The sequence below is a fragment of the Cibotium barometz genome, chromosome 52 (assembly GCF_041138505.1).
Source record: "Cibotium barometz isolate CiBa-2024 chromosome 52, ASM4113850v1, whole genome shotgun sequence".
NCBI classification, from domain to species: domain Eukaryota; kingdom Viridiplantae; phylum Streptophyta; class Polypodiopsida; order Cyatheales; family Cibotiaceae; genus Cibotium; species Cibotium barometz.
In genome coordinates, this window is record NC_141097.1 from 25,531,970 (window position 1) to 25,604,058 (window position 72,089).

Here is a 72,089-nt window from a genome sequence, read left to right on the forward strand (position 1 = left end):
TGATAGATTTAAGAAAAAATGATTTGGGTTCTTTTTGGAACAATAAAATGGAAAATTTAGTTTTCTGTATATGTGTATGTTTGTGTGTGTGTGTGTGTGAGAGAGAGAGAGAGAGAGAGAGAGATTAAAATGCCTACAAATGCACGGAATAGAGGTGTCCTCAGGGTGAAATCTGCTACACACAGTGCTTTTCTTTCCCTCTCTCTTTTTTGGTTGGGCAGAGAAGATGAAGAGTGGGATCCCCTTGACTGATTCTGACAGAATACCATGGCTGGAGACGCTCCGAGATGCACTGCTTGACTACATCCTCCATGGGAAGGTGGTGATCCTTGCCTGCTCAGCATTGCAACCCTCATACAGGAGCATCCTTAGGACTGCCGACTATGATTGCATTTTTGAAATGCAAGACAAAGATGAAGCCGAGCTGGATCTGGCAGAGGAGGACAGCCAAATCTGGGCAAAACATGGGCAGCGGCTGGGTCCAGCATCACCCCCTTCTTCCCAGAGAGTTAAGTTCTTCCTCTTGAATGGATCCAGGGACCTGTTTGCATCACGGCTGGAATCGAGGCTCAAAGAGGGTGCCCATTTCATGCCTCCAGCTTTGCTGCAATCACAGATGAATTCTTTGAAGGTTACTGAGAATGAAGGGATCATCTTTTTGGATGCGAGCATGAGCCCTGAGGCAATTGTGGATCACATTAAAGAGGCCATATGCCACGATGTTCACGATGCCTAGCAGGGATATCCGCCTCTCAGCAAGACTTCTTTCCTCCCTTGGCATCCTAAAAGTCTAGTAAGCCAAGGGTATTGCTTAAAAAAATAATCAAGTTTGCTTGATCTTGGAATAAGCCAAGAGCTTTTCCTCCAGAATAAAACACACTCCAAAAGGGAGTGGCATTAATCACTGAGAAGTATTGTACTTTGTAATAATTTTTACATTTATTCCGTTCATTTGATTATCGATTTCTTTCAACTCATAGGGCTTGTCCATGGACAAGAGGTAAACACAGGAACGTTGGAAGCCTTTTTCTTCTACATGAGGCATGGCTTGGATGGCATCAGCATGTAAGGGCTCTACAGCAACTTGTGTTCATCATCTGCTCAGCTTTACAAGGCATGATAGCATGTACGTGCGCAATAATGTGCTGGAGAGCGTGCACAAATTGTTGTTTCTTGAATTTAAAGGGCTCCTGGAATCCTCCTGCAAACCCAAAACTCTGATCATAAAAACTCAGTGCATTTGTATTTTGCTTTGCTTCCCTTTGGGTCTTTGGGCTTTGACAGCTTGGCCATAGATACTAGTGACACTATACCTGTCAGGCTCTGCAGGCACTATGGCTTAGGGAGGGAGAAGTGAGCAGATGCATTTCCTTTTTTAGCGACTGAGGTGGCAGCCATCTACTTCTTTAAATGCTTTGATAAATTTTTCTTCTTTCTGATGTGGCAATGGCAATAGAGGAGTTGATTTAGTATAGGGAGGATCTGGAAATAGATCATACACAGAGTATGGTTTTTGAAGGGATGCCTCAATGTCATGAAAGCTTTCATCTTAGTTTAGTGCCATGGGAAGAAGAGAACTAGGCAGAGAAAGAGGACAAGAAGGTTGAAGCTGGAGTATCAAAAGAAGAAGAAATCGACACTGCAACATAGGTCATGTCCCTGCACTAGAAAGAAAAATCCTCAACCCCAGAAGCATCAAAAGATATTGGCCCATCTAGAAAGTATGAGAGAATTGTAGATGAAGTGGAACTAAGGATTTTCCAATTGAAGGACCTTACCCTACAGATACATACTGCCCCACTTCAATATTATAGAATTCTTATCTCCATGCAAAACAGAGCTGAGTCTACTAAGCTATATATCAGCATTAGGACATTGTTTAGGGGACACAACAAAAGGAGGTTCATACCAAGGTAAACTAAAAGAGGATGAAGAAAGTGAAAAGTTGGTGTTGGCAGATTACCACATGCTGACTAGATATATCCTTACATGTAGCCAAACATTACACAGGTAAAAGCTAGCAGCTTGTGAAGGAGAACTTTGGAAAGCCCAGGAAGGATTACTTAAAGAAGTCACAAAGAGAAGGAACAAGATCTCCAAACATGAAAACATGTATATCAAACTACTTTGGTGACATCAACCATATAAAAGATATGAAAGTGGATTTTGATAAAAAGGTTACGAAACTTATGGCCACGAAGAAGAGTCCCAAAAGTTGCAGACAGAGGTTAAAGTGCACATGAAGGACCTTCAAAATGAGAAAATAGAATGTAAATAGAGGCTGCACAACAGGAGATAATCAAGACCCAGGAGTTTCAAGACAAGCTACAATAAGTACTAAGGGATTTCAAGGCAAGTAAAAATCTATCAAAGGAAAGGATCTTGGAATTACACAAAGATGAAGAGGTAAAAAATTAGAGAATTGAGTATCTTGAGGAGGAGTGGGAGGAGTTGAATACGCAACATGCACTTGCGGAGCCAAATCCCATAATGTAGAAGTAAAAGAGAGTAAAGAGTAGCTTGTCATGGCAATTGATAGCCATAGAAAGTGGTAGCACACCTCACCACCTTGCTCCAAGACTGGTAGGTAGGATTACAATCCAAGGAGGAGGCACTTGCGCAGGCATTAATATAGTTGGAAACCTAAGTACAAATAGTTCAGGAAGCTGTAGCCAAGTATGCTAAGCTTTTTGCAAGCACAAGCCATGAGAGAAGAAGTCATCATAGTGCTCCTAATAGGAAAAAAATCGAAGGATAGCTCACCTAGAATAGTAGTTGAGCCAACAACTTTAGCCATAGCCAGAAAAGCCAATTGAAGAACCTCATGGAGCATGTCCCATAGTTTGCTTCATTGCCATGGGTTCCTTGGGACCCTCCTCAAACTTTTAATTTATTTTTTGCTACATTAACCCTCTCTTTCTTACAATATGATATTAGCATTAGTGAGGATCTAACCAAGGGTGACTTTGCTCTCATACAAGAGAACTTTGATAGGGATGCCGATCCTACTATCATCATGGTCATTTTTCATAATGATATATTTCTTGCCAACTATACGGCCATGTATACATATGCTATGCACCCTATAGTTCTTAATTTCAAGTCATGGTGTAGATTACTATAATGAGCTCTATGATGATACAAAAAGAGCTTCTAGAACTCTTTATGCCCCCGAACCTTCCCTTCACCCCTGCTAATTTTAAAACCCTTTCTAATTCTTTTGTTTGGTTCTAGAGCCAGGGGTGTGTTGAGGCCTACATATACATACCTGTGTCTTCATGGAAGTAATTTACACCATCCTTATAATATCTTAAAACTTTATAAAAAAATCTATAAACATCTAGAACAAATTTTGATATTGATGGTATATACACTTCTATTAGAACATATTAAATATCAGACTATTGTAACATCTAGAGTATACTACATTTGTGAATACCACTAAACCCCCTCCCCAGCCAAAGCCTGATAATGATAAAGAAAGGGAAGGTGCATATCCACATACATACCCACTACTAAGCTCCTTCCATCTCATAATAAGGACTCTACTAACACTGAGGGATAAACTAACATAGAATCTTCTTTTGTGCAATATGAATTTCCCATTGACACACTAGCCCTTGAGGAGCCATTGACCCTGAAGCCTATAATAGCAGCTAGCTACATGGAGGTAAATCCTTAATCTATTCAGTTTTTTTTGTGGCATGGTTGAGTATCCTAATGAGATGTTTTGGTGCACTTGTCAAATATCCTAGGTGGTCGCTCTAGAAATGTATGATATCATGTGAGTTGACCGATGAAATATTTTTAAATCATGCCGTACATAGTGTATAAAAGGGGTATATTTATAGGTTTACTTTGTAGTATTTGTATATAGGGGGTGCAAAAAATATGGAAGGATACATGTATATATACATTAGACCCTTTTCTAAAAAGGAGTTTACATATAATAGGGGGTCCTTTAAAAACAAAGAAATGTAAAAAGGGGGTTTATATACAGGGGCTTAAATGCACATGATATGGACATCTCTTGAAGAGTGATACCCTACGTTCAATATAGATTATGAAGACTTGATCAAAGTAGAAAACCCATTGCTCAGGCCAAAGTCGTTCTTCAAGGTGTTAATGTAGGTGACTCTATTCAGCCCAACAACAAGGCTATTTCCTGAGGCTTATAATATTACTCCCCTGCATCGTACCATATGTCCTCCTTATCCAATTTGAGCACCCATGCTAGAATGGAAAGAATTAATGCCAATGATAGGCCAATGATAGGGGATGGTACTGTATGGGAGAATGTGGTAGTTTCTCCAACCCACCAAGTTAACCAACCCACAATTACAATATTTGTTGGAGATCCACCTTGTTACCTACATGATACCACAGGTGGAAGAGGGAGGACCTAATAAAGACACGTGGTGGTGGTGGATACTCAAAGATAGACACTGATGAAGCCTATCCAAAGATAGATTTAAGGATTCAACCAGAATGGAGGAAATAAATCCTCACTAAATTAAGTACGGAAGCATTTACATGTGATCGATTATGACACAACAATAAGTGGACTTGCTTTACATTCCAATCAAGAGGTAGCTCAGCCCAACTACTTTTATAATAGATAATAGAAAAGAGATTCTTATGTTTGTTATAACCTCCCACTTTTTAAGCCTACCATTTTTGATAGCATAGAGAGCCATAGAAAAGGGCTATTATTATGGAGCATGGAGGTAGATCCTGGATCCAATCGCCTCTACCATTTTTGATAGCATAGAGAGCCATAGAAAAGGGCTATTATTATGGAGCATGGAGGTAGATCCTGGATCCAATCGCCTCTACCATTTATGAAAGCTCATAATAGACTTATTAGATCAAAAGTAAGAAGTAATAATAAATTTTGATAAAGCAGTACTATGCTTCAACATTGTTGAAATGTGCAATGTAAAATGTGTGAGAGTGAATGTTGGGAGTTGCCACATGGCATGATGTGTAAAGTGGGATAAAGCTAGAACGCCTAGATCATTGTATGGGTTACAACATATTGTATAGAGCCAGTGTTGAGTGTGAAATCTCTCTCTCTCTCTCTATCTCTCTCTCTCTCTCTCTCTCTCTTGGTCCTCTTTTATTACACACATACACACACTACGGGAGAGAGAGGTATTACTGTCGGTAGAATGCAACACAAGGGCATATATGACCAACGGTGGGACTTGAACTCGGGTGGATCATGGCCATTATAAGGGCCCTCGCACTAGCCAATCTGCCCCACTTGTGGGTGGCAGAAAGGTAGTGCGAGGGCCCTTATAATGGCCATAATCCACCCGAGTTCAAGTCCCACCGTTGGTCGTATATGCCTTTGTGTTGCATTCTACCGACAAGTAGCAACACCAAAAAGAGGAGGTTTTTGAGGCAGAATGTTGCAGGTACAAGGGGCTGCATATTCAGATGACTTGAAGTGGAGAATCAAGCAAGAAGGCTTTGTAAGAGTTGGTTCCATTGCATGGAAAGGGACAACGACAAACATGAGTACTCACAGTCAACCGGCATAAGAAGTAAAGAGCAAGGAGTGTAAGGTAAGCAAGGATCATTGTACAGGAACTCCTATAGATGCAGTATTGGTAACATGAAGATGGGCTACCAAAGCAAGCATATACTTTCTATTCTGTGTATCAAGAAAGCAAACAATAGTAACTGGACATTGAACAGCAAACAACAGGCAAGCAGCGAGCATTTAGCGAACAATGGAAGCAAACACAGTCATGGTTATGGTTAGTGTAATCGAGAGCTCAACGTACACACTCATTGCATGAGGTTGAAATCGTCGCAAGGTCGCCACATAGAGCAGAAGCTATGGCGGAACTGTGTGTATACATTAGTAATAACGAAGAAGATGACTGTGTGTGTACATTAGTAATAATAGCGACGAAGATGACTTGCAAAAAAGGAAAGTGGGTCTCAACTTGCAGCAACAAATCCGCGTGCTTTTGCAAGTCTTGGCGTGTAAGTTGGCTGCCCGGCTATGACCAAAATGACTTGTCCTAAAATCGCAGGCAAATATTGGCTTGTAAAAATAAAGCCTTGGACATTGTTTTGACCACTTGGATTTTGTGGGTACCCTGCCCTTGCTTGCACGCATAAAAAGGTTGGTATTTTTTTTTTCTCGACCAAAATTATGAGGGTCCTCTGCTCGAGCTTGGGGAGCTCAAAAGGAATGTAAATGTGGTGTACATTGAGTTGTGCACTTCATGGGTTGGTTCCCACCCGAACATTTATGTTCAAATTGGACTAGTTCTGCTATGAGCAAGTGCGCTCAAAATGGACTTCGTGTCTAGGATGGTAGACACATGCACACACACTTGTTGAACACTCAAATTTGCATTGAGGGGGGAGTGTTGAGATTGGCAATGCCAAATTGATGGGAGTGGGAGGTGAGTTGGTCAAATTGATTGGAGAGATTATATGCACACACCCAAGTTTACATTGAGGAGGGGTATTGAAATGTGTAGTGTAAAATGTGTGAGAGTGAATCTTGGGCTTGAGTATGTGAACGCACCCTAGAGGTGCTAGATATTATCTTGAGTGTGTGGATGGATAAGAATGCCACATGAGATGTGTGAATGGTGAGAGCCACATAAAAGAATGTAGAAAAGGAGTTGCCACATTGCATGATGATGTGTAAAGTGGGATAAGGCTAGAAGGCCTATATCATTGCATGGTTTAGAACATATCGTATAGAGCTAGTGTTGAGAGTGTGCAATCTCTCTCTCTCTCTCTCTCTCTCTCATGGAGTTTTTGGTGTGGTATAACCCACCTTAATCTTTATGCTTAATATATGTTTATTCACCATGATCAATCCCATATTAGGATTGTCAACAAACATGAACAGGAGACCTGAAGAACAAGGCATTTGTATTACTATTATCATCTCTATTGTCTGCATGTTGTGCCACTGCTGCGGGAAGACATGGTAAATACATCTTTCTGGACACCACTTCCGTATTTCAGAAGATTTTTCTACAAGCTACTGTCAAGGAGAGATCATTACTAATTTAAGCTACTTGGAGACATGGCTTTTACGCCTTGAATATTTAAAACATACATCAGGGAGGGGGATGCTAACCTCAGTTTGAGATTAAACAAAGACACTCTCTACTACACACGGGAGTAGCCTAATAAGCCTTTGTGTAAAAGGCACTCAAAAAGCTATATATTATGAGAAAGCTACCAAATGACCAAGCTTAATAGATTAGGGTTAATATTTGGGTGCCCAATTGTGAATATTTCTCATAATGAAAAGACACAATCCCCTTTTGTGCCAATTGAGTTACAAATGTCTACTTGCTCTTATCTTGTTGAGAGAGAGAGAGAGAGAGAGAGAGAGAGTTGAGAGTAGATTATGTTAAGTTTTGGTGCCCAAGTGTGTGAATAAGGGGTTAGTTGCATATAAGTAAATGTATTATAGTGAAAAGACACAATCTCCCTTTGTGCCAATTAATTTGAGTTATGTCTTATAATGAAAAGTCACAATCTCCCTTTGTACTAATTGAGTTGTGTATATGTACTTGCTCTTATCTTATTGAGCTTGCTCATTATGTGAGATTGTACTTGCTCTTATCTTGTTGAGAAAGAGAGAGAGTTGAGAGTAGAATGTGTGATTCTTGGAACATGTGTCTCTTGATCACTGTGTCTCTTGATCCAGAGCAAGTAACCACAACTGGTGGATCTTGGAGGCTATGAATCCCAAGTTGGGGAAGCAAGGTAAGTCCCCTACAATGGTTGTTGTTCATTCCACATTTATTAGAAAAGATAATATTAGGGAGTTTGGGAAAATCCCAATTCCTATTTCGCAAAATTAAAAAAGGGGGGACACGATGAACCCTTTTAAGATTATGTCAAAACCCCCTCATGTGGCATATCATTGGAAAATCCCAATTCCTATTTCGCAAAATTAAAAAAGGGGGGGGGGCACGATGAACCCTTTTAAGATTATGTCAAAACCCCCTCATGTGGCATATCATTGGAAAGCTCTTGAAGAGTAGAATCTAAATCCACTCTCTCTCCGACAAATTTGGAATTGGTATGCTCAAGATACACCAAAAAGTAGATTGAGAAGAAAATTCCCAAAGTAATGGGATTTTCCTAAACTCCCTAATATGGTCTCAAAAGGATAGAGTTCTGTGATGAGGCCATGAATGAGCCATAACATAGATGTTCAATATTTTTCCCAAATACATTGAAGTCATCTACACACACTCTCATGAAAGTTGTTAGATACTTTTAGAGAATTTCTTATACCATCCTTGTTAAGATGCCAATCTCAACACCAGAACCACCATCCACAATGGCCCCTGTAATTGAAGTTCCTCCCATGGATTGTCACCCTTGGGCTTTGGTGATCAGCCACTTCTGGGGGACAGTGAGGCATACCCTTGCTTGCTGCCTCCTAGGCCGTCACCCACTACTACTAGATGTGGCTTCACCCCTGGTTGCCTTTGGATCCATCCAATGCTGGATCAAGGCTATCAATTGCTCTCCTATTTCTTGGCTCAAACCACATAATTGAGGGAGGGTAATTTCCACCTTTTCTCTTGCCAACTTTTCCTCCTAACTTAAATTACTAACCTTGGGTTGGGTAGACTCCTCAGCCGCCTTTGAAGGTGTGGTGGTTGGGTGAATGACCAAGGTAAGCGTCGCTTCCTTCTCCATGGGTGGTGTTTGAATAAATTCCTCCACGGCCTCCTTATAAGCTTGTTCCACAATGGATGGGTAAACTGCACTATTGGAGTGCTAGTAGTGGGAGGTGGCACCACAACTTCTCCCATGTTATCCAGTGGGGTTCTAGGACAATCCAGGGTGTAGTGGTCTTGGCTCTCCGGGAAATGGAGGCATGGGGGCAAGCCCTCTGGTACAGTGCATTGAGCTTGCATGTGGCTGCTTCCCCCACAACGGTAGCATTGAGCTTGCATGTAGTTGCTTTCCCCACATCGGTAGCATATAAGAGGTCGGGTGGGGTTGTTGGGAGGATGGCGATTGGAGAACCTTTGGTTAGGCCGAGATCCATACATGTTGTTAGGGCCAGAGGTACTAGAGGAGCTATCGCATAGACCACCGGGGGTGGGCTTTGATAGACTTAGGGTGTTTGTGGGATCGGACGGGTGGGAGGTACGGCTGATAGGTTGGGAGAGTGCCTTCTTGATATGGGATTTGCATAGGCAAGGGGTTGTATGATAGGGTTTCTCCATGATGAGGGGTGTTGTGTATGCTACCATGGCTACTTGAGCTTCCTGAGATGATGTGGCCTAGGGCGTTGGAGGGGTTTGTACAAAAGTAGCCATGGAAAGGTCTTTCTCATCTTCATCGCCGTTTGAGTAGGGAGTGCTTGAAGCACCCAATGTTGCAGCATGCAGTTTCCAAGATCTTGGGGTACCCGAGCAACCAAAACTTTAGCTCTTGTGAGACAAATTGGGCCACTGACTCCCCCACCTTCATGGAGAGTTGATTGAGATCTTGAGTAATGAGATCGAAGTAGTTCCCATACCGAAAGGTAGAAAAGAATTGTAGCCTAAGGGTGGTCAAATTCGGGAAGTGGTTGATGGGAAATTGATTATACCACCAGTCAGCACTATCTTCCAGTGTTGTTGGGAACAAGATCAAGTGTGCATCATCTCGGTTGAGACCTCTTGAGTCACACATAGTGAGGAACTACCGCACATGGTCTTCCACATCTTCAGTGATGGTACCTTCTTTGAAGGTTGGTAGTTTAACTTGCATGTGGTTAAGGACAGTAGCCAATTGGTCTGGCCTTGTAACTGCCATAGGGTTAGAAGAGGAAGATGCTAAGGGAAGACTAAGGGAACAAGGAAGAACCCTACCACGATTAGTTCAAAGAGGAGAATGAAGGGGTGAATCACCTGCAAAAGATCTGCTCTTCGGGGGCATACACAACACTCCTCTCACCACAAACAAAAATCAACAAAAAAAGGATTTTTTTGAGACTATACTTGACCTCTAGGAGAGTCCCATTGTGATCACCAAATTTTGTCTTAACTATGGATGACTCCACCGGTCCTTGCTAGGGAACTCGAGGACTACCGACACAAACACTAGGGTTGGGGAACAGGGAGCGTGGATCCTCTCAAGGAAGTAGACCTGCTAAGGATGAGTCGACCTCACTGGCTAGACATGCAAGACCTATGCTCTACACTATTTACCGTGCTCTCCAACCACCACCTAGCACTGTAGTATCCCTACCGGCGTGTTTAATGAAATATTTCAACCTTAAGTGATAAGTCCTTTAATCAACCGTGTGCTCTGGTATGATATAGTCAAGATTAATGTGTCAGTTGTGTGCACCAGTACGATATAGTCAAGATTAATGTGTTTAATCGGCTTTGTGTATTCAATAAGATTATTTTAATGTAGGTGATGATTAAGTGGTGAGCTGTTTGTTAGTCACAGGTGGAACATGAGTTGGACCATGATGACTAGATATCTTGAAAGACATGTGAACACATATTACGATTACATATTTTTGGCATTTATATTTTTGAAACTCCTATTATGATTGAGTGGTGGACTATTTGTTAGTCTTCTTGCAGGTGGAACATGAGTTGGACCACAATGAGATATCTTGAAAGACATGTAAAAACCTATTATGGTTATATATTTTTAGAAGGCTAAGGCCTCAAACCTTTATACATACCAATTATTATTTATACTTTTGGTAGGCACAAGACTTGATATTTTAAGCGTGCTATATTTTTAGAAGATCTTGTACACTCAAAACCTCAAAAATCTCTTAAGGTTTATTTTTGGAGTTGTGTTTTTAAAAAGAAAGCTTTAATATATTTAAATATGGGTGGGTTATACAAGAGGCCACACTCATCTAGGGGAGATTAAACCCAATCTTGTGTCGACGATGATCTCTCTCTTATTTTCAAGATTTCATTTTTATTTACTTTGATAGAAATTGATTATGTAAGGTTCATGCTTTCAATTTGTTTCAAGTATATGGTTTGCTGTAATATTTGTGCTTATAAAAAACAATTCTTTTCCAAGTGTTATAAGGTATCAAAGCTTTGGGGACCACTCAAGGAGAAGAGTTTTTTGGAGAAACATTCAAAATAAAAATTTTACGAAAGCTTTTGGAGTAAAGGAGGCCATGGAAAGTATTTTTGGAAACTCTTAAGGCTTGAAAATTTTCAAGAAAGCATTGCATGGAAAGAGGCAAAAGGTTACAAAGCACTGTCAAAGGTAAATGTGAATTGGAAAGGTTAAATTACATGATTTCGAGGACCTTTAGACAAAGAAAAAGAGGTTTTTGGACCGTTGGATAACGCTCTCTTTCACCATCTTTAAGAAAAAGACCTTCCAAAACCGCTCTCAAGATGAAAACCACTTTTCATTACCCTTGTGGTGGACAGGAAGCCAGGTCCTCCACACTCCACCAAGAGCTTCCCACCATCACCTTCGATATCACCACTGAGACCGCTCCGACCATCGGTCACACTGCCGATGCCCTTTGACATCTCCAACGTGCATGGCCAACTCCAATGGCACTCATGGAGGCAACACCCCTCTCCCTTTCCTGAGGGATGGCAAGATCATCTTGAGCACCATCTTCCTTTTCCCAATGGAAGATCTTCCCTCTACAATCTTCCTTTTCCCAATGGAATATATTCCCTCTAGATTTTCCCCTGCTTAAAAGGATCTATATGCTAGAAGATGTATAAATCTACACTTCATATAATCTACAAAAAGATATAAATTTATACTTTGCACAATCTATAAAACCTATTATATCTTTCACTACCCCACTCTAAGTAATCTTCCTATACACAATCATCACCACACCATCATCTCCTTATATGCATCTCTTTATACGTCAATAGCTATATCAATTTTATTCATCTTGACACATTAATGAACATTTCAAAAAAGGGCCAACGACAACATGAAAATAGAGAGAGGCCACATAAAAACACATGACTTCTATTGATTGATGCATTTAGAATAGACAATGCAAAGGTTCTTCTTTTATGATTTGAGAAGTGATGATTCTTGCCTCTTTTGTAGGGTCCATTAACATTTAAAATAGATACAAGAAAGGTTCTTCTTTTGTGATTTGACAGGTAATTATTCTTACCTTATCTAATGACTTGAAAGCATTTAAAATAGTTAAGGAAAAAGGTTGAATGCATTAAAAAAGATTCTTGTTTTTATGATTTGACAAGTGATGATTCTTGCCTCTTTTTTATAGTCCATTTACAAAAAATCACAAAATAATCATTGGATTTTCTTTGGAAAGGAAGTCCTTGATTGGATTCCAATTTTTAGTTAGTGAAGATGTCCAAAAAAGTGTTGATTAGTAAAGTTCAACATTTTTAAGAGAGATTTTTGGTAAAATTTAAAACTAAAGAGAATGTAATAAAGACATATATTTTAAGGATCTTCAAATAACCTTTTCTTCATGAATTAAAAAATTTGAAGTCAATATTAGATAAGTTGGGAAAAATCTCACACTTTGGGAATCAACTTCTCAATACAGTTTTGGCCATATCTTGAGCATATTAACTCCAAATTTGTCAGAGATTATAGATTTAGATTCTACTCTTAAATATATTTCCGACGATATATCACATGAGCGGTTTGACAATAGCTTGGATAAGTTCACCCAGGATCCCATTTTTCAAATAGGAATGGGATTTTTCCCAAATTATCTAATTATCTAATATGCACACATGTGCACGCATGCACACATATCTGCGCACACGCATGTTTACACACACACACACACACACACACACACACACACACACACACACATACATACATACATACATACATACATACATATATATATATGTATATATATATATATATATATATATATATGTATGTATGTATGTATAATATTAAATATATGTACACATGTATTCATGTATGTATACGTCTGTGCATATCTATATAATATATATTGATTATGTATGTATGTTTGTAAAAGTATGTACACACCCCCTCCACTCTCCACATAATACATAATGTGTGTGTACATACCCCTCCACATAATACATAATGTGTGGGGGTGTGTGTACACACCCCCACATAATACATAATGTGTGTGTACATACCCCTCCACATAATAGATAATGTGTGGGGGTGTGTGTACACACCCCCACATAATACATAATGTGTGTGTGTGTGTGTGTACACATTATGTATTATGTTCATAATATATATGTGCATACACATAATATATGTGTGTGTACACACATATTATATGTGTACCTCGTGTATATAATGTGTATGTACACACAAATACTATATATATGATGTATATTATATAATGTACCTATGTGTACATAATATATATATATATATATACACAAATATTATATATTATGTATTATATGTATATATATATAAGTAAATCTAGATAGATAGATAGATAGATAAGTAAGTAAATAAATAAATAAATAAATAAATAAATAAATAAATAAATAAATATATTCATAATGTGTGTGTGTGTGTATACACATATATTCTTTCTTATACACACACACACACACACACACACATAGAGTACACACACACACACACACACACACATGCACATGCACATGCACACACACACACACACACACACATATATGTGTGTATCTACTCTGTGTGTGTGTGTGTACTATAAACAAATAGTATACACAAACACACACATGTCTGTGTGTGTACATATATATATGTATACATAGACACACACACATACATATGTGTATGTGTGTGTGTGTACAGATATATATGTGTGTGTGTGTGTGTATGTATGTATGTATGTATATACTAAAGGTTGTAGTTCCTTGGGCACACACACACATACACACACACACATAAATATATATATACAGATATATATTTATATATGCACACACACACACACACACACACATACACACAAATATACATATATATACATATACACATATGTATGTATGTATGTATATATATCTATATGTATGTACACACACACACATGCATACACATATACATACATACATACATACAGATCTACACACACACACACACACACACACACACACACACACACACACACACACACACACATACATATAGATCTATATATAGATATAGATCTACATATGCCTTGGGGGGTGAACTACTAAGAAACCCTATGTATCATGTGCATTCAAGGGGTATTTAAAAAACTCCTTACGTGTAATTTTTTCATGAATAAAATGACTCCTTTTTCTTTATGGACTTACGTTTTTTTTAAAAATTGATTAAAAAATCCTTTTTGTAAATGTATTTCTGTAAATTTACCTTAAAATATTGAATTAAAAAACCCCTTCATTTGAACTAACGTGCTATACTTACATAATTTCTGTGAACACCCCGAGACATATGTGCATACATATAGATATAGACACACACACACACACACACACACACACACACACACACACATAGGTATACATATGCATGCGTGTGCGTATAGATATCCATATACATGTGTGTGTGTGTGTACACACATACACACACACGCACAATCTTTAATATATATGAATTATTTTTTAAATAAACTGTTATACCTTTAGATATTATATAATTAAGATTTATTATAAATTATTATTATATATATGTGTACGCATATATAAAATTTAAAATAAATAATATAATTTTTAAATATTTACTTTATAAAATATATACAATATGAATTATTATATTTTTATTACAAATCATATTTATCATAATGTATTTATAACTTCAAACAACTATGAATATTTCTACCTATATATACCAACTAATGTATAGCTTATACCTTATTGATACTACATATTTTATACCCTACTCCTCATCCTGATTGTTATAAATATACTCCTTTCTATACTAAAGATATTCCATAAGCAAATGTATAAACATGAAAATGTAATTCAACAGGGTATTCTTTCTCAACATCTTGTGAAAGAGTGATGATACATGTGCAAATGTATCTTATATGCAAATCTAAATATTAGCCAAATATAAGCTTAGAGTATCTAAGGGGATGAGCTAAGGATACTAAATAATTTTATAGGTTTATAGTTTAAGGTCCAAAGGTTTAACCATATACGAAATTTTAAAAAGCATGTGCCTTTGATTTGAGTGCATGGTGGGCTATACTTAGCGCTTGTATATTAAAGGTTTGTTTAATTTTGTTTCCAATAAGGAGCCATGTATATTTTGTTTCCAATATGAAGCCATGTATATTAGTCATGCCATGTATATTTTGTTTCCAATAAGAAGCCATGTAGATTAGTCAAGCCATGTATATTTTGTTTCCAATAAGAAGCCATATATAGTGGTCAAGCCATCATAGAGGGACCCCTTAGATTAACCCTTAGCCCTTAGCCCCTACCTTAAACCTAATCACCCTAAAGGATCCCCTAGATCAGCCATTAGTCTAAGCTCCTATTTTCTCCTTGGTACCAAATAGATACATGTACACTTGCTCTCCAAGTACAAAATATTATAAGTCTACTTATTCATGGGTTGAACACATATACCTAACAACTTTATTTAACCTACAAAAGTTTCAAGAATTCAATTTCACTAGATTCCTTTCTTAAGACATTGACACATGGGTGCGAGTTTTCACAACACTTGAGATGCTCTATATTTGAACAACACGTTGAGCAAAAAAAGTATGTGATTGATCTTCTCATCCATGTAAAAGTGAATGATTAACTCTAGTCTTGTAAGAACGCACTAAATTTTATATTGTCATTGTTCATGGATTCATTCTTCTCCATAGAGGTAGACTGTATTAGACATGTAGTTTAATTTCACTTAAGAAATTCATACACTCCCAATGTTACAAAATGAACGTAAACATTACTTTTGTGAATCTAGTAAGGTGAACAACAAATATTTTTGAGCTATCTTTTTTTAAATTAAATTGTGCATCTCAAATTGCAAGAGCATACTTGAAAGCTGATATTTAAGAATTTGAGAATGACCTGTATATTAAGCATTACATGAGGTAAACAAGGGGTGGCTTTGGAGTGCCAACAAGAAATATGTGAAGGGATGGCATTGGCATGCATGCAAGTAATATTAAGCAAATTACATGAAGTACACAAGGGGTGGGCTTTGGAGCGCCAACAAGAAATATGTGAAGGGATGGCATTGGCATGCACACAAGTAATATGTCAAGGGAAGGCATTAGAGTGCTAGAGCCTCTTTGAGGAGTGCTCAGTGCATTAACAAGAAGCGCATTATCACATTAATGTAGGCCAAGCGTGCGATAGTACGCGATCGCCGCTTCAGTTCAAGTCCCATTTCGTGCATGAAATCATTTGTAGTTGGCTATGACATTAAAAAATGGATGACACACACACTCTCTCTCTCTCTAATATACGTGTGCACATGTAACAAATATGTTTTCAGTAGGATGACACACACACACTCTCTCTCTAATATGCATGCCTACGTGTGCACATGTAACAAATATGTTTTCAGTAGGATTAAGATTAAGAAAAGGAAGTGAAATTTGAGGGTGTCCTCAAGTGGTGGGTGGAGATGGTGAAAAGTTAAAAAGCCATGCGTTTTTGGAAGGCGAAGGTGAGGTAGAGAGAGACGCACTCCCACTCCTCGGGGGAAGAGCCAACAAGTAGTTGCATGTTGTTGTTTTGGAAGGTCGGTGGGAATGGCGGAAGGGGTTGGGCCAGCTTTTCTTGTTGTTGTTGGTGGTGGTGGTGGTGGTGGTTCCGCTTCTGCTCATGCAGAAAGCGATGGAAGTTCGCCGACGACACGAGCTCAAGACCATATTCTTGTGCTAGCCTCTTGAGCGCTGCAAGTGGCACAAGCCATTCTGGGCAGTTTTCCACAGCGTCCGCCAGATAGAATTCATACTGTATGCCAAAGCAGCTCTGCCCGTCGGCGGACAAAGATAACGCCCGCTTGCAATTCGTCTCGTCGAACTTCACCTTGTAGAGCTTGTTGCCGAACTCCACAGCGTGCTCTTCCTCCCCGCCACCGCCACCGCCACCGCCACAGCCACCGCGGCCGCCGACGACGACGCCGCCGCCGCATGCAGCGCCAGCAACAGCATCCTTCAGTTTTGTCAATATCATGTCGGCGTCCGGCAGCGTTCCGATGAAGAATCCGCCGGGCTTCAACAAGGCCGCCACATTGCGTAAGGCGGCTCTGGCTCGCTGCTCGCTAGACCACGCATAATGCAGAGCGAATTGGCAGCTACAAACATCGAAGGGACCTTCGTTTCTTAAGCTCTCCTGCAAGGAGGCACCATAGCCATCACTGCATATAAACCTCGCCGGGAATCGACACCCCCTCGCCGCATACCTCCTCTTTGCAGCCTCCAGTAACCCTTTCACTATATCTACACCGACATAATACGCCACCCCCGCCTTCTTCCACTTCGTTAAATCCCCCCCCTTCCCACAGGCTAGATCTAGCGCAAACTCCCCTCCCTTTGTATACAAGTGAATCAACCACCATGTTATCCAAGCATGTAACCTCTTCAGATTACTGATTGGGCTCACCCCCTGATCATCTTCTGTCACCCTTGTGCATCGAGCTTGGTAATGTTGTAAGATGAGGCGGTGAGACTTGGTCATCTTCTTCTTTGGCCTCCTACCTAACTGGCTATGGCAGAGAGGGCCTGAATTGTATGAGCGAGCTCCTGCCTTGAAATCAACCGCTTGCATACCCATCCTTGCTTGGCACCCTAACTAAAACACAAACACAACCAATGACTCAAACACCATAGGCAAACCCTAACCAAAACGCAAACAATTCTTGCAACCCCAACTAAAAGCAAACACTTATAGGTTTATATAGAGACACAATTGATTAAAGAAAAATATGAAGGGCAAGGCAAAGTCTATCTACCTTACCACTGCCCAAAGGGCAAGGGCAAGAGCAAGAGCAAGAGCAAGAGCAATTTATGTAGCTAACTTTGTGAAGAAAGAAACACTTTGAAGGCCATTTGAGCTTGTGGAAAAATAGAAATGTAATTTCCTTGTGTGCTCCACATCTATGAATATTATTATAAGTAGGACCACAAATACAATTGATCATAGAAGCTCATTAACTTAGGACCACAAATACAATTTATCATAGGGTTTCATAAACACAAAACTGTAAACAATTCAACCAAGCTTTTCTTGTTTTTGTTTGACGACAATTACTTAAATGAATGGAATGTCTTAGAAGTTTGGCATCTCATCTCAACCTACTTTCCCAACCAAATCACAATTAACCCTCACACTATCAAGTTTCATTTTTGTAAGCACCAATGCTCCTCATTTCCCAACACTATATATACACACACCAATATACTTTTAGTATGAAACAAAACAATAATCCCCTTGTGGTTGAGTTGAACTCTCATTTTCCAGTACCCAAATAAATTAGAGCACTAGTTCACATAAAATTTGTAATAACAAAATAGCAAAACACAATGGATTAACAATATTGAGATAGATTAATATCTCAATAGCTCTTTGAAAAGAACATAACTCCAAAAGGATTAACAATATTGCGATAGCTCAATAGCTCTTTAAAATTTCCCTTTATTATACATGAGGAAAACTTACTAATTTCAAGGATTTAGTACCTTGATAATGAAACTCTATTTGGTCAAACTATGGAAATATGTGCACAATTTTTGAATCCCAAGGTCCTTTCATTTCTTTGTTCCCACACTTTAACAAGCTTAACTATAAGGCCTAGTGGGAGATACAAGGTTATTTGATCTCTTTTTTCCACATTTGAACAAGCTCTAACTATATGGCCTAGTGGGAGACACAATGGTGGGCCTTGCACATGAGCCTTTGAAAACTCATTGTCATCATTACAATTTGCACTTGTTTGGGATAGAAAGTGAATGGGTTAAAAAATATTAGCTTTCTCACTACTCTATGCTTCAAACTTTCCTCTCGACCTTCTTATTTCATATTTAATGTATACTAAAGAACTAAAGACTCTTTCGTTAATATGATTAAATTACTCCTCCACTATATCCTTTACTATCACTTCAAATGTCACTATCTTTCCACTCTAAACTTTGATATCCCTTTATGTTTCCTTTACATTCTGTTTATGTTTCAAGCTTGTAGATATTTTTTTAAAATAAAGCCATTTGTTCACTACATTTGAAAGCATGGACTTGTTAAATTTTACTTCCCCCCCCAACCCCCCCTCTTATGAATGTTCAAATCTATTGCTTGCAATAAATTTTTATGAAATTTCAATCAACATATACTAGTAATAAAAAATAGCCACTTTATTCATGATCACACTTTAAGAAAGGAAGGAGTGTTATAATGGAACCTTATTATTTTCCACTATGACATATTAGAAACCATGATTTCACCCTTATGGCTAATGTATGACCAGGAATAATTATAAAGTGAATTTATGATGACTAACGTGTTGTGATATGCTACTTTTAGTTATGCTCTAATGAGTGATATTAATCATTGATTTTTAATGCTATGATATAACATTTCAAAAACGTCCATCCATTCAAAGATAATCATGCATCCTTGCATTTACAATCATGCACCCTTTTTTGGCGAACATTTTCAAATTACATCTCGATGAAATGCTATTGACTATTCTTGACCAGATGATATTATTTACATTTAAACTTTGATTATCAATTGGTTGAGATGTGATGTCTTCTGAATAAGCTCATTTTGATGGTACCACCCCAATTGAAATCCCTTTGAAAGTTAATGAGCCTCCTCTTTCTACATTTCAAAAAAAGGAATAAATTTTCTATAAGCATAAGGTTATGATAAACTTGTGCATTATACTATAGAATATGCATATTTTTTAAAACATAATAAATTTCCAACAATGTACACTAGTGTTTTTCAAAAAAGGTGCAATTAACAACACATTCAATATTCATTCAATTTTTTTTCTCATATTGAATGAAAAGCTTGGAATGCTACCTTCAAATTATTTTATATGTGCTATATGTAACAAACTATGATATAACCTTAGAATTGTATATTTATATGTGCTATATAACAAACTATGATATAACCTCAGAATTGTTTTATATGTGCTATGTGTAACAAACTATGATATGACCTTAGAATTGTTTTATATGTGCTATGCGGCAAACTATGATATAACCTTGCAAATGTTTTATATGTGCTATGCAACAAACTATGATATAAACTCCCTTCAAAACTATCATCGACATCCATCCAGGTACATCGCTGGCATAGGGGGACATGGTGGAAAACTTGGTCCATGGTGCGACCTATTACTTGGATCCTCTTCAAGAATGCAAGAACCCCCCAACATCTTCAATGATGAGAAAAACTCCTTTTGTAAAAAAAATCTCACTTCCAAAGTGCAACAAGCAATACCAAAGCACCCAAGTCTCTAGTTTCACTATGAGATCTGGGAATTATACCTTACCGTGCTAAACCATTAAAGACCACATTGGCCATTGCTAATCCAATGAGGGTGGGTGATTTTGGGGCATGAATCCATAGCAAGCCATGGTCCCTCTAACCTTATATGTGCCTAACCAACTCACAAACCTGTAGATGAGGCATCACATCAAGAACTGTTTTTCCCACATTACACCACATGCAACCTTGACATGTCCTAACTAAACTGCTAACCAAACCATGTCTCTCATAACTCCCAAAGAATATATGGAGTAGTCTCTTCACCTAATATATCATTTGACCATCCACACCTCTCTACATCTGCACCACCTGTGGCAACATGAGGACATGGTCACTATCAGGAAGGGGGAAGGTTGGCCACTTTGTAGGTGAACATGGTTTCACCACTCGACCTACCGTAAAAGGTGCTTTGTCATACTATTCGTGTGCAAAAAAAAACCATCTTTTGTAAAATATGTAACTCAACTTTAGAAATCATCCTTACCTCGAGCTTTAATGCTAAATGAAGAAGTGACAAACTTCATGTACATAGGTGCTTAAGACTAAAACCAATGCCAAATTATAGACTATAATCCCAATAAAGGGGCTTCCATTGTCTAAAAGAACACTTGAATTTATGGGAAAATCCATGAATCACCTCTTATGCTTACATCCACTTCCCATAAGCTTTAATATTTATGAATACCTTAACCATGATTAAGAAAACAAGCTTTCCATTAAACTATATCTACTCAAGAGGAAAACTACCTATATTATATTTTATTTAACCCGTGTGTCTTGACAAAAATTGCTAAATGGAGAATGCCTTGCCTTAATCTCATGAAAAGAGAGGAAAGAAAGCTATCCATTAAAGCAATGTACAATAAATTAACTATTCTACTTATCTAAATTTTGAGTTGACTTGGTTATTATTCCATCTTACTCTTAAAAAAAAGATTTTCTAATAAGTAGCACTAAGAGAAAAAAAGAGAGCTTCTAACAAGTAACACTAAGGAAAGGGATGAATAATCCCTCATTTAGATATCCTTTAGAGAAGAGAAAAACCTAAACATGTTTAAGAAGAGATGCATAAGAAGATAAATAACAACATAAAAAATATAAAAAGTTAAGAGAGATTAAGATTACCTTGATAGCTTAAGCTTCCCACCAAGGGAGAGTAAAAAGGACAAGGATTAATGAGTAAAACTAGTAGAGTAAGGGCCTTCACTAAAATGTTCATATTTATTTTACTCCCTCCCCTCCTTTTTTAGGTGAGGAGAGCCCCGCCTTTTTAGGGAGCCGGTTCCCATCACTAGTTTAGCCAAGAATGGATAATAGAGACAAAAAAAGGCTAGTTGGACATGGTTGGGTTCCCTCAAGTGGCCATATGAAATGTCTCATGATTATATAATTTTTTTTTCACATTTTTAGGCTTCATGGTGGGCATTTAAAAATTTCTTCTTCTAGGTGCCTCCTTTTGGGGTCTTCTCCCTCCTGTTTTTTACTAAAACCCAAATGGGTTGGTATTAAGAGTCCCTTGGCCAACTCTCATATCCTTTCATGTGTAATGAAGTAGATTTGGTTGCACATGCACATGGGGAATGGGGCATGGGAAATTGGGCTTAGGGTCATTTAATGTGTAATTTTGGGGGGCCTTGGGCTATATTAGGCATAGGGCTCATAGGCCTTATACCTTTTTGGTTAACATACATTTTCATGAGTACATGTACTATTTTTGAGCTCTAAGATTCCATGGTGAACTTCTCCCTCTTGAGATGTTACACATGATGATAGTGATACACGTGCACATGATGCAGTGGCCACTAACACATATGCACATGATAATGATGTATGTGATAGTGATAGCGAGATTGATGTGTGTGAGTTAGATCATGTGGGAATGATCTCAAGGGTAGAGATGGCAGTGAGCATACCAAGCATCGACACTTCTATGCCTATCATCTTTCCTGCAGATCATGAGGATATTCTAGTTGATTGTGGTGACATTTTAGAGGATCATGTGCATTTGATTAGTGATGCATCTATTAGCACATTTGGGATGGGTGTATCCATTAGCACACTTGAGGATAGTGATACTTTGAATACGAGTCACAGAGACACCTACGAGCATAGGCCTGAGTTACTAGTGTTAGATGCATCAGGCTATTCTTTTAGGATTTATATTTGTGGAAATATTGCTAATAGGACCACTACTCATGGTATTCATAGCATTTATGGCAGTATTCTTGTGGATAGAGTTTATGTATTTGAGCAGTCAGGGATAGTGCATGAGATTAGTGATGATTTTTCTCAGATTAGACCTTGTAGGAGAGGTAGGATTGTGCGTATGGATCTAGAGAGTTTTGTATTTGATTTGGGCATTTTCCTAGATCCAGTGATTAGAGAGATTGACCTATTTTTGGATATAGGTTATACATGGATTCCATTGATGGATGCAGACCATGATCATGATGATGATTTTAGAGATTGTGAGGATGACATGGTCAGTAATTTGATGGTTGATGATCATATCCATGGTAGATCATATGGCATAGATCTTGAGAGATTTGCATTTGATCCAGACATCTCCTTAGATCCTATACTAATGGAGATAGATTTATTATGGGATTTAGGTCACATAGGGGCATCATTGATGGAGATACACCATGTTTATGAGGATGACCTTGGAGACCTTGGGGAGATGTCATATATGATGATTTAGGAGATCATACCATTTATATTTCATGTGAGGATACCTCTTCATTTTTTAGTGATGACTATGATGATGTTGATGATTATGTTGATGTCTTGGATGATGATCACACATAGAGGGTCTTGCACATGGAGATATTGTGCATAGGTCGGTGGATCATACTCATACATACATTGATTTGGTGGATCATCTCTTTGACTTTTCAAGTGGTGCTACATGGGGAAATGGCATAGGTTTCCATTTGATTCTACATGAGGCTGACCTCAAGATGAGTCCATTTGACTCACATGGGTGTCTACATGAGCCTATGATCTTTAGAGTTGGGATATTCATCTTTGGCTGCATTTTATGCCACATGAGATGTATGGTAGATGATTATGTGGCATGACACTCAGATGCACCTACGACACACCTTTGTCTTGGCCTACACGATGATTCTTTTGCGCCAAGACCATGTTTCATTATGACCATGATGGTTACATTAGGTGGATTCCATGGATGTCAGATTTACATTATGGTCATGAGGATAGACTTACGAGTTCTCCTTACAACCCAGGAGCTACTACATTAACATTGGAGGTCCATGATGTGCACCATATCTATTTGTTTGACCCAGGAGCGTTGACTAGCCGTATCATCATTATTGGCTCTTCACATTTTCCCTTCAATCCAGGTGGTTTCAAGGCCATTTATTTGGAGTCTACATGGCTTGGGTTTCTCTTTTATCCATGCAGATGCGGTTGTATAGATTACATCATCTTGGGGGTGACATTCATATCTTTTCCATTTGATCCTGGGGGATACCCGACTAGCCTCATCATGGACAAGAGTCCTTTATCTTTTCCATTTGATCTCGGGGTCATGAGATTCATGTATTGTATTGGTGCTCCACGATGGTGACATTTGGTCATGTATTTGGTTCATTGTATATAGCCTTTGTATTTGTTTTGTACACGACCACCCTTTGATTTTAAGGATGAAATCATTGTAGGAGGGGATGGTTTGTAATAATGAAGTAGACTTGGTTGCACATGCACATGGGGAATGGGGCCTACGCACTTGGGCTTAGGGTCAATTATATGTGTACTTTTGGGGGGCCTTGGGCTATATTAGGCATAGGCATTGTACCTTTTTGATCATATTAACTCTATAGATATCTATATCTTCTTGGTGCTCATGCCTAAGCTTTCATGGCCTTCTTGGCTATTACCTTAGGATGGTGACCCACACCCATGTTGTCACTCCATGCTTTGAGTGGCCAACCCTAGTTTCTTACATCATGTGTCAAATTTGGCTTATTTTAATGAATTATTAAGTGTATTTATCCATTCATTATTTATTGATTTTGGCAAGTATTAGGTGTATTTATCCATGAATTATTTATTTCTCAAGGAAATCCAATTATTTCTTATGAACCTTAGGAGAATCCCTAATCTAACCTAAATTAAAAATTTCCCAAACTCTATGGTCTTGGTATAGGGGATGTTTGGAATCCTTCTACTTAAGTTTCCTTGTCGATTTGACTTCAATTTTGAACTAATTGAACAATGACATATTTTTCATTCTCTCTCTAAAATACTTTTCTCTCTAAAATACTTTTCTCTCTAGCTTGTCACATGACAAAATGCATAGGGGGTGTTTCTATGGGAATCCTTCTACTAAAGTTTCCTTTCTAGTTTTACTTCTATTTTTTGAACTCTAATAGAACATTATCCCATTTAAAGATATTATAAAACTCTAACAGAACATTATCCCATTTAAAGATATTTTAAAAACTCCACATTATCTCTCTATGGGGGTGTTTCTATGGGAATCCTTCTAATTAAGTTTCCTTGCATGTTTGACTTTAGTTTTGAGCTCTAATTGAACATATCCCATTCAAACATATTTTTAAAACTTGTCCATCAGATTTTTGAGCTCAGTACATGTGCAAAGTTGTTTATAAGGCTCATAATCAATGTTCATGCGAAAAGTTATTTACAAGGCTCACAATCAGTGTTTTTGTGAGAGTACCCTCTCCATTATAATTTTGGTGGCTCTCTATGGTGGAATTTTGTCTAGCTAATGGTGGTTGTGGTGCTGGGCCATTTGTGTCATGTCCTTGACATCGCATGCACAATGTGCTTTGACTAGTGGGGAGGCCCAACACTAGTAAAGTGGCAGCAGTCCCGATGCGTGGTGATGACGAACCAAATCTTTGAATTCGCCAACTTTGGACGATGGGCCAAATGATTGCAATCCACCCATGGATTCTCATAGTGTCACTGCCAACTTATTAGTAACTGGACGTCTCTTTGTGAATCTGGCAGCTCTAGTTTTGGGGTAATTTTTGGTGGCCCACCACCTCTCCGAATGGTGCAACAACACAATGAAAAAATGAAGGACCCCATTTAACACCATATTGGGGAATATGGGAATTTTCCACAAGTTTAGGACACGTGGTCAAAAGTTTGGATTAACCATAACTTGAACATCACTAATCCAAAATGAGCGTTTTATAGCTCTTTAGATTCCATTTTCAAGCGCTTTCCAACGATAGGTCATATGATAGGGTTTTGAGAAACTTACAAACATGTTATCCATGTCCCCCTTTTTTAAGTATTCAAAAATGGGAATTGGGAAATTCCCAAATTCACTAATATGGTGTTATTTTCAAAAGGAAGCATTTAGAGGATCCTTATACTCATGTTAGTACAATTTTTTGAAAGTTGATGGTTCTCCAATGGCAATCAAAATCGACCAGATGATTTAAAACAAAATGTTTTTGCCTCAAGCTTGGAGTCCACCAGAGCTAGTGGAAAGCACAGTGCGATGCTATGCATTTTGCCAATTATGTAGCATTATGTGACCCATTTCTTCAATGATATTACACCATAAAAACATCTTTGGAGGTGTTGAATAAGCTTCGATCACTCAGGTAGAAGAAGTTACCGATGGAGGATTGTGCAACAAAATTTCACAATCTATATGACTAATCATGCATTTAAATGAATGCATGCTAGTGAGTGTGTGTGTGAGTGATTTGATGTGAGAGAAGGGAGTAGTGCCTATAGTGCAATGTGACGATGTTACAATTCTTGCGAGAGAAGGCCAATGGTAAGCTACCCATGGTGCTATTGAGCTTGGATACCTCAAGGGTTACGAGCTCAGCCCCTATCAAAAAGATCCCCATGACACGTTGAGGTGAGTGGTTTTCTCTTTGCTATCTCTTGGCCTTAAATTTTTTGGTGTCATTGCCAGGGAGTAATCCCTTGGCTTCATCATTTGTTTTTCTCTAATCTATGGTTTACCCATTTCTCACACTCTTGAATAGTGGAGTGCCACCAATGAGAGTGGGATTTGATGGAGAAATGGTGTAATTTTTTCTTTCTTTTTGCTCTCTTTTATGTGTAATGTAGCTTTCCAGTAGGTTAGAGAAAGAAATGGTTGTGCCCCTAATCCCATAATTTTCCACAATCAAAGAAGTGTCGGGTAGGCATTGTCATAGACTGAAGGAGCTTACTACAACATTAGAGTAGTCATGGAGTACTTAGACAAAAAGCTGAGAAGGCGATTGCTCCGGTGTGTAGGAGATACAAAGGCCTTAAAATTTTTGTTTACATTGTCTACAAAAGATAAAGCTCAAGATAAAATCGTGATCCTTGTTGTGTGAAAACACTCTAGCTTAAGCTCTGGTTCACATTGTCTACAAAGGCCTTAAAATTTTTGTTTACATTGTCTACAAAAGATAAAGCTCAAGATAAAATCGTGATCCTTGTTGTGTGAAAACACTCTAGCTTAAGCTCTGGTTCACATGGTGTAAAGGATGCTTCTGATCCCTTGTTAACTTAGGTTTATGATGAAAGGGAATTGAGTGTGTAGGTAGATAGACACACGCATATGCATACGCACTTGTGTGAACTAAGGAGTTGGCCTAGTTTTTATGAGCATTCCAATTTAGCATTGAGGGGGAGCATTGAAATATGACCTTGGCAACATGCGAAGTTGTTGTGAGTGTCAAGCTAATAGATTGGATAGTAGTCAAGTGTAAGTGAGTACATAACTTCTTTTTCTTACTAGAGGGGTTGTAAATTATGTAAGCTTGGGTGTTGAGAAAGTTGATGTGTGTGAACATACCTTAAGTTTGCAAGATATTATCTTGTGTAAGTTGGATGGATTAGATTGCCACAAGTTCCACGTGAAGTGTAACTTGGTTAAGAGGAAAAGGATTCCTAGAAGCAGGTTAGAGAGAGAAACGTTTGTGTCCCTAATCCCATAATTTTCCACAATCAAAGAAGTGTCGGGTAGGAATTGTCATAGAGTCAAGGAGCTTGGTACAACAGTAGAGTAGTCATGGAGTCCTTAGACAAAAAACTGAGAAGGCGATTGCTCAAGTGTGTAGGAGATACAAAGGCCTCAAAATGTTTGTTTACATTGTCTACAAAAGATAAGGCTCAAGATGAAATCCTGATCCTTGTGGTGTGAAAACACTCTAGCTTAAGCTCTGGGTCACAAGGTGTAAAGGATGCTTCTGATCCCTTGTTCACATGTACATGCTTTTTTGAAGCCATGTTTATTGACCACATTGGAGGGGTGTCCTACACATTGGAGGGGTGTCCTACCCATTGGAGGGGTGTCCTACCCATTTATTGGTGCATAAAAAGGATGTAGATCTCACCCCACTATTAGGGTCATCTACATGTTGAGGCTAGGGGGAGCTCTAAAAGAATATAATTATGATATGCATTCATTTTATGCCACACAATAGGTGTTGTACATGTTCGATTCCTTGAATATGATTGGGATTTAAAAATGGTTGAATGGGTGCTCTATGTAACTTAAGTTTATGATGAAAGGGAATTGAGTGTCTAGGTGGATAGACACACGCATATGCATACGCACTTGTGTGAGATGAGGAGTTGGCCTAGTTTTTATGAGCAATCCAATTTAGCATTGAGGGGGAGCATTAAAATATGACCTTGGCAACATGCAAAATTGTTGTGAGTGTCAAGTTAATTGATTGGTCAGTAGCCAAGTGTGAGTGAGTACATAACACCTTTTTCTTCCTAGAGGGGTTGTGAAATATGTAAGCTCGGGTGTTGAGAAAGTTGATGTGTGTGAACATACCATAAGTTTTCAAGATATTATCTTGTGTGAGTTGAATGGATTAGATTACAAGTTCCACATGAAGTGTAACTTGGTTAAGAGGAAAAGGATTCCTAGGTAGGTTAGAGAAAGAAATGTTTGTGTCCCTAATCTCATAATTTTCCACAATCAAAGAAGTGTCGGGTAGGAATTGTCATAGAGTCAAATAGCTTGCTTCTACAACAGTAAGGTAGTCATGGAGTCCTTAGATAAAAAGATGAGAAGGCGATTGCTTCTACAACAGTAAGGTAGTCATGGAGTCCTTAGATAAAAAGATGAGAAGGCGATTGCTCCAGTGTGTAGGAGATACAAAGGCCTCAAAATGTTTGTTTACATTGTCTACAAAAGATAAGGCTCAAGATGAGATCCTGATCCTTGTGGTGTGAAAACACACTAGCTTAAGCTCTGGTTCACATGGTGTAAAGGATGCTTCCAATCCCTTGTTCACTTCTGCATGCTTTTGAAGCCATGTTTATTGACCTCATTGGACGGGTGTCCTACCCATTTATTGGTGATAAAAAGGATGTAGATCTCACCCCACTATTAGGGTCCTCTACATGTTGAGGCTGGGGGGAGCTCTAAATGAATAGAATTATGGTATGCATTGATTTTATGCCACACAATAGGTGTTGTACTGGTTCGATTCCTTGAATACGATAGGGATTTAAAAATGGTTGGATGGGTGCTCTATGTAACTTAAGTTTATGATAAAAGGGAATTGAGTGTCTAGGTGGATTTTCCACAATCAAAGAACGGGTAGGAATTGTCATAGAGTCAAATAGCTTGCTTCTACAACAGTAAGGTAGTCATGGAGTCCTTACATAAAAAGATGAGAAGGCGATTGCTCCAGTGTGTAGGAGATACAAAGGCCTCAAAATGTTTGTTTACATTGTCTACAAAAGATAAGGCTCAAGATGAAATCCTGATCCTTGTGGTGTGAAAACACTCTAGCTTAAGCTCTGGCTCACATGGTGTAAAGGATGTTTCCAATCCCTTGTTCCCTTCTGCATGCTTTTGAAGCCATGTTTATTGACCAGATTGGACGGGTGTCCTACCCATTTATTGGTGCATAAAAAGGATGTAGATCTCACCCCAGTATTAGGGTCCTCTACATGTTGAGGCGGGGGGGAGCTCTAATTGAATAGAATTATGGTATGCATTGATTTTATGCCACACAATAGGTGTTGTACTTATTCGATTCCTTGAATATGATTGGGATTTAAAAATGGTTGGATGGGTGCTCTATGTAACTTAAGTTTATGATGAAAGGGAATTGAGTGTCTAGGTCGATAGACACACGCATATGCATACACACTTGTGTGAAATGAGGAGTTGGCCTAGTTTTTATGAGCATTCCAATTTAGCATTGAGGGGGAGCATTGAAATATGACCTTGGAAACATGCAAAATTGTTGTGAGTGTCAAGTTAATTGATTGGACAGTAGTCAAGTGTGGGTGAGTACATAACACCTTTTTCTTACTAGAGGGGTTGTGAAATATGTAAGCTCGGGTGTTGAGAAAGCTGATGTGTGTGAAAAGACCTTAAGTTTGCTAGATATTATCTTGTGTGAGTTAGATGGATTAGATTGCCACAAGTTCCACGTCACAAGTGTAACTTGGTTAAGAGGAAAAGGATTCCTAGCACGTTAGAGAAAGAAACATTTCTACCCCTAATCTCATAATTTTCCACAATCAAAGAAGTGTCGGGTAGGCATTTTTGCAAAGTGAAGGAGCTTGCCCTACAATAGTTGGAGTCCTTAGACAAAAAACTGAGAAGGCGATTGCTCCAGTGTGTAGGAGATACAAAGGCCTCAAAATGTTTGTTTACATTGTCTACAAAAGATAAGGCTCAAGATGAAATGATGATCCTTGTGGTGTGAAAACACTCTAGCTGAAGCTCTGGTTCACATGGTGTAAAGGATGTTTCCAATCCCTTGTTCACATCTACATACTTTTGAAGCCATGTTTATTGACCACATTGGAGGGGTGTCCTACCCATTTATTGGTGCATAAAAGGATGTAGATCTCACCCCACAATTAGGGTCCTCTACATGTTGAGGCTTGGGGGAGCTCTAAATGAATAGAATTATGGTATGCATTGATTTTATGCCACACAATATGTGTTGTACGTGTTTGATTCCTTGAATACGATTGGGATTTAAAAATGGTTAGATGGGTGTGCTATGTAACTTAAGTTTATGATTAAAGGGAATTGAGTGTCTAGGTGGATAGACGCATGGATATGCATATGCACTTGTGTGAAATGAGGAGTTGGCCTAGTTTTTATGAGCATTTCAATTTAGCATTGAGGGGGAGCATTGAAATATGACTTTGGCAACATGCAAAATTGTTGTGAGTGTCAAGTTCATTGATTGGACAGTAGTCAAGTGTGAGTGAGTACATAACACCTTTTTCTTACTAGAGGGGTTGTGAAATATGTAAGCTCCGGTGTTGAGAAAGTTGATGTGTGTGAACATACCTTAAGTTTGCAAGCTATTATCTTGTGTGAGTTAGATGGATTAGATTGCCACAAGTTCCATGTGAAGTGTAACTTGGTTGAGGAAAAGGCTTCCTAGTAGGTTAGAGAAACAAATGGTTGTTTCCCTAATACCATAATTTTCCACAATCAAAGAAGTGTTGGGTAGGCATTGTCGCAGAGTGAAGGAGCTTGCTACAAAAGTAGAGTAGTCATGGAGTGAAACGAGACAATGTTAGCGTACAGGAGGACTCGCGGGTCGCAGGACGTATGCGTCAAGCTTGGCCACGAGAGGAGGGTGGGCACATTCGTCTTTCGCCTGCACCATGGTATCAAAGAAAGAGGAGAAGCAGGTAAAGGAGGCCATCACCACTTTGCGTACTCCCACTGGATGCATGAGATCATTGAAGGGAGCCTTTACAACCACTAAGAAAAGAGGCGTTGAGCAAATATATGGGTTGAAGTCCCACGATTGGCACAAGATGCCCAAGTAAGTGTTTTCCAAGTCTTGTACATTGAAATTAAATTTTGTAATGCCATAAACCATACATACATGTGCTCTTATGTGCGCAGTTCATACTACCTACTAGCATCGACCATTGTGCAAAGAAGAGTTTGAAAAAATGTGTTTATAAGATGGGCGAGCTTGTGAGGTATGTAAAACCCATGTCAGATCACCCTTCATTATACCTTGCAAAATGAATGTGCATGAGGTATAACGTACTATTCATTTATTTTTCAGCTATGTTAGTTCCAAAGCAATTGATCCAGCCACGTTGGATGATGCGCGTGTTATGGCAGTGGAGGTGGTTTATTTGGTGGAGGAGACTTTTCCGCGAACCATTCTCACAAGTCAACTACATCTCATTGTGCATTTAGTGGACGAAATTGCTTTATGTGGCACTGTGCATGCACGTTGGATGTTCTTCCATTAGGAAAAATTTAGACTCAAAAGGGGGCTGTTTCAGACTTCTATATAATAATAACCACATGGGTTCAGTGGTGGCAGGAAATCCTCCCAATGGGCTTCATTGGTGGTGGGTCCTCTGTACAAACCCACCCAAAACGTGGAGATACTCCAAATCTTCAAAAAATATTAACAAAACCTGCATGTCAGTCCTATGATAATTTTAAATTCTTTTGTCACGCCTGCTATCTGCCCCTCATATTATAAAATAATGTTTATTAGCTTTGTTTGTCAGACCTTCAGCAACATAAAAGTATTTTCACCACACTCAAACTAACAAATTCGTTACATAGATCCACAAACTAAGTCTGAGATTACTTTTGTTGTACTTACAGCTCGACGTTGGCGTGGATGCCCGCCACTGAATTTGTGAGGTACACCCTTGCTGTTTGCATGTCAACGAGTACCAGGCTCTAGTGGGAACTGCATGAGTAGGGATATCTTAGTTTATTTTGATATGTGGCAGGAGGAATAAAACATCACATGTCATGGATACGCCATCTTCCAAAAAAAATACTCACTCTTCGAAGTATGCAAAAAAGAAGACTCGGGTGGTGTCCACTTGAGCATCCCAGAACCAGGGGTAGATGTCAACATAAGAATTTGAATCGCTGATTAGCAACGTAGAGATCAGCGAATCAATTTGGTACACCTGCTCCTGAACCTCCCGAGGCAAAATTGAAATAATATAGCTGCACAACAATTGGAATTAGCATTAGAATACCATTGCTTGAAGAACAGGCCCAAAAATCTCTGGATTCATCACAACGCGAGTTGAACCATACGTAAAATTAAACACTATCTTTCTCGTGTTGTCATGAATCGTGTAAGTTACAAAGTGTAAGTTACGAAAAAAGGGGTTGGAGAAGGTGAGCTTTATCACATACCTCAAAACACACCGCAAGATTTTGTCGTTCATCTCCTTGTGAGGATCATTCAAAATCTGGACTTCTTCGTCCAGCATGGGGAATAAGCATTCTACACCTCGAACTTGTATTCCCAAATTGAATCGTGGTCTGAGGACGGCGAGAGATCCCATGTTCATCTGTCGGAGCGCACGAATGGTCTCTCGCCTAGAGGCCAGAGCTTGAAGATCAAGACCCCTTCCATCTTCTTTCAAAAATGCCGCCCAAAGATCTCATCAAAGCTCGACGTGTGCTAAATCAATGTTTCATTGAATGTGCAACAGATTCAAAGGTGGAGGCGGAGAGACACTCATTGAAATGGAAGGGGAAATGAGAAACAGGCAGGCTATTTCAGCTTAGAAATGGAAAGAAAGGGTGGAAAGCTCCTGATAAACCCAAAGAGCTTCCCGCTCAAAAGAACTAGGATTACCGCCATTGGAATAAATTATTACACCATGTCAGCCTTTAGAATAAACTAATACACCACATGTCAGGCATTTGAATAAAAAATTGGACCTTTCAGAGGGATCCAAGGCTCCACAAGCAAATATTATATTCAAAAGTATTCACCTTTTGCTTACACATCCCCACCACATGGGCTCTCTTACACGGCCCCTTTTTGAGTCCATATTTTTCCTAATGCTAGAGCGCTTCATGAAGACCTTAAAAGACTTTGTGAGGCAAAGTGCAAGGCCCGAAGGAAGCATGGCCGAGGGTTGGTTGATACAAGAGTCTCTTGTATATATTTCAGAATTTCTTGGTCAGGTGGACAGCTCTTTGCCACGACTATGGAGCAATGAAGAGGACTTGAGGATGATCTCTATTGTGCCTCAAGGAAAAGGACAGAGTAAAGTAATTGACAGAACATTGATTGATGATCTCAATTTCACTTGCATCCTTAATAGTGATGTGATGAGCAGATGGGTTACAAGATATGAGGATGCAAAGACAAAAAGGCAAGCGAAAAGAGCTCTCTTTTTTGGAGGCAATATGGCTCTCGTAAGGCATACCCTAAGCATCTAGCAACACTTTCAAATGATATCCATGTTGATTGGTTGTATGAGGAAATGGAGAGAGCAGAGAGCGGCGAGGGGCTGCATATCATGGCGGCGGAAGAATGGGAGTATGCACGAGGATGCATGTTAAAGGTACATAGAACTAATGTTTTGCATTAGTTGTAAGTGATTTGCTTTTAATATTTATTCACATTGCTTACACAAATATTGCTTCTATTTTGGTCCAGTGCACTATGTTCAATGCTATATGGTGTGAAGGCAAGCATTTACACAAAGAATTGATGAAAAGAGGAATACACAAGATTGCGTTGTCACTAGCAGCTTTGAGGGAGCTAATGGAAAAATGGATAATTATTATGGCACAATCCAAGACATACTTAGGCTTGACTTTCGTCACTTCTTTGTGTATGTTTTGGATGTCAAATGGCAAATGAACATGGTGGAAAAAGGGCCTAATGCAACGATAAAACGCCATGCAAGTGGCTATGTAACTATTGACTCTACAAAGTTTTGGCAAACAAAGAAAGATAGGCTCGTATTGCCACAACAATGTGAGCAAGTATGCATTTTATTACTAATGTGTTTCATGTACATATATATCTAAGCTCGCGTACCCCTTGACTTTTGATATGCTAATTAATTACTGCAGTATGTGTATTTAAGTAGGTTATCTATCTGCTAATGGTGTATGACATTAAATGGTGGTACGTCATCCCTATTGCACCACGTTCCAAAGTGATGTATAATACATTCACTGATATGGAGCATATGGAGGATGTAACAAGCCGCAATGAAGATGATGTCAAACATGCCAATGAAGATGTTGTGATCGATGATCAAGAAATAAGAGATGATCATGATAATGAGGATGAGCGTGACATTTCTCATGATCATGAGAATGACCCTACCACCATTGAGGATGATGGTGATGTTGATGAGGATGATCAGGGCATCGATACCATTATCAATGGACAGAATATCGATAGTGGAATAAATTTAATCGTAGCCTTACAAATTGATCAAATGGATATTGATGTTGATCGTTTGGCAAGGATGGATCTTATTGAAGATGAGATCGAACCCTAACCAATCCATCATTGTATCATTCTAAATTGATGACATTTCTATCGTATATGTTGTCTTTTAATTATCATCTCATGATTTATTTTTGAATATATTTCATTGTTGTAAATGCATGTAGTGCGATTGTGTAATGATATATACTGTAATGTACTATGAGATGGTTTAAAGAAAATAGTTTTTAATTTTGTAAAGGAATGGAGTTTTTCTTAATAAAGTTCTCGCGTGTAATAATGCGTGTATATACACGCGCTGATACACGCGTTTCTGAAACTAGTATACATGCAAATTTAGATGCCAATATACACGCCCTGGTAGATGCGTTTCTGAAACTTTAATACACACAAATTTAGATGCCAATATACACGCGCCCGATACTACTCATATACATGCGCGACCATACACGCGTGCATAACTTATCGCGTGTATTAAACGCATGTATGGCAGCAGTGTCTTGTAGTGCCGTTTGGAGGGGTGCATCATGCACCAACTGCAGTTGGTGCATTATGCACACCTTGTTTGGGATGTGTATACAGAGGACCATGTGCATTATGATGTGGCCACTTTCTACTTCAACACTATCAGACTCCAGTTGGTTTCTTATTATGGAGATGAAAGATCCTTGCCCCCTTCGTGCAACAAAATCGGGGGTGCTAACAGCGGAAGTAGCTCTTCTTGTGCATGGCAGAGCCTCTTACTCGCGGGGCCTCACCCACGGATATCCGGACAAGAGACTAATCCCTTGGTTCTTCCAAAACCAAACCTGAAAACTTCCCTCGCCCAGAAAGAATGAGCGATTCCTCCACGGGATATTTTTATTCCAATGTAGTCAAGAGCCTTAACTTACCAATCTAATCCAACCGAACCTATAAGTCACATGGAGAGATCAAGGAAGAAACTTGCACTTGGATCATAGAGACCAGCATTTTTTTCCTCATCGAGAGGCATAGCCGTTGATTCTTTTCCATAGAACAGGAGTATCCATGATTTATTTCATCTATCATACCATAACAGAATTGAGTCTCCTTTTAGGAATCCATCAGTCCAGCCTACATGGGTTAGCCAACCGCCCAACCACTGTAGTGATAGCATCCATTTAGAAATTTGGTTATGTTTTGCTCCACGTACCTACGAAAAGAGTTCCCAGGCCCCGTAGAAGGCGCTTCATGCAAACTTTAAGATAGTGTAAGATTCCTCCCCAGCCTCTCAAGATGTCCAGCATCTTCCCCTGTAATCAAATCCCTCTTTAGAAATATAAAAGATCATGTTTCTACAAGTTTTGGCCTAGAGAGAGAAAATATTCTAGAAAGAGAATATTCAGATTTTAAATATTTTTGGATAAAAAATATGTCATCTTATTAAAATAAGTTCTCCTGAAACAGAAGTTCAAAAATATTTCCGAAAGGTGCATTAGATATTAAGTATAATCTGTTCAAGAGGCATTATCCTGGAGGTGAAGATTTTTTCGAAATTTTAAATTAAGGTTCCTATGGACCAATAAGATTCATCCAAATGTAGGGAGGAGATAAATGAAGAAATGAAAGAAAAATCTCCCAAAAATGAGTAAATACTCACATAAGATGAAGAGTTGACTAAGGACAAGGTTAATAGTTAAAAAAGGGAGATATTTAGAAGTAATGATGCATTTTTGACACCTCTGCATAGGGAAATTTCCCTCATGAAGGAGGCGCCTATTTCACATGCTTGAATGATTTTTAAACTCCCAAATAATGGGATATTTTTATCTCTCCTCTCTCCTATTTCAACTAGATCCAAAAAGTGAGCAAAACTGACCTAAAAATGGTCTAAAATTGACCAAACTGATGTGGAAAATTCTAGAATCAGTTGGCTTGGTTAGAAGCTCACTTTTTTCTATAAATAGAAGCCTTCCCCTTTGTTGAAACTTTATAGTGTTTTGCACTGTTACCCTGTCTCTCCCAAGTGCCAAAGACTGTGAATTTTACCCATAATTCACTAGTTTTTGACCCTCCCTCTTCCAAAAGATTGGTGGCCACTCTTGTCTCAAACAAGAGTTGAACCCTCAAACCATAAAGCCAAAGGAAAGCTCCCAAAGTCATTATTAAGTTGGTGATTCTTCTCTTTCCACTTATTTTATGGTTTTTTTAATGGTTTTTTTATGCTTTATCTTTTCTAAAATTTGTAAATAATGTTATGCCTCATTACAAAAAGGCATTCCCCTCTCTTCTCTAGTAAATCCAACCATTCTCTATCCTAGGTGAATGATTAATGATTAAAGTCAAGTTTTTATAATTGTCTTAAATAAGTAGAAAAATGTTTACTTTAGAATAAATTCAATACTCTTGGTACACTTTCAATTAATTTTAGAGGCTTAAAAATTAAAAAATGGTCAGCCATACAAAGGAGGTTATGGCAAAATTTTTAGAAATTAGTGAAATGAATTTCATCTTTTATTATTCTAAAAGAGTAATCCTTATGGTATCTATATTCTAAAGTATCATTTTCATGCATAGAAGATGCATTTTGATTATTTGTATAAAAGAAAATTAGTATTATTATAAAAGTATTACTTTCATTATATTTGATTTTTATGCATAAAAGTATGCATAAAAGATTAATTTTTATTATAAAAGTGTTACTTTTATCATATTTGATTTTTATGCATAAAAGTATGCATAAAAGATTATTTTTTATTCTAAAAGTGTTACTTTTATTATATTTGATTTTTAAGCATAAAAGTATGCATAAAAGATTATTTTTTTATTATAAAAGTGTTACTTTTATCATATTTGAATTTCATGCATAGAAGTATGCATAAAAGATTAGTTTTTATTATAAAAGTGTTACTTTTATCATATTTGATATTTATGCATAAAAGATTATTATTTTTATTATAAAAGTGTTACTTTTATCATATTTGATTTTCATGCATAGAAGTATGCATAAAAGATTATTATTTTTATTATAAGAGTGTTACTTTTATCATATTTGATATTTATGCATAGAAGTATACATAAAAGATTATTTTTTAAATTATAAAAGTGTTACTTTTATCATATTTGAATTTCATGCATAAAAGATTATTTTTATTATAAAAGTGTTACTTTTATCATATTTGATATTTATGCATAGAAGTATGCATAAAAGATTATTTTTTTAATTATAAAAGTGTTACTTTTATCATATTTGATATTTCTGCATTGAAGTATACATAAAAGATTTTTTATTATTATGAAAGTGTTACTTTTATCATATTTGAATTTCATGCATAGAAGTTTGCATAAAAGATTTTTTTTATATTATAAAAGTGTTACTTTTATCATATTTGATATTTATACATAGAAGTATGCATAAAAGATTTTTTTTAAAAATTATAAAAGTGTTACTTTTATCATATTTGAATTTAATGCATAGAAGTATGCATAAAAGATTATTTTTTATTAAAAAAGTGTTACTTTTATCATATTTAATATTTATGCATAGAAGTATGCATAAAAGATTATATTTTTTATTATAAAAGTGTTACTTTTATCATATTTGATATTTATGCATAGAAGTATGCATAAAAGATTATTTGTTTTATTATAAAAGTGTTACTTTTATCATATTTGATTTTCATGCAAAGAAGTATGCATAAAAGATTATTTTTTATTATAAAAGTGTTACTTTTATCATATTTGATTTTCATGCATAGAAGTATGCATAAAAGATTATGTTTTTTATTATAAAAGTGTTACTTTTATCATATTTGATTTTCATGCATAGAAGTATGCATAAAAGATTATTCTTTATTATAAAAGTGTTACTTTCATCATATTTGATTTTTATGCATAGAAGTATGCATAAAAGATTATTTTTTTAATTATAAAAGTCTTACTTTTATCATACATGATTTTTATGCATAAATGGTTGCATAAAAGAAAATTGTTTTATATTAAAAGAGTGATTTTCATCATAAATGGTTTTTATGCATAAATGGGTGCATAAAAGATACTTTTTTATAATAAAAGTCTGATTTTCATAATAAATACTTTTTATGCATAAATGGGTGCATTTTAAGATATTTTTTTAAGAGAAATTTTCATCATAAATGATTTTTTCATGATGATAAAAGTGTGACTTTCATCAGAATCGGATTTTATGCATAATTAGATGCATATAGAATCTTTATAATAAAATAAGGGTTCTCCTTAATCCTCTATTTAATTTTCGTAAAAATTGGAAAAATAAATAAGTAGATAATCTGTGAGAAGAAATGCTACCGTTTCATATTCACTAAGATGGTAATGAGAAAATTCAATTAAACTATTGAAGTCAGAGATTGAGATAAATGATTATTTTATTCCTTTTAAGAAATCCATGTTTTAGAAATCTATAAGCAAATATTCGTCAAACAAATTTAGAAAAAGAGAAATTGAAATAGTATCTTTCGAGAAAGATAGTTTAGGAAGAACCTTTCCAGACCCAAACTCTGATTCAGACTATTGACCAAGACCTTATTCCTTCGTCAATGACGATGTGATCAGTTCAGGGAAAATGTACTTAAATCACCCACCGAATCTAAAACTAAGATAAGACTTTTGATTTTGATTTGAGGATCAAGTTAACAGAATTCGAGAGATTCTGTTTGGAATTCAGATCTGGATCTAGAAGTATTGGGATACGGAATTAACATTTATTCATGGTATTCAAACAAAATCAAAATTATAAACTTGCATAGAAACCCTGTTTTCTTAAAAGATTGTCTTATGCCAGAATGCTGGAGGGAGCATTTGGCATTTATGTTTATTTAAGGGAAGTTCGGTTGCAACAGCTGGCGGGGAGTGTTCGAGGGACAGCTCACGCGACAAAGCCTGCCGAGGTCTTGACCAGCCTCGGTATGGTTAAAATGGTGCGCTTCCGGTACGATGGACGAGGCCGACGAAGCGGTCCCTGAGTGAAGTGCCAGGACACCTAAGGAGGATCCTAGAGGGTTTTGACTAGGCGATGCACGGGCTCGCGGTGCCGAGGACACCCATTCGTATGTCGACGAGGAAGATATTGTATGACAGACCAATGTTATCACTCGATCTCGTTGTTGACTCGCTGGTCTCAATGGAGAGTCCAGAGTGATACTGTTTTGTGAGAAACAAAGACTCAATGGAAATTTTGAAGTATGACATGTGTAACCAGTAAATTGTTTGTCAATGGATTGTTTTTATTAAAGTTTTAAAGAGGAGTGTGTGCGTATCTGTTTTCTAAATCTAAAGTTAAGAAAGGTCAATTATAGGTGGGTGAGTACTTGTTTGGTTCCACCGATTCGAGTGGTAGGGTGGTGGCTAACCCATGGGCCGGAAATTTCTCGATTGAGTGGATCAACGGCTGTGCCTAATCTTGATTATTTAGGAAAAAAACGTTGAATATCAGTGATAGTTTCCTTCTATCTGATTTATTCAAGTGAGGGATAGTTTAGATTTTGATCTCGTTAGAAAACTCGTTAAGAAAAAATAAAAAAGGTGGAATCGTCCCCGCTTTTCGGGCATGGAAAATTTTCCCGGTTTCGGTTTTCGGAGTGACCACCAGCCTAGTCTCGTGCCCGGATATTCGTGGGCGAGGTCCCGAGTGAGAAACCCTGCCCCGCGCATGAGGGGACTGCTTCCGCTATATCAGCTATCCAGAATCCAGCGCGGAGGGGGAAGAGGGATCGCACAGTTGGTAGCAGAGCCAAGTTGAAAGCTAATAAGGATAAACAAACTCTTATCAAAAATTGATAATAAAAACTTAGAAAAAGCATTTTTCATAATGTATTTTTATTTCGTAAGCTTCTTTAATGAAGAGTTTTTAATCAAAGAAATTGTTTTTATATATGGAAGTTCCCTATTTATCTGGTATTCCCGACCTCACCCAGTCTCAAGATATGACTGCGTTTGCCTTCCAGCATCTCATCTCTTCCGCTTCAACTCGAACAAGCCGAGCAAGGCTCGCACGCCATTTTGAGGATTTATATTTTTCTAACCCCAGTGGAGAGCATAAGTGGTTTGCAGGGCAGTATGTCCACGCCTCTTGCGACCACCGTGCAATGCTGTGGCAGAACCTCTCATTAGCTATGATTCTGTTAAAGCTGAAAATGGTGCATGGCGTCATTCTATATCATTGGATGCCTCTGAATTTTAGACTTTCATGCCAAGTCTACAGACTCCTTAGTTGTTTTATTCCTAAGGAGAAAATAATAACTCCCTTGTTAGTAAGTGAACGTTTGTATCGGGGCATTCCTATGGCCCAGTACCGTCGTCTTATGCAACTCCCGAGGAGATCTTGAATTTTGGAGCCGAGGTGCTCTATGTACATATTGCAACTTTTATATAAATAAAGAAATATTTTCCAGAGAAAAATTTCCTGTTGTATAAGTGATTGTTTACGGACGATCTGATAAAAAGAAATCTGTATATCGGACATATGTCATAGATCTTCAATAAGATCATTGTCTTGCTTAAGAAATTGTTTTTTGAACCTCTTAAGTCTTAGAATCTCGTGGATGATATCAAAATAAAATTTTAATAATATATAAATTTTTGGCAGAATCATGAGACGAGGAAACTGTGGCCGTCAGCCAAACCCTGTCTCTGAAGATGACGAGCTTGACCCTGATGTTCGCAAGGCTCTTCATAGGACTCAGCCCCAGGACCCTTCAAAGGAGAAGGGGAGAACCTAGGCGAGGTTGTGGAGAAATGGGTGGAAGCCATGGAAGAGTATTTTGATGTCACAGGCTACAATGAGCGGAGTAAAATGGCTCTTGCCTGGCTGAAAATAGTGGAAATAGCCAGGGTAGCATGGAGGAACCATCGTGACACCAACCGTCTGGACAGAAATACTCAGTCCTGGAATGATCTAAAAACCTATTTTGTCCTCCTGGATTTTTGGAAACCAAAATGAACAAATTCTTAGAGCTAAAGCAGGAGAGCAAAACCATCAAGGAATATCACAAGGCCTTTGCTCTTCTACTCAAATATTCACCACCTCTAGATGAAGAGCAACTCATGGCTAGGTTCATTTGGGGAATGAACGAACCCTTGGACACACTGGTCAAAAATGCCAAGCCAGTGTCCATGGCTGAAGCAGTAAGAATGGCAAAAGATTTTGCCAAAGCGTTTGTAGTAAAGGTCCCGCCAAAGCCTGCACCCTCTAACTTTAAAAGATTCCAAGCCCAGGGAAGTACTTCAAACTTTCCACCCCCGAAGAGGCAGCAAGGCTAGAATCATAATCAGGATGCAGCAAGGTTCCGAAGTGAAGGAAGACCCTTCCCCCAGAATACTTTCTCAGGAACCCCACCTTTTTCAAGAAATCAGAGGGATGAGCTCAGAACTGAAAACCGATGTTTTGGATGCCAGGGTTTTGGTCACCAGTTAAAAGACTACCCGACTCTTGCCATGTCAATGGGACAGGGAAGTCAAGGACCCCGAATTCAGAGACCTACCCCTTCATACCAATCTAATCAAGGTCCGTCTCATGCAAGCCAAGGTAACCCCAAAAGAACTCCAGCCTAGCCATTTGCCTCTGTCCAGAGTAACCTCAGAACTCCTTCCCAGAACTGGGGCAACCAAAGAGAAAGAGTTGCACCTCAAACTGCACAGTAGCCAGAGCAGTCACAATTTCAGATGTAGTAGAAGAGGAAAAAGGACAGATCTATGTTGCAATTGAAAATCAAGGGCCTAACTATCAGTTCTCAGTCATCCATACTCCAGCAGAGTATCAAGGTAAGCCTTTTAAGCTTTTGATTGATTCAGGCAATTCTCATTCATTCATTTCCCCTGGATGCTTGCGTAAGCTGGTCTTAGAACAAAAATCAGGGAAACCTATGTAAGTTGAATTGGCCAGTGGGAAGATTCTTTTCACTCACCATGAGACAGATCTTATCCAGTTCAATCTAGATGGTAATGTAACTGACTGTTAGTTTAAAGTCTTACCTCTGGGAGTTTTTGACGGGATCCTTGGAATGGATTGGCTCCACAAAAATCAAGCTGACATACATTGTCACAATGGAACCATTTCCTTCCATGACCTTCATGGGAACAAAGTTCAAGGAACTGGAGTTTTCGAATCCCCAGACCTTCAGTTAGTAAAAGCTTCCAGGATACTAAAAGGACTTAGGAAGAAGCAGCAGATTTATGTTGTCAAAATGAACCTAGTAGACTCAAAGCTTAAGGCTAAAGAACCAGAATGGTTAAGTGAATTTGATGATCTATTCCCAGTAGAGCTAACTGAAATGCCTCCAATTCAGGAAGTAGATCATGTGATTGAATTGACTCCTGGAGCTCAGCCAGTAGCCCTGCGCCGCACGTACAAAATGCCAGTTTTCCTGAAGCCATCGAACTCAAGGAATAGCTTAGACAGCTGTTAGAACAAGGGTTTATAAGACCCAGTGTTTCACCTTGGGGTGCGCCAGTTCTCTTTCAAAAAAAGAAAGATGGAACGCTTAGACTCTGTGTGGACTACAGAGGTCTAAATCAGCTGACAGTTAAGAATAAGTATCCTATCCCAAGAATTGATGAGCTTCTGGACAAGCTAAATGGAGCCCAGATCTTCACAAAGATAGATCTCAAATTCGGGTATTACCAGATCAGGATCAATGATCAAGATATACCGAAAACAGCCATCAATACTCGCTATGGGCATTATGAATTTATTGTTATGCCATTTGGATTAACTAATGCCCCAGCTACATTCAATTGCCTAATGCAGGACATCCTTAGTGGATGATTTTGTTCTAGTTTTCTTTGATGACATTCTGATTTACTCAAAGAATGCAGCTGACCATGAGACTCATGTTAGAAAAGTTCTTGAGATTCTAAGGAAGCATCAACTCTTTGCCAAAAAGAGCAAATTCACTTTCTCTGCCGACCACGTTGAATACTTGGGCTTTTTGGTATCCAAAGATGGAATTTCTCCAGATTTCGCAAAAGTCCAAGCAGTCATAGATTAGCCGGAACCAAAGACAGTGAAAGAAGTCAGAGGATTCTTGGGATTGACTGGTTGGTATAGGATTTTTATACCAAAGTATGCTCTCATAGCTTTCCCCCTGACTAATCTTCTCAAGAAAAATATTCCATTTTAGTGGTCTGCTAGGTGCCAGAGTGCTTTTGATAAGCTGAAGACCGCCTTGGTAACCAGTCCCGTTCTGAAGCTGCCAGATTTCTCTCTACCCTTTGAGGTAGTAACTGATGCCAGTGGTTTTGCCTTGGGAGGTGCACTTATGTAGGAAGGTCATGTAGTAGCCTATGAATCCCGAAAGATCAGAACGCATGAGAGGAGTTATGCTGTCCACGACCTAGAATTACTTTCAGTAGTCTATGCCTTAAAGTTGTGGAGACATTACCTACTACTGGGAAAAAGATTCACTTTGATGAACAGATCATCAGAGCTTAAATTGCATCTTTACTCAGAAGGACCTCAACATGCTCCAAAGAAGGTGGATGCAGACCCTACAGGATTTGATTTTGAAATTAAGTACCGCCCAGGCAAAGAAAATGTGGTAGCAGATGCCCTCGACAGAAAAGCCTCCTTGCTTGCAATTACTATGATATCAAATCCTTTGATTATTGAAGCAAGAGAGAAGATCATGAAGGATAGATTCTTTGGCCCTATTGCTACCCTACTTATGCAAGAAAGCAAAACTCCACAGGAGTTGAACAGAGTTCAAGGGTACACCTTGGATGATGGCATTATGTATTATAATCACAGGCTATGCATTCCCAATGATGAGGAAACCAAGGGACAAATTTTGAATGAAGCCCATGATAGCCTTATAGCAGGACATCCAGGTTTCATCAAAACCTACATGTCTGTAAAGAAAAGCTTCTTTTGGCTTGGTCTGAAAAAGGATGTATTGAATCATGTACGTCAATGTTTGACATGCCAAAAAGTCAAAGCTGAAAGAGTAAAAATGCCTAGGAAGTTACATCCATTTGGCCATGCCTCAGATGAAGTGGGAATGTATCAGTATGGATTTTATTACTGGATTACCTTTAGTGCAATCAAGTTATAACTCCATTTTTGTGGTAGTTGACAGACTAACCAAAGTTGCCCATCTAATCCCAGTAAAAGAAACCTACACTACAGTGGATGTGGCTAGAGTGTTCCTCAAAGAAATCTTCAGATTGCATGGCTTATCCAGGAGAATAGTAAGTGATCGAGATCCCAAGTTTACTTCAAGGTTCTGGACTGCATTTTTCGAAGCAGTGGAAACTTTCTTGGATCTCAGCACAGCTTATCACCCTGAGACCGATGGTCAAACTGAAAGGGTAAACCAAGTAATCGAAGATATACTTCGGTCATGCTGTGTGGCAGGGAACCCAAGAAATGGCTAAGCTATCTACACCTAGTCGAGTTTGCCTACAATGCTTCTTATCACCGAAGTATCGGGATGAGCCCTTTTAAAGCTCTGTATGGACAAGACTGCTTAACTCCATTAACTTGGTTCGACCTATTGATTAGGGTTGAGATGTCCATACAGATGCTTGACGACATAGAGAAGCAGATGCAGGCAATTCGTAAGAATATAAAAGCTGTCCAGGATAGACAGAAGCAATATACAGATAAGAAGAGGACAGACAGAGAATTCAAAGCAGATATGGTCTTCATTCGAGTACAGCGGCCCAAAAGAAGTTCTTTCTCTTGGGAAGTACAAGAAGTTATCCCCCAGATATTTGTGGGCCATATCTAATCACAAAGAAAGTAGGTGACTTAGCCTACGAGCTTCTTCTGCCTCCTCATCTCAAAGTTCATAAAGTATTTCATGTAAGCCTTCTAAAGAAATATGTGCCAAGCCCAAATCATGTGCTTGATGATGATGAAATCCTAACCTCTTCAACCCAAGGGCAGATGGAACTCCAACCTGAAGAAATTCTTGATGTTCGAGAAAAGATTCTCAGAAACAGAATTCTCAGAGAATTATTGGTAAAATGAAAGTTCTATCCTTTTGAAGATGCCACTTGGGAGAATGAAGTCTGTGGTGGCAGGATTATCCCCAATTTGTGAGATGAGGACATCTCACGTTTTTCAAGTGGGAGAGAATGTAAGATTCCTCCCCATCCTCTCAAGATGTCCAGCATCTTCCCCTGTAATCAAATCCCTCTTCAGAAATATAAAAGATCTTGTTTCTACCAGTTTTGGCCTAGAGAGAGAAAATATTCTAGAAAGAGAATATTCAGATTTTAAATATTTTTGGATAGAAAAATATCTCATCTTATTAAAATAAGTTCCCCTGAAATAGAAGTTCAAAAAGATTTCCAAAAGGTGCATTAGATATTAAGTATAATCTGTTCAAGAGGCATTATCCTGGGGGTGAAGATTTTTTCAAAATTTTAAATTAAGGTTCCTATGGACCAATAAGATTCATCCAAATGTAGGGAGGAGATAAATGAAGAAATAAAAGAAAAATCTCCCAAAAATGAGTGAATACTCACATAAGATGAAGAGTTGACTAAGTACAAGGTTAATAGTTAAAAAAGAGAGATATTTAGAAGTAATGATGCATTTTTGACACCTTTCCATTTGAGTACGGCCCAAAAGAAGTTCTTTATCTCTTGGGAAGTACAAGAGGTTATCCCCCAGATATTTGTGGGCCATATTTAATCACAAAGAAAGTAGGTGACTTAGCCTACGAGCTTCTTCTGCCTCCTCATCTCAAAGTTCATAAAGTATTTCATGTAAGCCTTCTAAAGAAATATGTGCCAAGCCCAAATCATGTGCTTTGATGATGATGAAATCCTAACCTCTTCAACCCAAGGGCAGATGGAACTCCAACCTGAAGAAATTCTTGATGTTCGAGAAAAGATTCTCAGAAACAGAATTCTCAGAGAATTATTGGTAAAATGAAAGTTCTATCCACCTGGGAGAATGAAGTCTGTGGGGCGAGATTATCCCCAGTTTGCGAGATGAGGACATCTCGCGTTTTTCAAGTGGGAGAGAATGTAAGATTCCTCACCATCCTCTCAAGATGTCCAGCATCTTCCCCTGTAATCAAATCCCTCTTCAGAAATATAAAAGATCTTGTTTCTACCAGTTTTGGCCTAGAGAGAGAAAATATTCTAGAAAGAGAATATTCAGATTCTAAATATTTTTGGATAGAAAAATATCTCATCTTATTAAAATAAGTTTCCCTGAAATAGAAGTTCAAAAAGATTTCCAGAAGGTGCATTAGATATTAAGTACAAAAGAGGCATTATCCTGGGGGTGAAGATTTTTTCAAAATTTTAAATTAAGGTTCCTATGGACCAATAAGATTCATCCAAATGTAGGGAGGAGATAAATGAAGAAATGAAAGAAAAATCCCCCAAAAATGAGTAAATACTCACATAAGATGAAGAGTTGACTAAGTACAAGGTTAATAGTTAAAAAAGAGAGATATTTAGAAGTAATGATGCATTTTTGACACCTTTTTTCTCATGAAGGAGGTGCCTATTTCACATGCTTGAATGAGTTTTAAACTCCCAAATAATGGGATATTTTTATCTCTCCTCTCTCCTGTTTCAACTAGATCCAAAAAGTGAGCAAAACTGACCTAAAAATGGTCATCAGTTGGCTTGGTTAGAAGCTCACTTTTTCCTATAAATATAAGCCTTCCCCTTTGTTGAAACTTTATAGTGTTTTGCACTGTTACCCTGTCTCTCCCAAGTGCCAAAGACTCCCATAATTCACTAGTTTTTGACCCTCCATCTTCCAAAAGATTGGTGGCCACTCTTGTCTCAAACAACAGTTGAATCATTAAACCATCAAGCCAAAGGAAAGCTCCCAAAGTCATTATTAAGTTGGTGATTCTTCTCTTTCCACTTATTTTATGGTTTTTATGGTTTTTTTAATGGTTTTTTATGCTTTATCTTTTGTAAAATTTGCAAATAATGTTATGCCTCATTACAAAAAGGCATTCCCCTCTCTTCTCTAGTAAATCCAACCATTCTCTATCCTAGGTGAATGATTAATGATTAAAGTCAAGTTTTTATAATTGTCTTAAATAAGTAGAAAAATGTTTACTTTAGAATAAATTCAATACTCTTGGTACACTTTCAATTAATTTTAGAGGCTTAAAAATTAAAAAATGGTCAGCCATACAAAGGAGGTTATGGCAAAATTTTTAGAAATTAGTGAAATGAATTTCATCTTTTATTATTCTAAAAGAGTAATCCTTATGGTATCTATATTCTAAAGTATCATTTTCATGCATAGAAGATGCATTTTGATTATTTATATAAAAGAAAATTAGTATTATTATAAAAGTATTACTTTCATTATATTTGATTTTTATGCATAAAAGTATGCATAAAAGATTAATTTTTATTATAAAAGTGTTACTTTTATCATATTTAATTTTTATGCATAAAAGATTATTTTTTATTATAAAAGTGTTACTTTTATCATATTTGATTTTTATGCCTAAAATTATGCATAAAAGATTATTTTTTTATTATAAAAGTGTTACTTTTATCATATTTGAATTTCATGCATAGAAGTATGCATAAAAGATTAGTTTTTATTATAAAAGTGTTACTTTTATCATATTTGACATTCATGCATAGAAGTATGCATAAAAGATTATTTTTTTATTATAAGAGTGTTACTTTTATCATATTTGATTTTCATGCATAGAAGTATGCATAAAAGATTATTTTTTTAATTATAAAAGTGTTACTTTTATCATATTTGATATTTATGCATAGAAGTATGCATAAAAGATTTTTTTTAATTATAAAAGTGTTACTTTTATCATATTTGAATTTCATGCATAGAAGTATGCATAAAAGATTATTTTTTATTATAAAAGTGTTACTTTTATCATATTTGATATTTATGCATAGAAGTATGCATAAAAGATTATATTTTTTATTATAAAAGTGTTACTTTTATCATATTTGATATTTATGCATAGAAGTATACATAAAAGAGTATTTTTTAATTATAAAAGTGTTACTTTTATCATATTTGATTTTCATGCATAGAAGTATGCATAAAAGATTATTTTTTATTATAAAAGTGTTACTTTTATCACATTTGATTTTCATGCATAGAAGTATGCATAAAAGATTATTTTTTAATTATAAAAGTGTTACTTTTATCATATTTGATTTTCATGCATAGAAGTATGCATGAAAGATTATTTTTTATTATAAAAGTGTTACTTTTATCATATTTGATTTTCATGCATAGAAGTATGCATAAAAGATTATTTTTTAAACTATAAAAGTGTTACTTTTACCATATTTGATTTTTATGCATAGAAGTATGCATAAAAGATTATTTTTTAATTATAAAGTGTTACTTTTATCATATTTGATTTTTATGCATAGAAGTATGCATAAAAGATTATTTTTATTATTATAAAAGTGTTACTTTCATCATAAATGATTTTTATGCATAAATGGTTGCATAAAAGAATTTTTTTTATATTAAAAGAGTGATTTTCATCATAAATGGTTTTTATGCATAAATGGGTGCATAAAAGATACTTTTTTATAATAAAAGTCTGATTTTCATCATAAATTATTTTTATGCATAAATGGGTGCATAAAAGATATTTTTTTATTAAAAGAGTGATTTTCATCATAAATGATTTTTTTATGATGATAAAAGTGTGACTTTCATCAGAATCGGATTTTATGCATAATTAGATACATATAGAATCTTTATACTTAAATAAGGGTTCTCCTTAATCCTCTATTTAATTTTCATAAAAATTGGAAAAATGAATAAGTAGATAATCTGTGAGAAATGCTACCGTTTCATATTCACTAAGATGGTAATGAGAAAATTCAATTAAACTATTGAAGTCGGAGATTGAGATAAATGATTATTTTATTTCTTTTAAGAAATCCATGTTTTAGAAATCTATAAGCAAATATTTGTCGAACGAAATTTAGAAAAAGAGAAATTGAAATAGTATCTTTCGAGAAAGATAGTTTAGGAAGAACCTTTCCAGACCCAAACTCTGATTCAGACTATTGACCCAAGACCTAATTCCTTCATCAATGACGATGTGATCAGTTCAGGGAAAATGTACTTAAATCACCCACCGAATCTGAAACTAAGATAAGACTTTTGATTTTGATCTGAGGATCAAGTTATCAGAATTCAAGGGATTCTGTTTGGAATTCAGATCTGGATCTAGAAGTATTGGGATACGGAGTTAAGATTTATTCATGGTATTCAAACAAAATCAAAATTATAAACTTGCATAGAAACCCTGTTTTCTTAAAAGACTGTGGAGAGACGGAAAACTCTCTCACTTGTAGCAAGAGTAGTATGATCCACGTGTAGCTCAATCCAATGAGATTTGCATCCCTTTCGGAGCTAGGGATTCAACTCGTACCGGTGCACAAAAGCTTATCCATTTGATGGAGAGAATGCTTATGGCTACCATCACATGACACTAGACTAAGCACACACAAGCTCAACTTGTCCTCATTCCTACACACCCATTCATTCACAAATACAAGCAAGAGGAACACAATCACTATGCACACCAGCAAAGAGAAAGACCTCACTCCACTCCTATCTTCCTACAAGCATGCACACACTCAAGCATCAAGCTTCCATGAAAGCTTCAAGTCAATCCACATACATAAAAATGAAATACTAAAAGCATGCATAAGAGTAAAATGATTAGAGAAGAGGATGAGAAAAGACTCATGACATTGCTATTGATTCAATGAAGAGATTTATCTCATACAAAGATGTAGATGGGGTGAGAGAAGAGTCTTCACCTCTATGGAGAAGAGGGAGAGTAGCTCTCTCAAAGGAGCTCTTGCATGAACTTAGCCCAAAGTGTACAAGCTCTCAAAAGAGCCACTTTTTATACAAAAACTCTAAAACTCCCAAAACTCCCCATGTGGGATTATTCTTAAGCCCACTCCCACACTCATCTACAACTTGGAACTCTTTACAAGAGCCCTAAATAAGAATGTCACTTGTTTTCCTGCTTGCATCTTTTTGTTGCATCCTTGCATTGATCTTCACTCGTCACGCAACACTCCCTCCTTCCTATTTTGTGCACGTCCTCGAGCGCGGTAGAAGCAAAAGCTGCAAAAAACAATGGATACAAGTAAAACCTTTTATTGAAGAAAAGAAAAGAAAAGAAAAAAAACAGCAATGACAATCTCATACGTGAGCATACAAGTGAAAGGCTGATTAGAGTTTTAAAGAGTGCTAAAAGAGGTGATAGTCAAAGTGAGACTAAGTGGTAGATAGTGCTATGCAATGGCAAGTGTGCTTATACACCGCAGGTTATGACCGCAGTCTCAATGTCCTACAAGTATTTAAGTTATTCCTAAGTGGCAAACCTACTCCTAAATATGAGCAATGGTGATTGGATAACTTTTTTTTTTTTGGTGTGTGTGTAAAAGATGATAAAGAGGAAGGTTCCATCCCAATGAGACCCAAGCAATGGCCAAGAGACCTCCGCCAAGAGAATCTAAAGGCCGCTAAGTATCTCAAGGGCGACAGACCCTTTTCTTTCTTTTTGACATAAGGAGTATCCCATGAAGATGAGGGCATCGGTCTCGAGGGCCCATAATGTACCCCAGAGTCCTACCAGCATCTATCAAGGCGATAGAGTCCTTGAAGGTCTTTTTCTGAATCTTGTAGACGTCAGTGTTCACCCCATGGAAACCAAGGCATCGGCCCCAAGGTGCTAAGACAACCCCAGGTCCTGCCAAGCATTCCACATGGCTGTAGACATGTCATGTCTCGATTCACTTGTATATATTTTTTAAGGCATGATTTTCATAAATTTTTTATTAATCCTAGCACCTAGCCCATACTTAAGAGGTAGCTACCACTAGGGATAACTAATATACTTCGAGAGCATAAGAACTTGGCATACTCCGTTGGTATATATCCTACACTTTCTTCAAATAGAAATACCTTCTACTAAGTCCTCTAAGAATCTAGAAATTACTCACCACATTTTAACAACTAATCTAAAACTTAAACCAGCCAACCATGTGTGAACATGCAAACAATGTAACCAAAAGTTAAAAGCACATAAAGAACAAAAGATTATGATTTGAATCTATGTAGGCATAATTTGCATGTCTCCCCCCTTCCTAATTTGTGTGCATGGTAGGTGGACTATTGGGGCGTGTTTGTATGCTCTTGTTTAGCTGAGATCTCTGCAAAATGTTTATTAAAAAACAAGAAAAGAAAAGAAAGGAATAAAATTTGTTATTGGTGCCAATCACCGAATATAGCCGAGGGAAAAAACCCAGTGGGAGAAAAGTGCCCTGGCTTGTTGATCTTATTGTGGAGTTGATGAGCTTACCCTTGCCCTGGTGGTGGATCCGTGTCCACTTTTGCTGGAAAGATGGTATCAATGACCTCAGGATGCAAGGACAACCCTGTACAAAAACCGGCCTTTGGAGAAGGTGGTAGAGGAAGGAGTGCTTCCTCACTAAAATATGGCATTGGTTCTATGGGAAGGTTAAGCAGTGTAACGTACCTATCTTCACTAATAAAGAAATGTCCATGTAATTAGGAGTTTTTAGGGTATAAATATCAATGATATTTTTATTTTAGTCATTTCTACTTAGAATCTTCAAATTCTAAGCCCAAATTTGGAATCTGCGCGCGATTTTACCCTAATATAGGATTTTACAGCATCCAAAACGGACACCGGATCAAGCCTATACGCTAATTTTAATCATTTTAGTTAAAAAACGGCGACCTTTAAACCTTAATAAATGCACGACCGCGCGTCCGATTGACGAACGGTCTGAACCCCTGCGACCAGGAGAACCTCCCGGACAAAAAAAAATTTCGCCCCCCGGGGCGGTCCGGCACGCAAATCGAGGTGGACGTCCCAAATTTGGGTATCCCGCCCCAAAATTTGGTCCATACACACTTACTAGGGCGCTCGTACAATGGCCGCCCAAGAACCAAAGGACGGCCGCCCACTGTATGGTCCACGCGTACCCTTAGGTGCCAGACCACCAGATAAGGTACATGCGTACCACTCCTTTCCCAGACAACCGATACTGTACCTTTCCCGTAGACCCATACAGGCCACTGATCCATAGCCTTTGATACACCGTCCTTTCGTCCTTGCTTTGCGCAGCGCCCGTACCCTCACCCCTTAGCTATATAAACCCCCGGGGTGCTCCTCAGTCGGCACGCATTTCTGTGTAGCGTATGCCCTGTTGAGCCGCCGTCCGTACCGCCGTCCGTCCCTGTGTAGCGTACTTGCTGCAAGTACAGCCGCCCTTGCAGCCACCCCTTTCACACCCCCTCATTTGACTCTTTTCAGATAAGCCAATTTTCCTCCATCTCCTTCTTGTTAGAGGCCAGTGTCCTTAACTCTTCTCCCCCCCCCGTGTGAATAGACTTACAGAGAGGCTTGCAGCCACCCCTCCCAGCACTCTCCACATTTTTGCCTTTGGCCTTAAGGACATCTCACAATCCCCCCCCCCATTTGCGTAGACTTTAGGAAGGGTTTTTTGACTCAAGCGAGGGTTCGCGCGCCATATTCTTTTGCTCATACGGTGGGCAAACGAGCTCGGAATTCAGATCCGACTGAAGCGTTTCGATCGCAGCAGTGAGCTCTACAAGGCGATGCCTAAGATGGCCTCATCTCGGAGACGGCAAAATATTGCCTCACGAGGGGCACGTAACAACGAGATGGAGGGAGATGCACCCACCAATGCGGCTCCAGTCCTCCCTTTTCAAGCCCCTCAAGGAAACGGTGGCTAGGTTAGCTTGGTTAATTTTCAAAAGAAGAGATTTCTCCTTAAATTAGTATTAATGAATGGTGTCTTTTTCTTTTAAAATGAGGACATAAAAATTATATGAAATTACGAATTATGTGATGTTGTTTTCGATAAATTGCGTTGAAATTGCTATCTTCATGAATTGTGAATGCTATACTTAGAAAATTGCATTGAAGTTGTTATCTTTGCAATTCAAGATTTTTTGGCTTCAACGCTAACTCCGTTCCGTGCTTGTGTAGCCGGGCGACGTCATTAGCAAAGCCCGGGAATGGCCCAAGGTATCCCTCATACCTTTGGGAGAATAAGGATCGCCGATTGAGGCGAGAGATTATGAGGCTGCCTAGTTCTGAGGGCCCAGGCTAGTGCGATAAATAAGCCCACCCTAGTGTGCAGACATCCCTCTGGCGGGAGGATCGAGCGATGGAGCCTGAGAGGGCGACAGGCCGGCTTGAGTCCTCGCCAGCAGCCGACGATGAGGTGTATGGTCCCGTAGGGTTATGCCCAGCATGTAGAGGCTGGAAGGCCAAATTCTAGATCATCGTGGCAGAATAAGAATAAGAGAGCCGGATTGGCTTGTATGGAAATGGATTCATGTATAAACTTTTTATATAATTGCATCTTGTCTTTGGTATGATTGTATTGTGTAAGAAGGCTGTTATAACGAACCTTGTGAAGAAGGGCCCTAATTAAGGAATATGTTTAATTATGTCAAACAGTGTGAAACTACAGCGGAACCCCCATATTTCACATATGTGGACCGCTCTACCCTTATGTCACAGTGAAGCCTAGGAATTTCCCTTGATGTAAAATAAGACTAATTATATTAGTCTCAGATCTTTGTAATAAAACTTGTCCTTGTAAATATTTGGAAATAAAATAATTTCAATGTTTTACTCTCCAAAAATTAAGCGTTGTGCAAATATGAATTTTGTAATCTTAAAAATTATTTTTTACAATGATGGCCAGGACGACCACCCTCCACTTCCCAATGCGCTTTATACCGATACCCAGGAGAAGAAGCTCCTGCTCAAGCAAATGCAACCTCCCTCCTTTAAAGGAGAAGGTTTAAAGGTTGAGAAGGATGCTGAAGTCTGGATTGAGGCGATGGACGATTATTTCTCTGCTTCCGGTACTGGAGTAGCAAATCAGTCTATGCTCACACGGTTTCGCCTCACTGGAGATGCTAAACTCTGGTGGAAACAGTGGTGCCGTGACAAGGAAGTCACCGAGCATTCTCAAACGTGGGAAGACATCAAGCAGGCAGTGAAGGAAAGATATCTTCCTCCATCCCATGAATCCATAAAGATGAATGAGTTCTTTAGTCTTAGACAGTGCAGCTTAACTCTTGAGGACTACTATTCCAAATTCATTACCCTTCGGAAGTATGCCCCAGCTATGACTACTTCCCAGCAAGTGACTCGTTTTTGCCAAGGGCTAAATGAACCCCTAGATTCCCGCCTTGAAGCAATGAGGCCAAGCACATTACAGGATGCTCTCATACGAGCTAAACCCCTTGTGAAGGCTAACAAACGGAAGAATCAAAAGAGATCTTACCCTGAAGCAAACCTTAGAGATCAACCCTACAAGAAACCTCAACAGAATTTTCCCTACTACAACAGAGGGCGACAAGGCAACTCTTTTGCCCCCCGCTCGTATGCTGCTTCTTCCAGAGAAGGCCCTCTGTGTTTTGAGTGCAATGAGCCGGGACACTTTAGAGCCAACTGTCCCAAGATGGCAACATCATTCCCCCAAGGTAACAGAGGAAATCAAGGCCGTGGAACCCCTACCCACCAAGGTGCAAGAGGCAGTGGTCGTGGCAGAGGCCGCGGAGGAACAGTTGCTAGAACTGCCTGTGTTATAAGTGAAGAACCGACCTTGGAAATGGCTGAAGAAGAGCGCGCCACCGTCCATGCGGCGGTAGAACACCAAGGTCCGAATAAACAATTTGGTGTAATCCAAGCCCCCGCCACTCATCACGGTAAGCCATTTCAGCTTTTGATTGATTGTGGCAGTACCCATTCATTCCTTTCTCCTAGGTGCTTGCAAAAATTAAACCTGAGTCAAAAAACAGCTAGAAAAATGATTGTAGAGTTAGCCAGTGGGAAAGAAGTAGTATCTCGCCACTCTATAGGAAACCTTGATTTTGAGCTGGGTAATGAGCAAACTCATGGTCACTTTAGAGTCTTGCCACTAGGAATTTATGATGGAATCCTTGGGATGGATTGGTTAATTGCAAACAAAGCTAGCATTCATTGTAACCAGGGGAGTATCACTTTTGAAAATGAGCATGGCCAAGTAATATCTGTTCAGGGAATCACAGGAAAACCTAAGTCTAGGGTAGTCAAGGCAAAACATCTTCTCAAGGGGACACGTAAGGGTCAGCAAGTTTTCTTAGTCAAACTCAACAAAGTCATTGAACCTAGTATGGAGACAGAACCCTCTTGGCTCCAAGAATTCTCTGACATCTTCCGTGACGAGCTTACAGGGTTACCGCCTCCTCGAGAAATCGACCATGAAATCGAGGTGATCCCTGGAGCTCAACCCGTCTCAAAAACTCCCTATAAAATGTCCCTTCCTGAAGCCATTGAACTTAAGGAGCAACTTTCCCAACTCATTGAACAAGGATTTGTACGCCCCAGTAGCTCTCCGTTGGGGAGCACCTGTTCTTTTCCAAAAAAAGAAGGACGGGACTCTCTGCCTCTGCATAGATTATCGAGGGCTAAATCAAGTCACTGTCAAGAATAAGTATCCTATCCCTCGCATCGATGAACTTCTTGACAGGCTTCATGAGGCCAAAGTCTTCTCAAAAATAGATTTGAGGTCTGGTTACTATCAGATTAAAGTCAAGGAAGCAGATATACCCAAAACAGCCTTTAATACCCGTTATGGCCACTATGAGTTTACTGTAATGTCATTCGGGTAAACCAATGCTCCTGCAACCTTCAACCGCCTAATGCAAGATATATTCCGCCCGTACTTGGATGAGTTTGTGCTTGTTTTCTTTGATGACATCCTAATCTACTCCAAATCAATGGAAGAGCATGAGGAGCATGTGCGTAGAGTTTTGCAATTGCTGCGCAGACACAAACTCTATGCCAAGAAGAGCAAATGTACCTTCTTTACTCATCAAATTGAGTATCTTGGATTCATCGTCTCCAAAGATGGCATCTCAGTAGACCCCGCCAAGGTCAAGGATATTCTAGAATGGCCACCCCCTAAATCAGTTCGTGAAGTTTATGAATTCTTGGGAATCATGGGTTGGTATAGGATTTTTATCAAAGATTATGCCTTGGTAGCTGCACCCTTGACAGATCTTCTTAAGAAGGATTGCAAAATAGTGTGGCTGCCAATCCATCAAAACAGCTTTGATCAGCTGAAAGTCATTATTACTTCTGCCCCAGTCTTAAAGCTTCTTGATTTCTCCAAGGAATTTGAAGTGGTTACCGATGCTAGTAGTCTAGCACTTGGTGGTGTCTTAGGCCAAGAAGGCAGACCAGTCGCTTATACTTCCCGCAAGCTGAAGCAATATGAAGCAAACTATGCCACCCATGATTTGGAACTCCTAGCAGTTGTTCATTGCCTCAAATTATGGAGACATTATCTCTTGGGAGGCAAATTCCAGCTTGTAACTGACCACAAAAGTCTAAAGTGGATCTTCACCCAGCCTAACCTCAACATGCGGCAAAGGAGATGGATTGAAATTCTACAAGAATATGATTTCGACATCAAATTCCGCCCTGGGAAAGATAATGTGGTAGCTGATGCACTTAGCCGCAAATCCTTCTTGAATGCAATTTCAATGCCAAATAATCCCATATACTGGTCAAGGTGGAAGAAGTCTCATCTCATGACCCAGATTATCAAAGGATGATAAAGTTAGTAGAAGAAGGGGGACATTCAGAGAAAGAGAAGAATCTAATCAAGGGATACTCCACTCATGAAGGAAGCCTCTACTTCAATCACAAGCTATGTATCCCAAAGGATCCTGCTTTAAAGAAACTAATCCTCCATGAAGCCCATGATAGCCCTGCTGCTGCAGGACACCCAGGTTATGCAAAAACATTAAATGCAGTAAGAAGGAGCTTTCATTGGGCAGGCTTGAAAAATGATGTGCTTCGGTACTTGAAACAATGTCTCTCATGCCAAAGGATCAAGGCTGAAAGGGTCAAGATGCCTGGAAAGCTTCAACCCTTAGATATTCCCCAAATGAAGTGGGAGTGCATTAGTATGGATTTTGTCACAAGTCTCCCCACTGTTCAAGGAGGATATGACTCCATTCTAGTAGTAGTGGACTCACTTACCAAAGTAGCTCACCTTATACCAGCAAAGAAGACCTTCAAAGCTTCTGATGTTGCTCGAATATTCATCAAGGAAGTCCTCAAACTTCATGGTCTCCCAAAAAGGATAGTAAGTGATCGGGATTCTGACTTCACCTCAAAATTTTGGCAGTCTCTATTTCAAGCTCTGGGGACTCAACTTTGCTTTAGCACAGCTTATCATCCAGAGACCGATGGCCAGACTGAAAGAGTCAATCAAGTAATTGAAGACATTCTCAAAGCATACTGTGGACGGGAACCCAGAAGGTGGATTCAATACCTTCCTCTGATAGAATTTGCCTACAATGCGTCTTATCATCAGAGCATAGGAATGTCACCATTCAAAGCACTCTATGGGCAAGAATGCTTGTCTCCTTTAAATTTCTCTGATCCGACCATAAGAGTTGAGGCATCCAGGAAAGTGCTCGAAGAAATGGAGGAACAAACCAAGGCTATCCAAAAGGATATTAAAGCTGCCCAAGATGAACAAAAGCATTATGCTGACAACAAGAGGTCTGAAAGGATCTTCAAGGAAGGAGACAAAGTTCTTCTACGAATGCGACCCAAACGAAGTTCTCTATCACTTGGGAAATATAAGAAGCTCAGCCCTAGGTATTGTGGTCCTTATACAGTTATCAAGTGTCTAGGTAAAAGTGCCTATAAACTCCAACTCCCAGCCCATATCAAAGTCCATAATGTATTTCATGTAAGTTTATTAAAACCATATGTCCCCAGTCTCGATCATATTCTTGATGATGAACAAGTTGTAATCCCTACTCAAGGAGTCCTTGAATTACAGCCCAGTAGCATCATAGATTCTAGGGAAAGGCAACTCTGAAATAGAACTCTTGTAGAACATCTAGTTCAGTGGAAAGATTACCCTGAAGAGGATGCAACTTGGGAAGATGAAGCTACACTCTTAAAGGATTATCCCCAATTCATGACGAGATGAGGACATCTCGATTTCTTTAAGGGGGGAAGGATGTAATGTACCCATCTTCACTAATAAAGAAATGTCCATGTAATTAGGAGTTTTTATGGTATAAATATCAATGATTTTATTATTTGAGTCATTTCTACTTAGAATCTTCAAATTTTGAGCCCAAATTTGGAATTTGCGCGCGATTTTACCCTAATATAAGATTTTACAGCATCCAAAACGGACACCGGATCAAGCCTATACGCTAATTTTAATCATTTTAGTTAAAAAACGGCGACCTTTAAACCTTAATAAATGCACGACCGCGCGTCCGATTGACGAACGGTCTGAACCCCTGCGACCAGGAGAACCTCCCGGACAAAAAATTTTTTCGCCTCCCAGGGCGGTCCGGCACGCAAATCGAGGCGGACGCCCCAAATTTGGGTACCCCGCCCCAAAATTTGGTCCGTACACAGTTACTAGGGCGCCCGTACAATGGCCGCCCAAGAACCAAAGGACGGCCGCCCACACTGTATGGTCCACGCGTACCCTTAGGTGGACACCCACAGACCAGATAAGGTACATGCGTACCACTCCTTTCCCAGACAACCGATACCGTACCTTTCCCGTAGATCCATGCAGGCCACTGATCCATAGCCTTTGAAGGTACACCGTCCTTTCGTCCTTGCTTTGCGCAGCGCCCGTACCCTCACCCCTCAGCTATATAAACCCCCGGGGTGCTCCTCAGTCGGCACACATTTCTGTGTAGCGTATGCCCTGTTGAGCCGCCGTCCGTACCGCCGTCCATCCTTGTGTAGCGTACTTGCTGCAAGTACAGCCGCCCTTGCAGCCACCCCTCTCACACCCCCTCATTTGACTCTTTTCAGATAAGCCAATTTTCCTCCATCCCCTTCTTGCTAGAGGCCAGTGTTGAATTTGACATGAAGCACAGTTACGAACAAATTTTTCAGCATCTGCATGCATGGTAGGCCACCATTGCCCATCCTGAGATATACGTTGCACACAAGTAGTAGCTGATGCATGGATTCCACTGATACCCGCATGTGCCCATTCCAAGATCTCCTCGTATTGATCAGGGTGGTTAGGTATAAGCCGCAACACTCCATCATTACCCTGACGATATAATCTCCCTGAGATTAACTTGAATGGTCGCCATAGGTCCACATTAGGACCCGCTAGTTGTATCTGCCCACTTGTCAAAATTTCTAAGATGGATTCAGACCATTTAGGAGCTGTCTCTATACAAGGAAAAGTGTTGAATCTAACATATCATCATCCACACCCACCACAGGAGCTTCGCCAGAGGTGATTCGAGACAAATGATTTGCCCTAAGATGAGTTGTTCCTTTTCGGACTGCCACTTCAAAATCAAACTCAAGAAGGATGATAAACCACCTCACAATCCTTCCAGTTACACAAGGCTTATTCACCAAATATAGCAGTGCTTGATGGTCCACAAAAATATGAATTTGTTTGCCAAAAGGTAATGGCAAAACTTTTTCACTGCATATATCATGGACAAACCTTCTCTTTCTATTGTTGTATAATTCTTCTCAGCATTGTTCAACTGTTGACTAGCATATGAGATTGGGAAATCCTTATTATGTTCTCCCGATTGAGCCAAAATACATCCAATTGTAAAGTTTGAAGCATCAATATGGACATGAAAGATTTGGTTCCAATCTGGTGCGCGTAAGATGGGTGCAGTCACTAATACTTGCTTCAACTTTTCAAAGGATTCCTCACACTCATCAGTCCAATTAAACTTTACAAGAAGAGCATATAATGGTCTGGCTAGGACAGCGTACATGTAGATGAATCGACGATAATAGCCACAATGTCCCATGAATGTTTGTACCCCTTTAGGGTTGATAGGCCGAGGTAATGAGACAATGACATCAATTTTATCCATATCTGTGAAATCCCATTGCGAGAAACAATATGGCCCAAAATTTTCCCTTGTCTTACCATGAATTTGCACTTGTTAGGATTCAAGCATATACGTTAAACTTGACACTTTTGAAACACAAGTCTGAGGTGTTCTATATGATCATCTCGCTCTTGTGAGTGAACACATAAATCATCCATGAAGATCTCAAGAAATTGCCTAAGGTACTCCTTGAATACATGACTCATTAACCGCTGAACTGGTGCATTTGTTAGACCAAATGGCATAACACGATAGGCAAAGATGCCATCTTCATTAGCAAAGGCTGTCTTGTGTTGATCCTTTGGATCAATTGACACTTGATTGTAACCGGAGAATCCATCCAAGAAACTATATGCCTTTTTCCCTGCAACTCGTTCCAGAACACGTATAGTAGCTACATTTACCTTCTTTAGGTTTACACATACTCGAAGTTTTCCATTTTTCTTGGGTACCACTACAATAGGGGAGACCCATTCAGTGTGTTCAATCTCATAGATAAATTCTGCCTCTAAGAGCTTGTCTATTTCTTCTTTTATCTTTCGTGCAAAATTCTCATTGTAAGTATAAGGACGTTGCTTGGAAGGCTTTGCATCCTCTCGCAATGGAATTGTGCTGACATATGCTTGGATCAACTCCTTTGAGGTCTTTATAACTCCAAGCAAAAACATTGTGATACTCCTTTATTGTTTGAATTAATAACTTCTCCTCATCTAAGGACAAGTCTGTGGCAATCCACACATAGCGAGGCTCTTCTCCTGGCTTAGCGATATCAATCTTTTTTGCATCTTCTGGACCATCATATGAAACCCTTGGCATGCTTGGCTTTTGTCGCATGGGCTGTTGAAGAACAATATTCCGATCTTGAAGAGTGTACTGTGTGAAGTTGGGGGGAACATTGAGACCTTGTTCTTGTCCACTTGAGTCTTCACTCATTGAAGACCATGTGGTTTTGAGCTCTCCTTTGCCATCTTGCATCAGATTTTTTTGTTCAACCGTTATCTTTGCACTTCCGACATTCTCTTTTGAATCGATTTTAGACTTGAGTTTTGGTTTTTGTTTCTTCGTTTTTTTGCAATTTTTGCTAACAGTTTTTAGCTTTTCTCCTAGTTGGAATCCATCTGATCGTTTTACTTGGTCTTTGATACTATCTTGTGCTTGGACATAGTATAGATATCCATTCTTTCCTAAGAAGTGAGGTGGTGGTCGAGAGTATTCATTCTTAAACTCCTTTTCTTTTTGTATTTTCTCACGTCGTTCCCTCTCATCTTGTTTACGGATTCTCTTATGGCTCTTACAGCATTTACGTTTAGGTCGGCTTCGAGGGATCTCTACTTGAACCTCCCTTCCTCTCAAGAGTAGGCATGCCTTTCCTAACTCTTCCTCAGGGATAATCACATCATTATCAAAATCAGAGTCCCATCCATCTTCCTTATCAGTATCATTAGCAAAATCGAGTGTTAAATCCTCCACTGAGACTTCCTCTACATGCAGTGCTGTTTTGGATGCATCCCCATAGTACAAATCATCTAGAAGGTCACGTGGTTGTACCATTTGTATGGGAATAATGTCATATCCCATCAGAGTCACAAAATTGAATTGGCTTAGGTAAAGCACATGTCGATAATAATGCAAGGACATGACTCCATTCTAGTGGATCAATTAAGTGCTCAGGGAAGGGTTGTGGAATGTATGCCTCATCTGATACACTTCGATTACCCTTAAGTATCTCAGTGTTGAAATCCCTACATGAGACTCCACACATCCACAGATCTTCTCGCCCATCTGACAATGTAACTCTTGAGCCCTCAGATGAAGCAGAATCAAACTCATCTATTGGAGACCTTGTTACATCACGATATGAGTGATTCTTTAGGTTGACCCTTGTGATGACAGAATCATGTCGGAGGTACAAATAATTGTATCCCCAATCTTGAATCATTTGAAATTGTTGCATGAATGGTCTACCCCATATCACTTCATAGTTTGGATGTTTTCCAAAATCCACTATTGCAAAGGTGTGATCATATTCAATCCCACATGTGGTGACCAATATGTTCTCAAGTAGCCCAAGGGGATGTTCTAAGCTTCCATCTGCTAGCTGCAAGCGCATCCTGGTACTCCTAATAGCTGGTTTGCCCCATTTTTTCCAAATGGACCTTGTCACAATGCCCACTCCTACACCACTATCAAGTATTGCAGTTGAAGCTACATTTCGCACTTCTAATGGGAGGGTAGCATTTCCCTGATCGTCCTCACAAAATTTTCCTACTTTGTTGCTAGGAACTGGCATAACATGCTTTGTCTTAGGGTGTATAGTAAAATGATGGTGACCCTTTTGTAGCAATACCTCCTCTGACAAACATGTGGCAATATCATTCCACAACTCAGGTCGAAGCTTTATCAAATCAAGCAAAGGTAAGGTACAAGCCATTGGTGCTGACAAAATAGCTTGCATGATACCCATATCCATCTCCTTTGTCAACCTTTTATGCATGGAGGGTATCCTCAAGGTTTGAGGACAGTTCTCATATTCTCCCAAATATGATGGTAAGGTTTTCATTGTATGCTTACTTCTAGGAGAAACAATTGTTTGAACTTCCTCCTAGATGCTTGGGTGTCTAAATTTGTTTTCTGTGCTCCTGGCAAAATCCACCTCAGAGAATGGAGGTGAAATAATAGAGGACATATTCTCATTAACTTTCTCATGAACTACTGCCCACATCTCATTTGCCATGTCCTCGTTTTAGCATCAATAACTTCATCATTGCATGGGAAGGCAAGTCTAGGTGATGGCAGAATACCTTCTTTCAATGGGGTGGCAACTGGTGCAGACTTCTCGCTATGAGATTGTGAGATGAGCTCACTTTTTCTTTCCCGACTTGATGACACTTCTAGTATGGTTTCTAATGTTGGCTTAAGAGAGGTTGGGCCCCGAGGGATAGGTGGAGGTGGTCCCTCAAGTATTGATTGAGCTTCCCTAATGAGTTGCTGATGTACAACTAGATTGATCTTCTCCTCACGAGGGTTTGGGTATTCTTGAAGCTTCTTGGGTAGCTCAGATAAAGCTGCAATGCGACTTCTATGAGCATCAATGATGGCATCTAGAGTCTCGTTCACCTTATCCACAAAAAAGAACCCCCAAAACTATCCCCGGTCGTACTAGCCTCATTTTGTTTAGCACTAGGCCCAGGTTGAGGTTGATGCTCCTCATGCACTTCTTGGGATGTAAAAGTTTGATCCTTCATGTTTTGTTTAGAGACTTCTTGAGAACTAGTGGATGCACTTTAAGTTCGCTTGTTGCTGTTCTTTTTCCTCCTGGTGGTCATTTTTCTATTGGAATGTAGGGTCTTGTCCACTAAATTTGCATTTGAATCCCTAATTCGAGGTGTCTCATCAGTTTGCATTTTGGCATTTCGTGTCTGTGATCTAGTCATGACTCTAAGTGGTACGACATCCTCATTCTCTGATGAAGGTGGCAATGGAACTGCCCCTACAAAATTGAGTGAGACCTTGGGTTGAGAGGTGCCTTCCTCATGTGGTTTCAGCAAAACAAACCTTTGGGAAGTGTTCTACACAACATCCTAGACAATAAATATCTTTCAATTGGTGGAAACTGTGATACTGTTGTATTGGAACGAGCTGCTTGCCTTGAGCGATGTGGACAATCACGAGCCGAACAGGGTTCTCTGCACTCATAACAGGGGCCCATTAGTTTGGCTTCTACTTTCCTTTGCTGCAATTGACCTGAGGGGCCTAGAGTCCTAGTTTGGTAGCCGCCTAGCAACATCAAAGAATTTTGTTCCCCTGGTTGAGCCTCCACCAATGCTTGGCTTGGATATGCGGGACTTTCAAAGATATTTTCCTTGGATGAATATGATGCATATTCCTCCACCACATAGCCCGGGTTTACCAAGTCTCTACACATATTTGAATTGTTGTAGTCATCAACAACCCTCACAGGAGCAGTCCCAGGAGCAGGAGGTTGAGCTCCAAGAATAGGTCGTGCTTGTTCTTGTGCCATCGGTGGCTTACGTTCAAAATTAGTATACTGTTGACGCATTTTGTAAGATCCCTGTTCCCACCGAGCAACGGATTCGGGGTACTGGCAGCGGAAGTAGCGCTTCTCGCGTGGGACAGGGGTCCCACACTCGGGACCTCGCCCACGGATATCCGGATAAGAGACTAATCCGTCGGTTGTTCCAAAACCGAACCCGGAAAAACTTCCTTTACCGGAAAGCACGGGCGATTCCACCAGGATAACTTTTACTCTAACGTAGTCAAGATCATTTCTGATCGAGATGGTCCGATTACATCTATAAGATACTTAGTCAGTTCAAGGAAGAAACTTGCACTTGGATCATTGGGATCAACGCTTTTTTCCCCATTCAAGAGGCACAGCCGTTGATTCCTATCCATAGAACAGTTACTGTCCGGGATTTATTATTTTTTTTTTCTATCGTAAAAACAAAAGTTTGAGTCTCGGTTTACGGATCCATCAGTCCAGCCTAACCCCATCCAATCCCATGGGTTAGCCAACCGCCCAACCACTGTAGTGATGGGATCCAATTAAAAAAATTTGGTTAGGTTTTGTCCCGGGTACCAAGGAAAAGAGTTCCAAGGCCCCCTAGCCGGATGTTCATGCAAAATAAAACTAGTCACACCACTCACACACCCAATATGAAATTGCCTTTTTTTCAACCAGATTCAACCAGTTTAAAACAATCCTTTAATAAAACCATAGTATCATTGATCACCATCTTCCAATTTATCCCATTGATTCTTAATTTTCCATCATTCCTTCATCAGAGTATATATGGCATCATTGGCAACTAGAACGCTCAGGGGCCGTTTCGATAGTTCCTAGCCTTTAATAATTTTCCATCATTCCTTCATCAGAGTATATATGGCATCATTGGCAACTAGAACGCTCAGGAGCCGTTTCGATAGTTCCTAGCCCATAATACTTGGCAATATAATCACTTAACAAGATGGACTCTCGTTGAAGATCAGCAAGATCAACCAACAGATCCATATAAGGAGCCATGGACTCATCCATTGAAGACCAGCAAGGTCAATCAACCAGATCCATGCTCGATTTCAGAAAACAACTCCAACTCTGTTCCAATATCTTCCTCGACGCACGCGTGGGTATCCTAGGCGACCCAGAGCCCGAGCACCGTATGGTCAGCACCCTCTAGGATCCTTCGCAGGTAACCTAGCGCTTCACGCATAGGCCGCTTCCTTGGCCCCTCATCCACCGTACCGGAAGCTCACCATTTTAATCGCACCGAGGCTGGTCAAGACCTCGGCCGACCTTGCTACGCGAGACGTCCTTCATTGACTCCCCGTCAGCAGTTGCAACTTTACCATCACGACTTTAATCACAAGACGGTCAAAATGCTCCCCCAACATTCTTGACATAAAACAATCATTTACAAACAGCATTTACAAACAGTATTTACAAACAGTTTACAACACAATTTCTATTTTAACTTTCATTTTTCCACATTATCCCTCATCAATCTACATTACTTATTCCATATTCCATTTATATGTATACTCATCCCATCACATCATTTCTATCTCATCACTTCAGATTCCCTCACATCGCATATCGTATATTCACATCCATACATCCACATCTATATGCGTACATTCACATCTACATACATACATCTACATCTCTATGCATACATCCACATCCACATTCACATTCACCTCCATACATCTACATCTACATGCATACATCCACATCTCCATTCACATCTACATCTATACATCTACATCTACATGCATCCATCTACCTCCACATCCACATCTACATCTATACATCTACATCTACATGCATACATCCACATCCACATCTACATGCATACATCCACATCCACATCCATATCTATACATCTACATCTACATGCCTACATCTACATCTCCATTCACATCCACATCTATACATCTACATCTACATGCATCCATCCACATCTCTATTTACATCCTCATCTATACACCTACTTCTACATGCATACATCCACATCTCCATGCATACATCCACCTCCACATTCACACTCATATCCATACATCTACATCTACATGCAAACATCCACATTTCCATGCATAATAAAATTCTTTTAATTAATCTAGGATGATGGTTCCTAGAATATAGTAGGAAGTCCTCTTTTTATGCTTTGAATGAATTTATTTTATGCGTAATTTCTATAAAAATTTTGCCATAGCTCCGCTACTATGACTGATAAATCTCAATTTTTTTTTCTAAGGGATAAATCTTATCATTAAGAAAATAATTAGAATGGTCTCTAATTGTGTCATTAAGAAAACAATTAGAATGGTCTCTAATTGGATCATCAATCCATAATGGTCTCTAATTGGATCATTAAGAAAGCAATTAGAATGGTCTCTAATTGGGTCATCAATCCATAATGGATTGAATCATCAATGTACATAAACTAAAAGCATAGCAAAAAGCCATTAATTTGGCCTCAAGCATAGCTCAATCTTGGATTAAGGAAAGGCTTTATGAAAAGCTTCATTTGGATTGAGAATGGGTCATGAGTATGACCATTTCTTGAATGAGAGAGAGAAATTACATAAAAACCATTAGAATTTAAACATAAATGGAAATTAACTTCAATAGCAATTAAAAAACCATACCAATTTAGCTTCTCAAGCTTGAGAGGGGTTGAGAAGAGAGAATCATTGAGAAATCATAGAAAAGATCGAAATTCAATATACTTACCTTATGATTTGCTTGATTCTTTATTCACGGTAGAGGCCCCCAACCAATCAATTGGTTTAGTATGTTGATGGAGCCACCAATGGAGATTGAAGAAAGAGAGAGGTATCAAAAACTAGTGAATTATTAAAGAATTCACAGTTCTTGGCTTAGGTAGAGTAGAGTAACAAGGCATAAGACACTATATATTTTAGCTTAGGTGGAGTAGAGTAACAAAGCATAAGACTCTATCTAATTTGGCTTAGGTGGAGTAGAGTAACAAAGCATAAGAGACTATATATTTTGGCTTAGGTGGAGTAGAGTAACAAAGCATAAGAGACTATATATTTTGGCTTAGGTGGAGTAGAGTAACAAAGCATAAGAGACTATATATTTTGGCTTAGGTGGAGTAGAGTAACAAAGCATAAGAGACTATATATTTTGGCTTAGGTGGAGTAGAGTAACAAAGCATAAGAGACTATATATTTTGGCTTAGGTGGAGTAGAGTAACAAAGCATAAGAGACTATGTTTTTTTCAACAAGGGGAGGCTTCTATTTATAGGAAAATTTGAGCTCCTAACCAAACAAACTGATTCTAGAATTTTCTAAGTCAGTTTGGTCACTTTTTGACCATTTTTAGGTCAGTTAAGCTAACTTTCTGGAACTAGACTTGAATGAGGAGAGAGGAGAGATGAAATATCTCAATTTTTATGAGTTTAAAACTCATTCAAGCATGTGAAATATGCACCTCCTTTAAAGAATTCCCCTTCCTTACATATGTGTCAAAATTGCATTGCTCATAGTTTTTTACTAATAAACCTTGTACATTTTCAACTCTTCATCTTATGTGAAATATGCACCTCCTTTAAAGAACTCCTCTTCCTTACATATGTGTCATAGTTTTTTTACTAATAAGCCTTGTACATTTTCAACTCTTCATCTTATGTGAAATATGCACCTCCTTTAAAGAACTCCCCTTCCTTACATATGTGTTTATTTACTAATAAACCTTGTACATTTTCAACTCTTCATCTTATGTGAAATATGCACCTCCTTTAAAGAACTCCTCTTCCTTACATATGAGTTTATTTACTAATAAACCTTGTACATTTTCAACTCTTCATCTTATGTGAGCATTTACTCATTTTTGGGTATCTTCTTTTACAATTTGGATTTATCTCCTCCCTACACATGGATTGATGCTATTGGCCCATAGAAACCTTAATTGGACCATAGTTTAAAGATTTCTGAAAATCTAGGCCCTTAGACTAAGGTTCTTTATACCTATTTCCAATTAATTCCAATTGCACATTGGAAATTTCTTTTTGAATTTCTGTTTCAGGGGAACTTATTTTAATAAGATGAGTTATTTTTCTATCCAAAAATATTCAAAATCTGAATATTCTCTCTCTAGAATATTTTCTCTCTCTAGGTTAAAACAGTTAGAAACAAGGTCTTTATATTTCTGAAGAGTGATTGATTACAAGGGGAAGATACTAGACATCAAAAAAGGGGTTGGGGGAGGAATCTTACATTCTACCCCACTTAAAAAACGCGAGATGTCCTCATCTCGCAGGTAGAGTATGCTCTCTTTCATCATCTTTTTCTTCTTTAATCACATTCAACGTTACGCCTTGGAAGTGGACGGTCGATTTTTCCCTGGTATTCTGATGGATTATGGATGACTTGAGAATTGTCGGTTAAGCCCTTGGTTTTTTTTTTTTTTTTTTCAATTGCAGTAAGGATCTGCCCTTCTTTCCTCTTCTACTTCTTCTGCAATTGTGACTGCTCTGGCTGCTGCAGTCTGAGGTGGAATTCTTTCTCTTTGGTTGCCCCTATTCTGGAAAGGAGTTCTGAGGTTACTCTGGGTAGAGGAAGATGGTTGATTTGGAGTTCTTCTGGGGTTATCCTGGCTTGGGCGAGACGGACCCTGATTAGACTGGTATGAAGGACTTGGTCTCTGAATTCGGGGTCCTAGACTTCCCTGTCCCCTTGACATGGCAGGAGTTGGGCAGTCTTTTAACTGATGACCAAAACCTTGGCATCCAAAACACCGGTTCTCACTTCTGGTCTCATTGTTCTGCATCCTTAAAATAGATGGTCCTCCTGAGAAAGTATTCTGGGGGAAGGATCTTCCTTCACTTTGGAATCTCCCTGCATCTTGATTCTGAATTGGTCCTTGCTGCCTCTTTGAGGGTGGAAAGTTTGAAGTACCTTCCTGGGCTTGGAACCTTTTAAAGTTAGAGGGTGCAGGCTTTGGCGGGACCTTTACTACAAAGGCCTTGGCAAAATCCTTTGCCATTTTTACTGCTTCAGCCATGGACACTGGTTTGGCATTTTTGACCAATGTGTCTAAGGGTTCGTTCATTCCTCGAATGAACCTGGCCATGAGTTGCTCTTCATCAAGAGGTGGTGAATATTTGAGTAGAAGGGCAAAGGCCTGGTGATATTCCTCGATGGATTTGCTCTCCTGCTTTAGTTCTAGGAATTCGTTCATTTTGGTTTCTAAAAATCCAGGAGGGCAAAATCTCTTTCTTAGATAGGTTTTTAGATCATTCCAGGATTGAGTATTTCTGTCCAGACGATTGGTGTCACAATGGTTCCTCCATGCTACCCTGGCTGTTTCCACTATTTTCAACCGGCCAAGAGCCATTTTGCTCAACTCATTATAACCTGTGACGTCAAAATACTCTTCCATGGCTTCCACCCATTTCTCCACAGCCTCACCCAGGTTCTCCCCTTCTCCTTTGAAGGGTCCTGGCTGAGTCCTATGAAGAGCCTTGCGAACATCAGGGTCAAGTTCGTTATCTTCAGAGACAGGGTCTAGCTGCTGACGGCTACGGTTTCCTCGTCTCATGATTCTGTCAAAATTTATATATTAGAGAGAGAATAGTTATAAGATCAGAAGGGAGATTCTTATTTTTGAATACTTCAATAACTGGGGAGAAATTTTACATTCTACCCCACTTAAAAAAGGGCGAGATGTCCTCATCTCGCAAGGTATAGGATAACTCTTTTTCTTAAGATCCAATTTTTATTCTGGGGTTGCTTATATTCTGGTCAACCCAATAGAACACTGGGATAAATATCCCTTATATAGAACTCATCATTAAATAACAATTCATTCAGATTATATCATTCATATCTTTAACATGATAATGGTCCATTAGACCGAAAAGTTTCCTTCGGAACATTCCTCCACACGGAAATTTCAGTCAAGCAAGTTCTCAATTTGACATCCCTTAACTTGATCTACCGGTCAAGTATTAACAATAGAAATCTGACAGCACAACCCACTAATCTCATAGTGATTTGCTGAATTCGTTATCATCATTCTAGTTATGAATATAATCACAGGGACTCGTCCCATTCCCCCTCATTGTGGTTTCATTATATTTCAACTAATTTTTAACAATCAACATTTTTCAATCAGCATTTTCAATCAGAATCCAAATCAATTCATTCATTCTCAAACAGAATTAAAAATCATATCAATCACATTCGAAATCATCATCTAGATAGCATTAACGCTTATAATTTCAAGTCTTAGATTTACTCGTATATACTGTCAGTAAAGAGCTGCAGTATACTCTCGGTATATACGGGTAGTCACGGCCCTTGGAGTTATAAGGTAAATACTATCATGTCTAGGCCTCAAGCAAGTCAGGGTTTCTATATAATTGCGGTACTTCCATCTGAAGAACCAATTACCAAATTATGAATTTCAGTTTGAATATCAAATTGTATGAGTTATATCACACAATTATAACCTTTTTGTGTTTCTTGATAAATTTCTGACATATTTGTCTTCTCAGTTGATCTTTATTAACCTGGCTCTGATACCAACTGTAAGATCCCTGTTCCCACCGAGCAACGGATTCGGGGTACTGGCAGCGGAAGTAGCGCTTCTCGCGTGGGACAGGGGTCCCACACTCGGGACCTCGCCCACGGATATCCGGATAAGAGACTAATCCGTCGGTTGTTCCAAAACCGAACCCGGAAAAACTTCCTTTACCGGAAAGCACGGGCGATTCCACCAGGATAACTTTTACTCTAACGTAGTCAAGATCATTTCTGATCGAGATGGTCCGATTACATCTATAAGATACTTAGTCAGTTCAAGGAAGAAACTTGCACTTGGATCATTGGGATCAACGCTTTTTTCCCCATTCAAGAGGCACAGCCGTTGATTCCTATCCATAGAACAGTTACTGTCCGGGATTTATTATTTTTTTTTTCTATCGTAAAAACAAAAGTTTGAGTCTCGGTTTACGGATCCATCAGTCCAGCCTAACCCCATCCAATCCCATGGGTTAGCCAACCGCCCAACCACTGTAGTGATGGGATCCAATTAAAAAAATTTGGTTAGGTTTTGTCCCGGGTACCAAGGAAAAGAGTTCCAAGGCCCCCTAGCCGGATGTTCATGCAAAATAAAACTAGTCACACCACTCACACACCCAATATGAAATTGCCTTTTTTTCAACCAGATTCAACCAGTTTAAAACAATCCTTTAATAAAACCATAGTATCATTGATCACCATCTTCCAATTTATCCCATTGATTCTTAATTTTCCATCATTCCTTCATCAGAGTATATATGGCATCATTGGCAACTAGAACGCTCAGGGGCCGTTTCGATAGTTCCTAGCCTTTAATAATTTTCCATCATTCCTTCATCAGAGTATATATGGCATCATTGGCAACTAGAACGCTCAGGAGCCGTTTCGATAGTTCCTAGCCCATAATACTTGGCAATATAATC

At 38.8% G+C, this 72,089-nt stretch overlaps 1 protein-coding gene and 1 pseudogene across 2 annotated transcripts in view; one reads left to right on the forward strand and one right to left on the reverse strand.

Annotated features, from left to right (window-relative positions):
* The window catches only part of LOC147608993 (P-loop containing nucleoside triphosphate hydrolases superfamily protein), a 1,462-nt gene extending 485 nt beyond the window's left edge, over positions 1-977 (forward strand). The window contains exon 4 of the mRNA XM_086788619.1: positions 222-977. Coding sequence (XP_086644745.1) covers positions 222-736 — 515 coding nt within the window. The 3' untranslated portion in view covers positions 737-977. The remainder of the gene's footprint in view (positions 1-221) is intronic.
* A 15,007-nt stretch (positions 978-15,984) lies between these two features.
* LOC147608994 (mRNA cap guanine-N(7) methyltransferase 1 pseudogene) lies at positions 15,985-17,932 on the reverse strand (annotated as a pseudogene). The gene has a single exon (XR_015264364.1). The product of XR_015264364.1 is annotated as an mRNA cap guanine-N(7) methyltransferase 1 pseudogene (transcript).
* Positions 17,933-72,089: the final 54,157 nt, after the last annotated feature.